The 72,089-nt window shown below is 45.5% G+C and overlaps 2 protein-coding genes across 2 annotated transcripts in view; both read right to left on the reverse strand.

Annotated features, from left to right (window-relative positions):
- Positions 1-13,151: 13,151 nt before the first annotated feature.
- Positions 13,152-52,900, reverse strand: LOC142209166 (uncharacterized). Its single transcript, XM_075278098.1, has 6 exons — positions 52,842-52,900; positions 52,599-52,645; positions 52,288-52,404; positions 44,063-44,212; positions 14,542-14,682; positions 13,152-13,511 (listed from the first exon to the last, which is right to left on the reverse strand). The coding sequence occupies exons 1-6, from the start codon at positions 52,898-52,900 to the stop codon at positions 13,324-13,326; spliced, it is 702 nt and encodes a 233-aa protein (XP_075134199.1). The 3' UTR covers positions 13,152-13,323.
- A 12,198-nt stretch (positions 52,901-65,098) lies between these two features.
- LOC142209027 (phospholipase A2 inhibitor and Ly6/PLAUR domain-containing protein-like) overlaps positions 65,099-72,089 on the reverse strand; it is a 16,252-nt gene continuing 9,261 nt past the window's right edge. Inside the window, exons 2-5 of the mRNA XM_075277963.1 lie at positions 71,439-71,555; positions 69,437-69,586; positions 67,332-67,472; positions 65,099-66,893 (exon numbers count right to left, since the gene is read on the reverse strand). Of these exons, the coding sequence (XP_075134064.1) occupies positions 66,706-66,893; positions 67,332-67,472; positions 69,437-69,586; positions 71,439-71,555 (596 nt within the window). The 3' untranslated portion in view covers positions 65,099-66,705. The remainder of the gene's footprint in view (positions 66,894-67,331; positions 67,473-69,436; positions 69,587-71,438; positions 71,556-72,089) is intronic.

Genomic DNA, 72,089 nt, shown 5'->3' on the forward strand with positions numbered 1-72,089 from the left:
TCAACTGCAGGGGACTTTGGGGGCAGCCGGAGGGACACATTAACGTTAAGTTCACACAAATTTTTTATGTCCGGAACCTGAGGCGGAGGCCGCCTCAGGTTCCAGCCCAAGATACGGGTGGCCGCGACTGAATGCCAGTGCTCTGCACCGGCATCCAGTCGCGCACTCCGCTCCAGATTAAGCCCAATGAATGGGCCTAGTCGGGAGTTGGGAGTGTCTTCAGGCTGGATTGCGAGGCGAATTGGCCTGAAGAATGAGCATGCTGCTTCTTTTTTCCGGGAGCCAGAAGAAATGGCTCCCGGTAAGAACTGACCAGCTCCCATTGATTTCAATGAGAGCCATCTTTTTGGGTAATACTGGGTAAGCGGTCATTTTCTCGTGGCCTGTGGGCATGTGCAGTCCGCTCTGCCCAAGGCCCGAGGCCTAGAAGTTACAAGCCACCGCCAGAAGAAGAGGCTGAAGAGGACGCTGCTGACGAAGATGGAGGCAGCGCTGGAGAGAGTTCTCTCACAGCATTGGCGGCGCCCCCAGTGCTGTCTGAGTGCTGGGGCCCGCCCCCAGTGCTGCAAGAGAGCTAATTTGCATACCGAGAGAAACTGGGATTGTAGGCGAACGGCGGCGCAGAGAAGACGACGAAAGGTAGGAGAAGAATAGCCTTTCTTAAGGCAATTCTGACCTGGTACCTACAAAAAATTGTGTCTGAGTGATAGGATCCCTTTAAATGTCGCCTGTTAAATCCAGGAGGAAGTGGGGTGTCACCCACAAAGTACCAAAATAGACAAATCGCTGAGTCCAGATGGCATATACACCCCAGGGAATAACGCACAGTGATAGATAGACCCATATATCTAATTATAATGGAATCAGTAATGTCTTTGTCTCTTCCATAAGATACCCACATAGCAAATGTGGCCCCAATATTCAAAAAGGGGTCTAAAAGTGAGCCTGAAGACTAGAGGTCAGGAGGTTGAGCTATTGTTATGGGGAAATTATTTGAAGGGTTTCTAAGAGTTGATATCCGGGAGTATCTCCTGGGGGTGAGTTGTAGACTTCACATGGGTATTGCTATTGATGTAGTATATCTGGACATTTCAGAGGCTTTGATACTGTGTTACATAATACATTGGTATATACAATGAAGGGGACTAGGAGGAAATATTTGTAACTGGGTTAATAATTGGGTCAGTTATAGGAAACAAAGGGTGGTCATTACTGGTATATCCTGAGTGGTCCCAGTCACCAGAGGGGTGTCACAGGGGTCAGAAGAGGGTAGAAGAGAGGAGCAGAATCTCAATATCTCCAAATGACAATAAACTCTGTAAAGTAGTTAGTACAGGATAGTAGAATATCACAGAGAAGGGTATAATGTAATATTGCATAGGAGAATATAGTGTAATATAACAGGAGGATATACTGTAATCTTATAAAGGAGGATATAGCGTAATGTTATAGCGGAGGATATAGTGTAATAATACAGAGGAGGATATAGTGTAATATTATAGAGGAGGATTATAGTGTAATAATACAGAGGAGGATATAGCGTAATATTATAGAGGAGGATATAGTGTAATATCACAGAGGAGAATATAGTGTAATATTATAGAGGAGGATATAGAGTAATATCACAGAGGAGGATATAGCGTAATATCACAGAGGATATAGTGTAATATCACAGAGGAGGATATAATGTAATATCACAGAGGAGGATATAGTGTAATATTATAGAGGAGGATATAGTGTAATATCACAGAGGAGGATATAGTGTAATATTATAGAGGAGGATTATAGTGTAATAATACAGAGAAGGATATGGTGTAATATTATAGAGGAGGATATAGAGTAATATCACAGAGGAGGATATAGCGTAATATCACAGAGGATATAGTGTAATATCACAGAGGAGGATATAATGTAATATCACAGAGGAGGATATGGTGTAATATTATAGAGGAGGATATAGTGTAATATCAGAGAGGAGGATATAGTGTAATATCACAGAGGAGGATATAGCATAATATTATAGAGGAGGATATAGTGTAATATCACAGAGGAGGATATAGTGTAATATTATAGAGGAGGATATACTGTAATCTTATAAAGGAGGATATAGCGTAATGTTATAGAGGAGGATATAGTGTAATAATACAGAGGAGGATATAGTGTAATATCACAGAGGAGGATATAGTGTAATATTATAGAGGAGGATTATAGTGTAATAATACAGAGAAGGATATGGTGTAATATTATAGAGGAGGATATAGAGTAATATCACAGAGGAGGATATAGCGTAATATCACAGAGGAGGATATAGTGTAATATCAGAGAGGAGGATATAGTGTAATATCACAGAGGAGGATATAGTGTAATATCACAGAGGAGGATATGGTGTAATATCACAGAGGAGGATATAGTGTAATATCACAGAGGAGGATATAGCGTAATATCATAGAGGAGGATATAGTGTAATATTATAGTGGAGGATATGGTGTAATATAACAGAGGAGGATAGTATAATATTACAGAAGAGTATAGTGTAATATCACAGAGGAGAGTCATGTAATATTACAGAATATAGTATTACATAACAGAGGGATTTATAGTCAGAGGAATGTCTAATGAGTTTTCATGTGGGTAATCCTGGCACTGGTTACATGTTGTTCATACAATTGCATTCAGCAGTCACAGGTTCCTGTCCTGTCTGTAGGGGTACCTGAATGTCACAGAGGGAGTTCCCCATTTTAGGCGCCAATCTCTTTTTCGTCAAACAGAAACACAAATATATTACTTATAGAAACTTGGAGACACGTGACTAGAAGACAAGCAGCCTAGAGACTGGAGACATGTGAGTAGAAGACAACATCTTGCGGGTGGCTAATTTGGAAGCCGTGTTAGCCATAGGTGTAACGAAAGTCAGAATGAATGTTTACACTCAGGAGCAGTAAGTGCAAGGTCAATAGTCTTAAGGCAAAATTAAGAGAATAACTAATTAAATTCAAGCTGCTGCTTGTGGCAAAAAAAAAAAAAAATGGCCATAGAGTCTCATGTTTAGAGCTTGCATGGGCCAACAAGCTTCAGCAGTGTTCATACAGTAGCTCGTCCTCTCTTTACATACGGCGGGTTGGACTTCATCTGCCAATGACAGGTAAAGTAACCAATGAGCCACGTGCTGAGCAATGACTTCATCAGTCACTACTTTATCTATATAAACCACGGAGAGAAACATCTCAGAGAAGCACAGACAAATATCAGAAGAGGAAACGTCCATTCTATATCCACAATGAAGGTGCAGATCCTTTATCTCTGTCTGTTCTGTGGCCTGGCAGTAACAGGTGAGTTACTAGATATGTCTTATATCTTCCATCAGCTTCTACTACTGCAGCTACTACATTTGCTACTATGACTACTCTACTACTTCTTGTACTACAACTACTCACTACTATATCAGTGCTACTATACCTACTGCAGCTACTGCATTTTCTACTATGACTACTGCTACTGCTGCTACGTCTTGTACTACAACTACTAACTACTTCAGCTACTGCATTTTCCTATATAACTACTCTGCTACTTCTTGTACTACAACCACTAATTACTACTTCAGCGTATACTACTGGAGCTACTACATTTTCTACTATGATTACTGCTACTACTTCTTGTACTACAACCACTGTCTACTTCACCAGCTTCTATTACTGCAGCTACTACATTTTCTTCTATGACTACTCTACTACTTCTTGTACTACAACTACTCACTACTATACCAGTGCTACTATACCTACTACAGCTGCTACATTTTCTACTATGACTACTGCTACTGCTACTACGTCTTGTACTACAACTACTAACTACTTCAGCTACTACATTTTCTACTATGACTACTCTGCTACTTCTTGTACTACAACCACTAATTACTACTTCAGCTTATACTACTGCAGCTACTACATTTTCTACTATGACTACTGCTACTACTTCTTGTACTACAACCACTGTCTACTTCACCAGCTTCTATTACTGCAGCTACTACATTTTCTTCTATGACTACTCTACTACTACTTGTATTACAGCTGCTCACTACTTCAGCTTCTACTACTGCAGCTAGTACAATTTCTACTATGACTACTGTTACTATTTCTTGTATTGAAACGACTACTACTGCAGCTACTACATTTTCTTCTATGACTACTCTACTACTTGTACTACAACTACTCACTACTATACCAGTGCTACTATACCTACTACAGCTGCAAAATTTTCTACTATGACTACTGGTACTACGTCTTGTACTACAACTACTAACTACTTCAGCTACTACATTTTCTACTATGACTACTCTACTACTTCTTGTACTATAACTATTCACTACTTCAGCTTCTACTACTGCAGCTACTACATTTTCTACTATGACTACTCTACTACTTCTTGTACTACAACTACCAACTACTACATCAGCTTCAACTACTGCAGCCACTACATTTACTACTATGACTACTGTTACTACTTCTTGTATTAAAACTACTACATCAGCTTCTACTACTGCAGCTACTACATTTACTATTATGACTACTCTACTACTTATTGTACTACAACCACTAACTACTACATCAGCTTCTACTACTGCAGCTACTACATTTTCTACTATGACTACTCTACTACTTCTTGTACTACAACTACCAACTACTACATCAGCTTCAACTACTGCAGCCACTACATTTACTACTATGACTACTGTTACTACTTCTTGTATTAAAACTACTACATCAGCTTCTACTACTGCAGCTACTACATTTACTATTATGACTACTCTACTACTTATTGTACTACAACCACTAACTACTACATCAGCTTCTACTACTGCAGCTACTACATTTTCTACTATGACTACTCTACTACTTATTGTACTACAACCACTAACTACTACATCAGCTTCTACTGCTGCAGCTACTACATTTACTATTATGACTACTGCTACTACTTATTGTACTACAACCACTAACTACTACATCAGCTTCTACTACTGCAGCTACTACATTTTCTACTATGACTACTCTACTACTTATTGTACTACAACCACTAACTACTACATCAGCTTCTACTACTGCAGCTACTACATTTTCTACTATGACTACTCTACTACTTCTTGCACTACAACTACTATTAGTGTTGGTTTTTGTAAAACACCTTAAAGCCACCCAATTTTCCAAATCTCCACTCATAAACAGAAAACTGATTTCTGATTCTTATAAGAGATAAATTCCAAAATTCCTCAGATTCTTTCCTGTCTGAAGATTTTGCCGTATCGAGTATCTTGAGAAGTCACCTTACTGTATTGTCATCTTGTAGATCAGGGAATAACTTGCAACAATTGCTTGGAAAGAGAATCTGATACTTGTAAATCTGAAAAACCAGTCACCTGTCCTAATTCTACCGAGTGCGCAACGGTTTCTGGTTTTATCCAGGAGGGTAAGTTTTTTTTGTACATTATATTATTTTCAATGACTTCCTTATGTAAGGTACAGTGAAACTCTTATTGTAAAGGGGGTGGTCAGGAATTTTAGCAAACACATGGGCAGTTGGGGTGGTTGTAAAGCAAAAAAAGTCTTACGTACCGATCCCAGGCACGCTGTTGCACCGTCTTAGTCCCAGCATAGTTGCACATTCTCAGTCTCTGTACTGTGACTTGTCGGGCTCAAATGACCATTGAGACCAATTGCTTTACCTATGCTGGTAAAGAGTCAGTGAAGGATGTGATTGACATCACCGATCACCTGCCAGAGACTGTTCAAACCAGTCAGTGGTCATGTTAGCCCGACAAATCCCAGCCAAGCGAGTCCTGGCATGAAAGGGAATTGGACCAGGACTGGAAATCACAGCACCATGGATGGGTGAGTAGGACTTTTTTGTTTTACACCCACTCCAGTTGTTCCAAAGTTTGTTATAATTCCTGGTAAGATTCTTTACAAGGACTATCCTCCCGGGAACTTTTTCTCCAATCTACTCACTTTTGGTAAACCTATTGCTATAGTAGACTCAGCCCCATGGGTTGTCCACTTACAATGTCTTTATTTTAGTAGGTTACTTCCCTGATCAGTTGATCACCTGATTTCCTGCTGCTGTGAAAAAAACAAGGCAGAAAGTGCTTAATTCAACTGCAGCGCCACCCCAGGCAAAAAGTAGAATTACTTGGTGCCGGCTACAATGAATGAGAAGTCTGTGTAGTAAAATTGATACAATAACTCATTTTTATATACTTTGTACTTTGAGTATTTTCATTCTATGTCACATGAACCTAATGCATCCAAACTGTACCCCAAAATTTAGTGACTTTGATAAGCGTCATGTCATACAACGTTTGACCTGGGGTGGCGCTGCAGAGAAACTGAACACTTGCTGTAGATTTATAGGTCATGGCTGAAGTTCTTAGCAGTGGGACAGCCCGTGGTCAGTTTTTGGGTCCTCTTGATCGTAGCGTGGTCATTTTTGGGTACTCTGATAACAAAAACAGTTTAATGAATGGAGCTTACTAAATAACTTTCCGTATGTCTTATAATTGTAGGTGATAAGACGACCCGGTTTCTCTACAAAGGATGCCCTTTCGTTCTACCTAATACAACATGGCTGTGCATCTCTGGCGGAGACTTTTCTTTTCAGTCCTTTTTTGACTACTGTGGCGTTAACAATTGCAACAAGGGCTATTACAGTAAGTACGGGGCTACTAATAGAAGGGATTTAAAGGGGTTCCTCACCATGGATATTTATGAAATTTTTTTTATTTCCCTGTTTTCTCACCTTCTTGAGTTTTTGCACGACGCTTCCGGACAGCATACAATAAGATCATAATGGAACACAGACAAGCTTTAGTTTTTGGCGGAGTGTCCCTTTAGGCACAACATATTGTATGATTCCATTGATGTTGTGCGGTGTCAGGTCTTCTGTGCGGTGTCAGGTCTGTTTTTCATTTGCTACGAGATATTATCTCAGGACATCCCCGAGGTCTATGTTAGTTTTTGAATTGTCCAATAAAATTATAATTTTGCTACAGTTTTTGTTGCAATTTTTAAGACCTCAAAGGGCTGAAAATATGGTTTGCTATCTATTTGTCTTTATGATAACGGACAGGGGTGCACCTCTAATGAGGCGGAGTGGGGCGGCCGCCTCAGGCGGCAATTTTACAATTTTTTATTTTTATTTATTTATTTTTCCCTAAATCAGTCCAGGACAGGCCGCTCTGAAAACAAAGCTGAGCAGGACCTGTCCTGGGCTAGCTTAGACCTTTGTGTCTCGGCGCAGGCGGCGATGCTAAGACGTCATCAGGCCTCCTCCGCTGAGACGTAGACGTCTTGTGCGCGGGTGAAGGAAGAGAAGGCGGTTACGTTAAGGGATTGCAGGTAGGTGAGGGTAACTTTTTTTTAAAATAGACTGCTACCTGCTGGAGTACCCCCAGCAGGTAACGGCCTATTTACCTACCTATCCCCGCTGCTGCTCATGGCCGCCCCCCCCTTCCCCTTTTGCTATAGGATGAAGGGGCCCGCCAAACCCAACAACTACCACTATTATTATTCTCTGGGATTCGGTGTTACTCCCAGCAGGATTCGGGCCTTTATGGTAATTTCCTAGACGTCACATGGACAGGCCGATGGCATTATGCATTGTGATGCTGGTCTGGCCCATATGACATCAGGTCCAACATTGAAGATGGCCAAAAGCTGCAGGGAGTACGCCAGAGCCCAGGATAGGTAAGTAACAGTGGTTTTTGTGTTTGTCATCTCCCAAAATCTCTGATCATTATACTAAAAAGACCCCAGAGTATTATAATAGTTCATGTGTGGACCACTATGGTGCATGATAGAGGATGCAGGGGCAATTGTGGGCATAATAGAGGATGCAGGGGCTATTGTGGGCATTATAGAGGTTGCAGGGGCCATTATGGGGTATAATAGAGGTTGCAGGGGCCACTGTGGGGCATAATAGAAGATGCAGGGGCCACTGTGGGGCATAATAGAGGATGCAGTGGCCACTGTGGGGTATAATAGAGTTAGCAGAGGCCACTGTGGGGCATAATAGATGTTATAGAGCAGGGGTAGTGAACCTTGGCTTTCCAGCTGTTGCAAAGCTACAACTCCCAGCATGCATACTTTCTCTGCTGTTCTTGGAACTCCCATGGAAGTGAATGGAGCATGCTGGGAGTTGTAGTTTCACAGCAGCCGAAGGTTCCCTACCCTTATTATAGAGGCTTCTGTGGGGCATAATAGAGGTTGCAGGGGCCACTATGGGGCATATTTCAGCGTGCGAGGGCCGCTGTGGGGCATTATAGTGTGTGTAAATGGGGCATTATATTGTGCGGGGGCCAGGAAAGGGGGTGCTATGATGTGGGGGGAAACAAATCAAAAGTTTGCTGGGGGCCCCATTCTTTGCTAGTTACGCCAACTGATAATGGTTTGTGAAGAAGTGGCATAATATATAAGGGGGCTTTAGGGGTCCATTAGGGATCATTATATATAAGGGGGAGGACACTTATAAAAGTGTTCAATAGGGCACATTATGACTAGAAGGGATCGAGGAGGGGGGGAGTCGTTCTATAGTCCACCTTGTGCAGCAAAGAAGCTAGGTTCACCCCTGGTAACAGACTACGACTACGGTTCTTTACATTCTCCATTGAGTGCTCCACGTTCTTGTGATCATGAAGATCCCAGCTGTCGGACCAACCAGACACTGTGGATAGATATAAAGTTGTAAGTTTGCCACAACCCCTTTAAAGGCTAATACTTCCTCTGTATTTTCTATGTTCTAGTCCCAAACGACGATGAACCAGGTAATGGATTGAAGTGTGAGACTTGCTATAAGGAAGGAACGATAGAAGGCTGCTCGTCTACAAACACTAAGGACTGTAGAGGGGATGAGACTATCTGTGTGACCTATAAAGGGATCCTACAAAACCCAGGTATAGCATATATATATACGTGTATATACCCTGTGACATTGCTGCCCTCATCATGGGTGATTCTAACATTCCCATGAACCCCCCTATCTCCCTATCTGCGGCTCACCTTCTATCACTAGCCAGTAGAGATGAGTAGTGTTCGATTGAGTAGGTGTTCGATGGAATAGTACGGTATTCTAAATACTTGTACTCGATTGAACACTACTAGCTGTTCGAAGTTTAAGGTTCGATGCAGAACCAGCGTTGATTGGCAGAATGCTATACATTCTGCCAATCAACACTGGTTCTTCTCTTACCTTTAGAAGTCTTCTCTGTGCAGCGTCCCTGTGGCGTCTTTCGGCTGGAATTCACTCTACCTAGGCATCCGGCCTAGGAAGAGCCAACTGCGCATGTGCAGGCATGCCCTCGCATGCCCAGTCGGCTCTGCTCAGGCGTCGGGCCGGGTAGAGCCGACCGCGCATGCGCAGTCGGCTCTGCCTAGGCCCCGATGCCTAGGAAGAGTGAATTCCAGCCGGAAGACGCTGCGGGGGGCACTGTGTCGGGAGAAGACTTCAAGGAGAATCCAGCCCGACCCTCACTCGTGGACTTGGTAAGTAGAATTTGATTGAATTTTGCGTACCCCTGAAATTAACATTTCCCCCCGTAGACTATAATGGGGTTCGAAATCCGTTCAAACAGTCGAACAGTGTGCAGCTGGTCGAATCGGATTTCGAACCTCGGACATTTTAGTGTTCGCTCATCTCTACTAGCCAGCTCTCTTGGTCTCTCACAATTACTTCTCCCATACACAGACATGATGATATCCTTGATCTGGTCTTCTTAAGGCTCTGTTCAGTCTCTGACTTTGTTAACACCGACTTATCACACATACAGGAATCTACGTGCCTCTCGGACACCCTACAGTCATCATTGTCCCCATCTCCTGTCCTAATCTGGACACCAATCACCACAACCACACTCTTAAAACCTGACTCCCCCAAACCTCCCAACACAGATATCACAACCTTGGCAGACTCCGCAAACACGTTTTCTTCAATGGCGCTCAAGATGTGCAAATCTAACACATCTGCAGATTTCCTTCACTTCAAGTTTAGGCTCAAGTCCTATAAATCTACCCTTCACCTCGGCAAACAAGTCTACATCACCGCTCTCACGTCTTCTGTCTCTAATGTGTTTCACTCCCTCCTTATGGTGAAGGTGCAGACACTGTATAGACCTCAATACTCAAGACATGGTCCCGTATTTCAAAGACAAAATCGAGACCCTCCATCAGTAGATAACCCAATCTCCGTGTAGTATCTGTCCCCTCTCCTCTCTCGCTCCTTATTGGAACTCTCATTCCTTGACCCAGTAACAGAAGAAGAAGACGTCTCCCAGCTCCTTTCTTCTTCTCGCCCCACTAGTGGCACAAGTGGCCCTATCCCACCACACGTCCTCCAGACTCTGTCCCCTGCTGTTACTACTTACCTTACGAAAAACTTCTGTCTCCCCTTACCTTCTTTCCCTTCTTCGTCAAACATGCTGTTAAAACCCCACTACCGAAAAACCCTCCCTTTAGCCGTCCTGTAGTGCCAACTACCGACCCATCTCTAATAGAGGTGAGCGAGTAGTATTCGATCGAATACCTCGCTGCCATAGGTATGCGTGTAAGCGGCCGAACACCAAGGGGTTAAGCGCATTGACTATTCGATATGTTTAACCCCTTGGTGTTCGGTCACTTACATGCATAACTATGGCGTCAACGTATTCGAACGAATACTACTCGCTCATCTCTAACCTCCTGGAACGCTTGGTCTATTCCCGTCTAATCCGTTATCTCTCGGCTAACTCTCTTCTAGACCCCTTACAATCACACATATAGACTCTACAGAACCGGCCCTTACAAAATCTCAAAATCTCTCCTAGTTACGTCCATATTTCCACCTAGAATCAGGCCGTTGTTCCTTGACCCTATTTTTCTAGCATTGGTTCCTGTGCCTCCTGAATATTTACTTCTCTGCTTCTTCTCTTCGCAGATCAATCCTTACGTAGTGTGTCCTTTAAAGCCTGCGCCAATCCCTTGGCCATACCCTATTTCACCTACTTTTTAGGATTTTCAGAGGTCCAGCGAGTGGAGTTTTCCTCAAGAGATGCAAAGTAAATTGTAGGTTCGAGCAAATCTACAAAGTTTTTTCCTTGTTCTGTAGACGGAATCCTTCCAGATATCAAATGTAGAAATCCAAGTAAAAATAAAGCTTTGACCGCCCTCCAGGGTTCAGGCCTCAATTTATTTTGAAATGTTGTTTTAATGACATTTTTTGTGTTTTTTTTCCCAAGACTCCTGAAAACGTTGTATTCATTAAATCGTTTATTCTGATATAAAACGTAATAAAATCTGAATTTATTCACATATTTGTTGTATTTAACTCTGATATTTAGTAAATCAAACAAAAGCAGGGGATAATATAAAAAAAGCGGGTAAATATAATCACAGCTGAGGGTAATATGGAGACAATAGGACACTGCCCCCGCAGGTTGTGCCGGGTATTACATTGTCAATATATATATGCTCCTGTGTATATGGAGCTATGGAGCGATATGGTGGGCACCGGATGTTTAACATCAGTTTGTGACTTTGGGGTGTATACTGCCTGTACCCCATCACTCAGTCTCTCAACGCCTCACCAGTATGGCGGCACAGCATCCTGAGCAGCGCAACTGCATGGCCACCAATGTGTTTAGAAGTTGACCATGACGTGTCATTGAGAAGATGGTGCGGAAACAATGGGGGTCATTGATCCCTTCTCATGGTGGAGGATGTCCGAAAATGTTGAGACAAAAGACTGTGTATCGTGTCGCCATCGTCGATTGACAGGGGGATCACAAATGGAACTTAAACATTGCAAATACCGGTGTGGTGCCTACATCGTTGCCCAACCAAATACATTAGGTGCAGAAATCTCTCTCCAATTCTAATAGGCTCGGTTTACATCTGCGTTCAGTATTCCATTCGACTGTAATGGGGTCCATGTGTTTTCTGTGCGGTGTCTGCACAGACTTATAGTCTATGGGGTCCGTGTGCAATGCATGTCAATGCATTTGGTTTTCTGTTTGGGGGAAGGTCCCCATGCAGACTCTCTGAACGGAATGCCAAACGTAGATGTGAACCAGGCCTAAGGTGCACAAATCTTTCACTGACTCTACAATGTATCGGTGCAAGTAAAATGTATCATCAACCGTGGACTGGTCCTTACAGAGGATTCTCCACTCCAGATAGGATTGATTTAAAGTACAAAAAAATTCTGCACCTGTATTTCAGCTTCTTAATGTAACCAATAATTCACTGACACCAAGCAGAGATCTCTGTTATTACCCATGTCGGTGCTGCAGAGCTGCGAGCGAGAAGGTTTTCCCCTTACTACGTAATGCACCGCCACCTTTGCAGTAAGGTATGTGCTCACAGATGTAGCAGAGCTGGGTTTGTCGTTTGGCTCTTTTATATTTTAGTGTGTAATATTTTTCTATAGAATTATCATTATATAGAGAAGAAACAATTCAACAACTTCAGCTCTGCTACATCTGTATGACTATAAAATCTACTGACCGCAGCCGTGCCACACAGCAGCCGTGTAGATTAATATATTACAGATATTTGTAGGTTATAGATTTCCCTCTATATAAAATATATCACATCACACCCAGAAATATTCTATTCATCTGCCAAATCGCTCTGTCTGATCATAGAGAGAACTGTGCAGCCATACATTGCATACAGTTACAGCTGCACAGTTCTCCGTATCTCCTCCTGCTTTCATCTCTATCATCAGTGTATGGACAAAACAGGAAGCCAAATCTGTCACAGTCAATACAACACTGGAGCCTGGAGGGGTAAGTAACCCACTGGGGCCCCCAGGTGTGTAGCATTAACCCTTCCTTTGACCTTCCCCAGTGTCCTTTATAATTTGACTCACATGTGCAGTATTGGTGATGTCAAAACTGATATCTCACCGGCACATGTGACCTCTAAAGCCAGGGATTGGCTGCAGCAGTCATGGGTCATGGGACTAGTCCAACCAGAATCGGCAGTGGAGAACACAAAGGACACATCTCCCCAATTTTCTAAGCAGGATTTGTCATTAACAAGTCGGGGAAAGCTGGGTGACTGTGAGTAACCACCCATCTTTTCCAGACGGCAGAACATAAAACCTTAGTCAGAGTTAGACAGTGACATAGAAGCGCTGACGTTGTGTTATTCAGTGATGGGGGGGGCGGGGGTATATTAGTTGTCACCCAGCTTTCCCAGAGACAGACAGATCAGCTGACCAACATGATGAGTGAGCGTTGCAATATCTTGTAATGGGGGGATTATTGGATTAGAGTTTGGACACTTGACCTTCACGATGACTTTAAATCATGACCTTGAAAAGGCAAAGAAAGGTCACAGCCAGCAAAGGCAGGCAGTAATGGAGACTGGCGCCCCCGTCTGTGCAGTTGGTATTCCTTGAATACTTTAAAGCTCCAAATGTTCCTTCCTCGTGGGTAATAGTACATAAATTTCGGGTGGCACAACCACGTGTAGCTGTCGTCTGCCATCCTGAAGCAAGGAGGGGAGAGGTAAGAAAAGATGAGTATAATGATATTACCTAATATATCACTGACTGCCCACAATGGATCATACATCTAACTAGAGCCCTGCCAGGACCTTCCTCCTCATCGGATCCAAGGCAAAACTTAAGCTTGGGGAATGTCTGCTTTCTTCCCTTTACAAATCTAAGTGTAGGAAGCAAAAGATGGGTAAACACAATGACTTATAGGTACAATGTTGTGCAAAAGTTTTAGGCAGACATGGGGGGGGGGGAACACTTTAAGGGTCAGTTCACACAAAGGAATTTGCCAGAATTCCTTCTGAATCTGCCGTTTGTTGTTTTCATTGGAAAGCAGAGATCGCAACAGGATGCGGAAAAAAAAAGCGTCCTGCTCAATCTTGTCGCGGATTCCACTCGCAGGGTCCACGGCTCGAGACTTCCTCCTGATTAGACCATTCATCCAGGCCTAAGCAGGAGCGGTATGCCACGGCGGAATGCTGACGCAGTGCACCGCCATCCAGTTGTGGGGCCAAGTTTAGGGCCTAGTCAGGAAGGAGGTGTTGCGAGGCTGAATCAGCCACGGAATCCGCCTGAAGAAAGGTCATGTCACTAGCGGTAAAAATCCACTAGTGGAAAAAAAAGAGCTAGCTGAATACATAGAAGTCTAGGGTGAGGCGTTTTTTTGGAGGTGGATTGTGGCACGGATTCAGCGTCAAAATCCTCGCCAAAAAACTCTGTGTCCATTGACCCTGAATGTTGCCTTTTTTCCGCCAGCTGAAAAAATCTGCTACTGACTCCCATTGGGAGGCGTTTTTTTTCGGGCAGATTTTGAGGCTAATTCCACGTCAAAATCTGCCTGCAAAAAAGTTCATGTAAACATACCCCAAGATAAGAAAATGGAAGTGTTACTAGTTTATTTTTGTACAATACTGTACATGAAGGGGCGAGAAGATGAAGGAGGATAGTCCAGGTGGATAGTCCAGGGGGGTAATCCAGGGGGATAGTCCAGGGGGACCAGACTTGGGTTTAGATAATTACCTGTGGTTTTCGTCACTTGAGATATGCACTTGGTCTCCGATCCGGTGCAGTCCATGTAGGTGTCAGAGTCGCAGGGGGACTCGCTTAAAGTCTGGCAGGTCTTGCACGTAACGCCGTTCTTCTCTGAGGTTGTGGACGGCACTGGCATTGGAGATAAAGAAGGCAGAAATTCAGGAAACCGAGGCTGGCCATGCATATGCACTATCTGTCAGCTATCCCTACAGAATACCCCTGCACATGCATGCCTGGCCAGGACTAATAAAGTGACATAAGCCGACATAGGCCCCTGATGGGGCTGAAACTGAATGTGTCCCTGGAAAATGCCCTATTGGATAAACCACTTTTTTTACATTAAAGATATTTTTGAATAATTTTTTGATGATAACTTTCCATGTTTCCATTGATATATATATATATATATATATATATATATATATATATATATATATATACTGTGTATATATATATATATATATATATATATATATATATATATATATATATATATAAAAATCCTAAAAATCTTACAAATACAACCCCGAGCTCCAACCACCAGCCTGCAGGCTGTGAGGACGCCTCAGCCAACCAGGTCCTTGTGCATTTGGGTACCCTGAAAGAGAATCCATGGGTCCAGTCTTCCATGTTGGCCTCCCTCGGGTCCCTAAGGCCTGTTCACATGGGGAGCGGATGGGCGGATTTTGGCACAGGAAGCTGCATTACTCTCGGGCCAAAATGCGCCAGCCACAACTGCTGTGGCTTCCGAAAGTTGCGGCTTCCCCTTCCGAAGTAGGCTCAAATGAATGGGCATGGTCCGGAGGGTGCTGCTGGGAGGCGGACGCGGGGCTGAATCAGCTGCGGAGTCTGCCTCAAGAAAGGACAAGAAAGTAGCCTGGTGGTCTACATAGACCTCCATTGTGAGGTGGCGAATTATGACATGGATTCAGCGCCGTAATCCGCCCCCTCATGCCCTGTGTGAACTAGCCCTAAGAGACGCGGTGAGGTTCTCCATGAATGGATAGTAGGAAATGAAGACGGTCTGCAACTCACCGAATCTTCTAAAATGTAATTCTTTAATGTATCTTCATTAAAAGACAGATTCCAAATAATAAAAAAAGGGTAAGAGTAGGGGAAAACACACATTGTAACTTTAAAATAGCCGCTGACGCGTTTCGGGGTTTAAGTCCCCTTAATCATAGGGTGTTAAGCTTTGGCGTGACTCACATATGTTCATCTGTTTCACATTGTGTTAATTACCTAAGACTTGGTCTTGTCTGCGGACACTCTGTTAGTAAAGTTTTCTAAAATCTAAAAAAGTATGTGACTCTTTTTGTTATACTCTACCCAAATTTTCACAAAACCCAATACATAGGTCATACGTTACTTAAACCAACCGATACGGGCTTGGTATCAAATATCTTGTGTATTCCCTGGTTATTTTCTATTGACGTACTTTACTGGTGCTTGCGGAATATTCTACATTCATCTCTTCTATTTCTAATTTACATATTATCCTACTTATATATAACCCCTAGCATAGCGGAGAAATCCTATGGGAAATAGCGCAATATGCGTACTCATTCACTAAACATCGCTAGAGAACATCTAGGGTATTAATGAATAGAAAGATTGACCATTGGGTTGGGCCACCCAATCACGTGGTCTAAAGAGCCAATCCTGTTCAGGCTATGAGTGATAGTAATTAGAGATGAGCGAACACTAAAATGTTCGAGGTTCGAAATTCGATTCGAACAGCCACTCACTGTTCGAGTGTTCGATTGGGTTTCAAACCCCATTATAGTCTATGGGGAACATAAACTCGTTAAGGGGGAAACCCAAATCCGTGTCTGGAGGGTCACCAAGTCCACTATGACACCCCAGGAAATGATGCCAACACCCTGGAATGACACTGGGACAGCAGGGGAAGCATGTCTGGGGGCATAAAAGTCACTTTATTTCATGGAAATCCCTGTCAGTTTGCGATTTTCGCAAGGTAACTTTTCCCCATAGAAATGCATTGGCCAGTGCTGATTGGCCAGAGTACGGAACTCGACCAATCAGCGCTGGCTCTGCTGGAGGAGGCGGAGTCTAAGATCGCTCCACACCAGTCTCCATTCAGGTCCGACCTTAGACTCCGCCTCCTCCGGCAGAGCCAGCGCTGATTGGCCGAAGGCTGGCCAATGCATTCCTATGCGAATGCAGAGACTTAGCAGTGCTGAGCCAGTTCTGCTCAACTACACATCTGATGCACACTCGGCACTGCTACATCAGATGTAGCAATCTGATGTAGCAGAGCCGAGGGTGCACTAGAACCCCTGTGCAAACTCAGTTCACGCTAATAGAATGCATTGGCCAGCGCTGATTGGCCAATGCATTCTATTAGCCCGATGAAGTAGAGCTGAATGTGTGTGCTAAGCACACACATTCAGCACTGCTTCATCACGCTAATACAATGCATTAGCCAGTGCTGATTGGCCAGAGTACGGAATTTGGCCAATCAGCGCTGGCTCTGCTGGAGGAGGCGGAGTCTAAGGTCGGACCTGAATGGAGACTGGTGTGGAGCGATCTTAGACTCCGCCTCCTCCAGCAGAGCCAGCGCTGATTGGCCGAATTCCGTACTCTGGCCAATCAGCGCTGGCCAATGCATTCTATTAGCTTGATGAAGCAGAGTGTGCACAAGGGTTCAAGCGCACCCTCGGCTCTGATGTAGCAGAGCCGAGGGTGCACAAGGGTTCAAGTGCACCCTCGGCTCTGATGTAGCAGAGCCGAGGGTGCACAAGGGTTCAAGTGCACCCTCGGCTCTCCTACATCAGAGCCGAGGGTGCGCTTGAACCCTTGTGCAGCCTCGGCTCTGCTACATCAGAGCCGAGGGTGCGCTTGAACCCTTGTGCACACTCTGCTTCATCAAGCTAATAGAATGCATTGGCCAGCGCTGATTGGCCAGAGTACGGAATTCGGCCAATCAGCGCTGGTCAATGCATCCCTATGGGAAAAAGTTTATCTCACAAAAATCACAATTACACACCCGATAGAGCCCCAAAAAGTTATTTTTAATAACATTCCCCCCTAAATAAAGGTTATCCCTAGCTATCCCTGCCTGTACAGCTATCCCTGTCTCATAGTCACAAAGTTCACATTCTCATATGACCCGGATTTGAAATCCACTATTCGTCTAAAATGGAGGTCACCTGATTTCGGCAGCCAATTACTTTTTCCAATTTTTTTCAATGCCCCCGGTGTCGTAGTTCCTGTCCCACCTCCCCTGCGCTGTTATTGGTGCAAAAAAGGCACCAGGGAAGGTGGGAGGGGAATCGAGTAATGGCGCACTTTACCACGCGGTGTTCGATTCGATTCGAACATGGCGAACACCCTGATATCCGATCGAACATGTGTTCGATAGAACACTGTTCGCTCATCTCTAATAGTAATACAACATTTATGAATGGACTCTATTTGGCCCATCCCACAGGGTCACGTGGTTTAACCCTTTCCCGCCGATGGCATTTTTTGATTTTCGTTTTTCGTTTTTGACTCCCCTCCTTCTAAACCCCATAACTTTTTTATTTCTCCGCTCCCAGAGCCATATGAGGTCTTAATTTTTGCGGGACAAATTTTTCTTCATGATGCCACCATTAATTATTCTATATCATGTACTGGAAGCAGGGAAAAAATTCAGAATGGGGGGGGGGATTTGAAGAAAAAATGCATTTCTGCGACTTTCTTACAGGCTTGTTTTACGGCGTTCACTGTGCAGCCAAAATGACCTGTCCCCTGTATTCTGTGTTCCAGTACGGTAAAGAGAGAATTTGCAGACAAGCCTGGGAGCCTGTACAAGGCTCCCAGCTGTCATGGCAACGTGACGTCAGCCCTGGAGCATGCTCCTGGAGCCGGCGATCCTGGGCAAAATGGCGGCGCCCATGCGCCGCCGCGAAAATGGCGCTTCCGGCGCAGGGGTTAATGCCTCCGATCGGTCCGGGGACCAATCGGAGGCATTAGAGCCGGTTGTCTACTGCTTAAAGCAGTAGACACCCGGCGGCTATGGCGGCTGCCAGGCTCCCGCCGGGGTCCTCCGGGGTCACGTGATTATTCCCTCAGTGGCCCCTGCACACAGTATTATGCCCCAAAGTGGCCCCTGCACACAGTATTATGTCCCATAGTGGCCCCTGCACACGTTATTTTCCCCCCATAGTGGCCCCTGCACACAGTATTATCCCCCATAGTGGCCCCTGCACACAGTATTATGTCCCATAGTGCCCCTGCACACAGTATTATGCCCCATAGTGGCCCCTGCACAGTATTATCCCCCATAGTGGCCCTTGCACACAGTATTATGCCCTATAGTGGCCTCTGCACACAGTATTATACCCCATAGTGGCCCCTGCACACAGTATTATGTCCCATAGTGCCCCTGCACACAGTATTATGTCCCATAGTGGCCCCTGCACACAGTATTATCCCCCATAGTGGCCCCTGCACACAGTATTATGTCCCATAGTGCCCCTGCACACAGTATTATGCCCCATAGTGGCCCCTGCACACAGTATTATGCCCTATAGTGGCCTCTGCACACAGTATTATACCCCATAGTGGCCATTGCACACAGTATTATCCCTCATAGTGGCCCCTGCACAGTATCATCCCCCATAGTGGCCCCTGAACACAGTATTATCCCCCATAGTGGCACTGCATACAGTATTATCCCCCATAGTGGCCCCAGCATACAGTATTATCCCCCATAGTGGCCCTTGCACACAGTATTATCCCCCATAGTGGCCCTTGCACACAGTATTATGCCCTATAGTGGCCTCTGCACACAGTATTATCCCTCATAGTGGCCCCTGCACAGTATCATCCCCCATAGTGGCCCCTGAACACAGTATTATCCCCCATAGTGGCACTGCATACAGTATTATCCCCCATAGTGGCCCCAGCATACAGCATTATCCCCCATAGTGGCCCTTGCACACAGTATTATGTCCCATAGTGCCCCTGCACACAGTATTATCCGCCATAGTCGCCCCTGCACACAGTATTATCCCCCATAGTGGCCCTTGCACACAGTATTATGCCCTATAGTGGCCCCTGCACACAGCATTATCCCCCATAGTGGCCCCTGCACAATATCATCCCCCATAGTGGCCCATGCACACAGTATTATCCCCCATAGTGGCCCTTGCACACAGTATTATGCCCTATAGTGGCCTCTGCACACAGTATTATCCCCATAGTGGCCCCAGCACACAGTATTATGTCCCATAGTGGCCCCTGCACAGTATCATCCCCCATAGTGGCACCTGCACACAGTATTATGTCCCATAGTGGCCCCTACACACAGTATTATGTCCCATAGTGGCCCCTGCACACAGTATTATGCCCCATAGTGGCCCCTGCACACAGTATTATCCCCCATAGTGGCCCTTGCACACCGTATTATCCCCCATAGTGGCCCCTGCATACAGTATTATGCCCATAGTGACCCCTGCACACAGTATTATCCCCCATAGTGGCCCCTGCACACAGTATTATCCCCCATAGTGGCCCTTGCACACTGTATTATCCCCCATAGTGGCCCTTGCACACAGTATTATGTCCCATAGTGCCCCTGCACACAGTATTATCCGCCATAGTCGCCCCTGCACACAGTATTATCCCCCATAGTGGCCCCTGCACACAGTATTATCCCCTATAGTGGCCCCTGCACACAGTATTATGCCCCATAGTGACCCCTGCACACAGTATTATGTCCCATAATGGCCCCTGCACACAGTATTATCCCCCATAGTGGCCCCTGCACACAGTATTATCCCCCATAGTGGCCCCTGCACAGTATCATCCCCCATAGTGGCCCCTGCAAACAGTATTATCCCCCATAGTGGCCCTTGCACACAGTATTATGCCCTATAGTGGCCCCTGCACACAGTATTATCCCCCATAGTGGCCATTGCACACAGTATTATCCCCCATAGTGGCCCCTGCACAGTATCATCCCCCATAGTGGCCCATGCACACAGTATTATCCCCCATAGTGGCCTCTGCACACAGTATTATCCCCCATAGTGGCCCCTGCACAGTATCATCCCCCATAGTGGCACCTGCACACAGTATTATGTCCCATAGTGGCCCCTGCACACAGTATTATGCGCCGCCGCGAAAATGGCGCTTCCGGCGCAGGGGTTAATGCCTCCGATCGGTCCGGGGACCAATCGGAGGCATTAGAGCCGGTTGTCTACTGCTTAAAGCAGTAGACACCCGGCGGCTATGGCGGCTGCCAGGCTCCCGCCGGGGTCCTCCGGGGTCACGTGATTATTCCCTCAGTGGCCCCTGCACACAGTATTATGCCCCAAAGTGGCCCCTGCACACAGTATTATGTCCCATAGTGGCCCCTGCACACGTTATTTTCCCCCCATAGTGGCCCCTGCACACAGTATTATCCCCCATAGTGGCCCCTGCACACAGTATTATGTCCCATAGTGCCCCTGCACACAGTATTATGTCCCATAGTGGCCCCTGCACACAGTATTATCCCCCATAGTGGCCCCTGCACACAGTATTATGTCCCATAGTGCCCCTGCACACAGTATTATGCCCCATAGTGGCCCCTGCACAGTATTATCCCCCATAGTGGCCCTTGCACACAGTATTATGCCCTATAGTGGCCTCTGCACACAGTATTATACCCCATAGTGGCCCCTGCACACAGTATTATGTCCCATAGTGCCCCTGCACACAGTATTATGTCCCATAGTGGCCCCTGCACACAGTATTATCCCCCATAGTGGCCCCTGCACACAGTATTATGTCCCATAGTGCCCCTGCACACAGTATTATGCCCCATAGTGGCCCCTGCACACAGTATTATGCCCTATAGTGGCCTCTGCACACAGTATTATACCCCATAGTGGCCATTGCACACAGTATTATCCCTCATAGTGGCCCCTGCACAGTATCATCCCCCATAGTGGCCCCTGAACACAGTATTATCCCCCATAGTGGCACTGCATACAGTATTATCCCCCATAGTGGCCCCAGCATACAGTATTATCCCCCATAGTGGCCCTTGCACACAGTATTATCCCCCATAGTGGCCCTTGCACACAGTATTATGCCCTATAGTGGCCTCTGCACACAGTATTATCCCTCATAGTGGCCCCTGCACAGTATCATCCCCCATAGTGGCCCCTGAACACAGTATTATCCCCCATAGTGGCACTGCATACAGTATTATCCCCCATAGTGGCCCCAGCATACAGCATTATCCCCCATAGTGGCCCTTGCACACAGTATTATGTCCCATAGTGCCCCTGCACACAGTATTATCCGCCATAGTCGCCCCTGCACACAGTATTATCCCCCATAGTGGCCCTTGCACACAGTATTATGCCCTATAGTGGCCCCTGCACACAGCATTATCCCCCATAGTGGCCCCTGCACAATATCATCCCCCATAGTGGCCCATGCACACAGTATTATCCCCCATAGTGGCCCTTGCACACAGTATTATGCCCTATAGTGGCCTCTGCACACAGTATTATCCCCATAGTGGCCCCAGCACACAGTATTATGTCCCATAGTGGCCCCTGCACAGTATCATCCCCCATAGTGGCACCTGCACACAGTATTATGTCCCATAGTGGCCCCTACACACAGTATTATGTCCCATAGTGGCCCCTGCACACAGTATTATGCCCCATAGTGGCCCCTGCACACAGTATTATCCCCCATAGTGGCCCTTGCACACCGTATTATCCCCCATAGTGGCCCCTGCATACAGTATTATGCCCATAGTGACCCCTGCACACAGTATTATCCCCCATAGTGGCCCCTGCACACAGTATTATCCCCCATAGTGGCCCTTGCACACTGTATTATCCCCCATAGTGGCCCTTGCACACAGTATTATGTCCCATAGTGCCCCTGCACACAGTATTATCCGCCATAGTCGCCCCTGCACACAGTATTATCCCCCATAGTGGCCCCTGCACACAGTATTATCCCCTATAGTGGCCCCTGCACACAGTATTATGCCCCATAGTGACCCCTGCACACAGTATTATGTCCCATAATGGCCCCTGCACACAGTATTATCCCCCATAGTGGCCCCTGCACACAGTATTATCCCCCATAGTGGCCCCTGCACAGTATCATCCCCCATAGTGGCCCCTGCAAACAGTATTATCCCCCATAGTGGCCCTTGCACACAGTATTATGCCCTATAGTGGCCCCTGCACACAGTATTATCCCCCATAGTGGCCATTGCACACAGTATTATCCCCCATAGTGGCCCCTGCACAGTATCATCCCCCATAGTGGCCCATGCACACAGTATTATCCCCCATAGTGGCCTCTGCACACAGTATTATCCCCCATAGTGGCCCCTGCACAGTATCATCCCCCATAGTGGCACCTGCACACAGTATTATGTCCCATAGTGGCCCCTGCACACAGTATTATGCCCCATAGTGGCCCCTGCACACAGTATTATGTCCCATAGTGGCCCCTGCACACAGTATTATCCCCCATAGTGGTCCCTGCACAGTATCATCCCCCATAGTGGCCCCTGCACACAGTATTATCCCCCATAGTGGCCCTTGCACACAGTATTATCCCCCATAGTGGCCCCTGCACAAAGTATTATGCCCCATAGTGACCCCTATACACAGTATTATCCCCCATAGTGGCCCCTGCACACAGTATTATGTCCCATAGTGGCCCCTGCACACAGTATTATGTCCCATAGTGGCCCCTGCACACAGTATTATGTCCCATAGTGGCCCCTGCACACAGTATTATCCCCCATAGTGGCCCATGCACACAGTATTATCCCCCATAGTGGCCCCTGCACACAGTATTATCCCCCATAGTGGCCCCTGCACACAGTATTATCCCCTATAGTGGCCCCTGCACAGTATCATCCCCCATAGTGGCCCCTGCACACAGTATTATCCCCCATAGTGGCCCTTGCACACAGTATTATGCCCTATAGTGGCCCCTGCACACAGTATTATCCCCCATAGTGGCCCCTGCACACAGTATTATCCCCCATAGTGGCCCCTGCACAGTATAATCCCCCATAGTGGCCCATGCACACAGTATTATCCCCCATATTGGCCCCTGCACACAGTATTATGCCCCATAGTGGCCCCTGCACACATTATTTTCCCCCCATAGTGGCCCCTGCACACAGTATTATCCCCCATAGTGGCCCCTGCACACAGTATTATGTCCCATAGTGGCCCCTGCACACAGTATTATCCCCCATGGTGGCCCCTGAACACAGTATTATCCCCCATAGTGGCACTGCATACAGTATTATCCCCCATAGTGGCCCCTGCACACAGTATTATCCCCCATAGTGGCCCTTTCACACAGTATTATGTCCCATAGTGCCCCTGCACACAGTATTATCCGCCATAGTCGCCCCTGCACACAGTATTATCCCCCATAGTGGCCCTTGCACACAGTATTATGCCCTATAGTGGCCCCTGCACACAGTATTATCCCCCATAGTGGCCCCTGCACACAGTATTATCCCCCATAGTGGCCCATGCACACAGTATTATCCCCCATAGTGGCCCTTGCACACAGTATTATGCCCTATAGTGGCCTCTGCACACAGTATTATCCCCATAGTGCCCCCTACACAAAGTATTATGCCCCATAGTGGCCATTGCACACAGTATCATCCCCCATAGTGGCACCTGCACACAGTATTATGTCCCATAGTGGCCCCTGCACACAGTATTATGCCCCATAGTGGCCCCTGCACACAGTATTATCCCCCATAGTGGCCCTTGCACACCGTATTATCCCCCGTAGTGGCCCCTGCATACAGTATTATGCCCATAGTGACCCCTGCACACAGTATTATCCCCATAGTGGCCCCTGCACACAGTATTATCCCCCATAGTGGCCCTTGCACACTGTATTATCTCCCATAGTGGCCCTTGCACATAGTATTATGTCCCATAGTGCCCCTGCACACAGTATTATCCGCCATAGTCGCCCCTGCACACAGTATTATGTCCCATAGTGGCCCCTGCACACAGTATTATCCCCCATAGTGGCCCCTGCACACAGTATTATCCCCCATAGTGGCCCCTGCACAGTATCATCCCCCATAGTGGCCCCTGCACACAGTATTATCCCCCATAGTGGCCCTTGCACACAGTATTATGCCCTATAGTGGCCCCTGCACACAGTATTATCCCCCATAGTGGCCCCTGCACACAGTATTATCCCCCATAGTGGCCTCTGCACACAGTATTATCCCCCATAGTGGCCCCTGCACAGTATCATCCCCCATAGTGGCACCTGCACACAGTATTATGTCCCATAGTGGCCCCTGCACACAGTATTATGCCCCATAGTGGCACCTGCACACAGTATTATGTCCCATAGTGGCCCCTGCACACAGTATTATCCCCCATAGTGGTCCCTGCACAGTATCATCCCCCATAGTGGCCCCTGCACACAGTATTATCCCCCATAGTGCCCCTTGCACACAGTATTATCCCCCATAGTGGCCCCTGCACAAAGTATTATGCCCCATAGTGACCCCTATACACAGTATTATCCCCCATAGTGGCCCCTGCACACAGTATTATGTCCCAAAGTGGCCCCTGTACACAGTATTATGCCCCATAGTGGCCCCTGCACACAGTATTATGTCCCATAGTGGCCCCTGCACACAGTATTATCCCCCATAGTGGCCCATGCACACAGTATTATCCCCCATAGTGGCCCCTGCACACAGTATTATGTCCCATAGTGGCCCCTGCACACAGTATTATCCCCCATAGTGGCCCCTGCACACAGTATTATCCCCCATAGTGGCCCCTGCACAGTATCATCCCCCATAGTGGCCCCTGCACACAGTATTATCCCCCATAGTGGCCCTTGCACACAGTATTATGCCCTATAGTGGCCCCTGCACACAGTATTATCCCCCATAGTGGCCCCTGCACACAGTATTATGCCCCATAGTGGCCCCTGCACAGTATAATCCCCCATAGTGGCCCATGCACACAGTATTATCCCCCATAGTGGCCCTTGCACACAGTATTATGCCCTATAGTGGCCTCTGCACACAGTATTATCCCCATAGTGGCCCCTACACAAAGTATTATGCCCCATAGTGGCCATTGCACACAGTATTATCCCTCATAGTGGCCCCTGCACAGTATCATCCCCCATAGTGGCACCTGCACACAGTATTATGTCCCATAGTGGCCCCTGCACACAGTATTATGTCCCATAGTGGCCCCTGCACACAGTATTATGTCCCATAGTGGCCCCTGCATACAGTATTATCCTCCATAGTGGCCCTTGCACACAGTATTATGTCCCATAGTGGCCCCTACACAAAGTATTATGCCCCATAGTGGCCATTGCACACCGTATTATCCCCCATAGTGGCATCTGCACACAGTATTATGTCCCATAGTGGCCCCTGCACACAGTATTATGTCCCATAGTGGCCCCTGCACACAGTATTATGCCCCATAGTGGCCCCTGCACACAGTATTATCCCCCATAGTGGCCCTTGCACACCGTATTTTCCCCCATAGTGGCCCTTGCACACAGTATTATGTCCCATAGTGCCCCTGCACACAGTATTATCCGCCATAGTCGCCCCTGCACACAGTATTATCCCCCATAGTGGCCCCTGCACACAGTATTATCCCCCATAGTGGCCCCTGCACACAGTATTATGCCCCATAGTGACCCCTGCACACAGTATTATGTCCCATAGTGGCCCCTGCACACAGTATTATCCCCCATAGTGGCCCCTGCACACAGTATTATCCCCCATAGTGGCCCCTGCACAGTATCATCCCCCATAGTGGCCCCTGCACACAGTATTATCCCCCATAGTGGCCCTTGCACAAAGTATTATGCCCTATAGTGGCCCCTGCACACAGTATTATGTCCCATAGTGGCCCCTGCACACAGTATTATGCCCCATAGTGGCCCCTGCACACAGTATTATCCCCCATAGTGGCCCATGCACACAGTATTATCCCCCATAGTGGCCTCTGCACACAGTATTATCCCCCATAGTGGCCCCTGCACAGTATCATCCCCCATAGTGGCACCTGCACACAGTATTATGTCCCATAGTGGCCCCTGCACACAGTATTATGCCCCGTAGTGGCCCCTGCACACAGTATTATGTCCCATAGTGGCCCCTGCACACAGTATTATCCCCCATAGTGGTCCCTGCACAGTATCATCCCCCATAGTGGCCCCTGCACACAGTATTATCCCCCATAGTGGCCCTTGCACACAGTATTATCCCCCATAGTGGCCCCTGCACAAAGTATTATGCCCCATAGTGACCCCTATACACAGTATTATCCCCATAGTGGCCCCTGCACACAGTATTATGTCCCATAGTGACCCCTGCACACAGTATTATGCCCCATAGTGGCCCCTGCACACAGTATTATGTCCCATAGTGGCCCCTGCACACAGTATTATCCCCCATGGTGGCCCATGCACACAGTATTATCCCCCATAGTGGCCCCTGCACACAGTATTATCCCCCATAGTGGCCCCTGCACACAGTATTATCCCCCATAGGGGCCCCTGCACAGTATCATCCCCCATAGTGGCCCCTGCACACAGTATTATCCCCCATAGTGGCCCTTGCACACAGTATTATGCCCTATAGTGGCCCCTGCACACAGTATTATCCCCCATAGTGGCCCCTGCACACAGTATTATCCCCCATAGTGGCCCCTGCACAGTATAATCCCCCATAGTGGCCCATGCACACAGTATTATCCCCCATAGTGGCCCCTGCACACAGTATTATGCCCCATAGTGGCCCCTGCACACATTATTTTCCCCCAATAATGGCCCCTGCACACAGTATTATCCCCCATAGTGGCCCCTGCACACAGTATTATGCCCCATAGTGACCCCTGCATACAGTATTATCCCCCATAGTGGCCCCTGCACACAGTATTATGTCCCATAGTGCCCCTGCACACAGTATTATGCCCCATAGTGGCCCCTGCACAGTATCATCCCCCATAGTGGCCCATGCACACAGTATTATCCCCCACAGTGGCCCTTGCACACAGTATTATGCCCTATAGTGGCCTCTGCACACAGTATTATGTCCCATAGTGGCCCCTACACAAAGTATTATGCCCCATAGTGGCCATTGCACACAGTATTATCCCTCATAGTGGCCCCTGCACAGTATCATCCCCCATAGTGGCACCTGCACACAGTATTATGTCCCATAGTGGCCCCTGCACACAGTATTATGTCCCATAGTGGCCCCTGCACACAGTATTATGCCCCATAGTGGCCCCTGCACACATTATTATCCCCCATAGTGGCACCTGCACACAGTATTATGTCCCATAGTGGCCCCTGCACACAGTATTATGTCCCATAGTGGCCCCTGCACACAGTATTATGCCCCATAGTGGCCCCTGCACACAGTATCATCCCCCATAGTGGCCCCTGCACACAGTATTATCCCCCATAGTGGGCCCTGCACACAGTATTATGCCCCATAGTGACCCCTGCACACAGTATTACGTCCCATAGTGGCCCCTGCACACAGTATTATCCCCCATAGTGGCCCCTGCACACAGTATTATCCCCCATAGCGGCCCCTGCACACAGTATTATCCCCCATAGTGGCCCCTGCATACAGTATTATCCCCCATAGTGGCCCTTGCACACAGTATTATGTCCCATAGTGACCCCTGCACACAGTATTATGTCCCATAGTGGCCCTTGCACACAGTATTATGCCCTATAGTGACCCCTGCACACAGTATTATGTCCCATAGTGCCCCTGCACACAGTATTATCCGCCATAGTCGCCCCTGCACACAGTATTATCCCCCATAGTGGCCCTTGCACACAGTATTATGCCCTATAGTGGCCCCTGTACACAGTATTATCCCCCATAGTGGCCCCTGCACACAGTATTATCCCCCATAGTGGCCCCTGCACAGTATCATCCCTCATAGTGGCCCATGCACACAGTATTATCCCCCATAGTGGCCCTTGCACACAGTATTATGCCCTATAGTGGCCTCTGCACACAGTATTATCCCCATAGTGGCCCCTACACAAAGTATTATGCCCCATAGTGGCCATTGCACACAGTATTATCCCCCATAGTGGCACCTGCACACAGTATTATGTCCCATAGTGGCCCCTGCACACAGTATTATGTCCCATAGTGGCCCCTGCACACAGTATTATGCCCCATAGTGGCCCCTCCACACAGTATTATCCCCCATAGTGGCCCTTGCACATCGTATTATCCCCCATAGTGGCCCCTGCATACAGTATTATGCCCATAGTGACCCCTGCACACAGTATTATCCCCCATAGTGGCCCCTGCACACAGTATTATCCCCCATAGTGGCCCTTGCACACCGTATTATCCCCCATAGTGGCCCTTGCACACAGTATTATGTCCCATAGTGCCCCTGCACACAGTATTATCCGCCATAGTCGCCCCTGCACACAGTATTATGTCCCATAGTGGCCCCTGCACACAGTATTATCCCCCATAGTGGCCCCTGCACACAGTATTATCCCCCATAGTGGCCCCTGCACAGTATCATCCCCTATAGTGGCCCCTGCACACAGTATTATCCCCCATAGTGGCCCTTGCACACAGTATTATGCCCTATAGTGGCCCCTGCACACAGTATTATCCCCCATAGTGGCCCCTGCACACAGTATTGTCCCCCACAGTGGCCCCTGCACAGTATCATCCCCCATAGTGGCCCATGCACACAGTATTATCCCCCATAGTGGCCTCTGCACACAGTATTATCCCCCATAGTGGCCCCTGCACAGTATCATCCCCCATAGTGGCACCTGCACACAGTATTATGTCCCATAGTGGCCCCTGCACACAGTATTATGCCCCATAGTGGCCCCTGCACACAGTATTAAGTCCCATAGTGGCCCCTGCACACAGTATTATCCCCCATAGTGGTCCCTGCACAGTATCATCCCCCATAGTGGCCCCTGCACACAGTATTATCCCCCATAGTGCCCCTTGCACACAGTATTATCCCCCATAGTGGCCCCTGCACAAAGTATTATGCCCCATAGTGACCCTTATACACAGTATTATCCCCCATAGTGGCCCCTGCACACGGTATTATGTCCCATAGTGGCCCCTGTACACAGTATTATGCCCCATAGTGGCCCCTGCACACAGTATTATGTCCCATAGTGGCCCCTGCACACAGTATTATCCCCCATAGTGGCCCATGCACACAGTATTATCCCCCATAGTGGCCCCTGCACACAGTATTATGTCCCATAGTGGCCCCTGCACACAGTATTATCCCCCATAGTGGCCCCTGCACACAGTATTATCCCCCATAGTGGCCCCTGCACAGTATCATCCCCCATAGTGGCACCTGCACACAGTATTATGTCCCATAGTGGCCCCTGCACACAGTATTATGTCCCATAGTGGCCCCTGCACACAGTATTATGTCCCATAGTGGCCCCTGCATACAGTATTATCCTCCATAGTGGCCCTTGCACACAGTATTATGTCCCATAGTGGCCCCTACACAAAGTATTATGCTCCATAGTGGCCATTGCACACCGTATTATCCCCCATAGTGGCATCTGCACACAGTATTATGTCCCATAGTGGCCCCTGCACACAGTATTATGTCCCATAGTGGCCCCTGCACACAGTATTATGCCCCATAGTGGCCCCTGCACACAGTATTATCCCCCATAGTGGCCCTTGCACACAGTATTATCCCCCATAGTGGCCCATGCACACAGTATTATCCCCCATAGTGGCCCCTGCACACAGTATTATGCCCCATAGTGACCCCTGCACACAGTATTATGTCCCATAGTGGCCCCTGCACACAGTATTATCCCCCATAGTGGCCCCTGCACACAGTATTATCCCCCATAGTGGCCCCTGCACAATATCATCCCCCATAGTGGCCCCTGCACACAGTATTATCCCCCATAGTGGCCCTTGCACAAAGTATTATGTCCAAGAGAGAAAAAAAGTTTGGAGCTCACCGTGTGTGTTCTAATATTCCAACCGGGGTGCACGATCAGCCTTCCGGGCAAAAAGGCAAATTGAATGGAATATAAACAAGGATGAAGATCAGCATCACTCGGAGGAAGACGTAGAAAAATTCTTTATTCCATTTCCAGCGTAAAAAACATATAACAATGAAGAAAAAGTGATGACAAAAAAACACATTAAAAAACGCCGACGCGTTTCGGAACACACAGTTCCTTAGTCATGGCTTTTTTAAACTGAGCACAACCATGCTAGTATATATATGCTAGAGACTAACAGCAAGATTCATTTCGCATCGGTTAGCAATAAAGACAAATTAAGTACAAGTGTGTGTTGGTCTGATATTTATGCACCACCCACTATGCAAATCTCACATAATTATTTTTACAAAAAATACACGTACAAACATCCTATATCCATCTTATTCGTGTTGTATTCTTCCTCTTTTATGCACTTTTCCTTTTGAATCATCCTACATGTTCACAGACTCTAAAGTATAGGACATTGCTTCTTCGGACATTTCCCGGTCACGTGTTGTAAACGGACCAATTAGATCACAATTGTGAATCCATTCATAAAAAGAAAGGAGTAAGACAGAGAGGAACTGAATCACGTGATGTAAACGAGCCAGTCAGCATTATATCTACAACACAAAGAAGAGAGTCACCATATATTACTACAAACATATTGGATAAAGAATAACACAAGTTTATTATCATGAACAAACTCCGATCACGTGTCACAAAAGGACCAATCAAACCCCTCTGTGTATAGGGAACTACTGCAATGTCTGGCTGCCTCCAAGGACGTGAATCCATCCAGACTATTGATATACCCATAAAAGACGATGGCCACAGGTAAGTGTAACTCTCAGATGGTAAATATCTACATTAATATATAAATGTTAAGTCAGATTTCATATTCATACCTTGGGGGGCCCTGGAATTAAACTGTAAAATCCAAAACGCCTCCCTTAAAAGTAAATTTTTTCTCCAGTCACCACCCCTACGAGGTTTCTTGACCATTTCTACACCACAAAATTTCATAGAGTCTAAGACTCCTCCATGTGCCGTGGAAAAATGTTTCGAAGCCCCCGATGAGTTTTCTAGGCACTTATTACTGTCGGAAATGTGTTCTGAAATCCGTGTTTTGACTGATCTGATAGTGCAACCAATGTAATCCACCTGGCACATGGTACATTTTATACAATAGACTAAATGATGCGTATCGCAATTCATATGATTATTGATGTTAACTATGCAGTCTGATGCATAGCTTTTTATCTGTTTGGTTTTATAAACATATTTACACACCATGCAACGTTTCTTTCCACACATAAAAAAACCCTTTTGATCTAACCAATTATTTTTATCGCAAGTTGGATTAGATTGAAAAAAACTAGGGGACAACAAATCATTAAGAGATCTTCCTTTTTTGGCTACAAAGGAAACACCTTTTTCTAAGATCTTATCAGTAATGTCATCAGTGCATAATATAGGCATGTTTTTTTGAATGATTGTAACAATATCTTTATATTGGGTACTATAAGGTGTAGAAAAGACTGGTTGCACTATCAGATCAGTCAAAACACGGATTTCAGAACACATTTCCGACAGTAATAAGTGCCTAGAAAACTCATCGGGGGCTTCGAAACATTTTTCCACGGCACATGGAGGAGTCTTAGACTCTATGAAATTTTGTGGTGTAGAAATGGTCAAGAAACCTCGTAGGGGTGGTGACTGGAGAAAAAATTTACTTTTAAGGGAGGCGTTTTGGATTTTACAGTTTAATTCCAGGCCCCCCAAGGTATGAATATGAAATCTGACTTAACATTTATATATTAATGTAGATATTTACCATCTGAGAGTTACACTTACCTGTGGCCATCGTCTTTTATGGGTATATCAATAGTCTGGATGGATTCACGTCCTTGGAGGCAGCCAGACATTGCAGTAGTTCCCTATACACAGAGGGGTTTGATTGGTCCTTTTGTGACACGTGATCGGAGTTTGTTCATGATAATAAACTTGTGTTATTCTTTATCCAATATGTTTGTAGTAATATATGGTGACTCTCTTCTTTGTGTTGTAGATATAATGCTGACTGGCTCGTTTACATCACGTGATTCAGTTCCTCTCTGTCTTACTCCTTTCTTTTTATGAATGGATTCACAATTGTGATCTAATTGGTCCGTTTACAACACGTGACCGGGAAATGTCCGAAGAAGCAATGTCCTATACTTTAGAGTCTGTGAACATGTAGGATGATTCAAAAGGAAAAGTGCATAAAAGAGGAAGAATACAACACGAATAAGATGGATATAGGATGTTTGTACGTGTATTTTTTGTAAAAATAATTATGTGAGATTTGCATAGTGGGTGGTGCATAAATATCAGACCAACACACACTTGTACTTAATTTGTCTTTATTGCTAACCGATGCGAAATGAATCTTGCTGTTAGTCTCTAGCATATATATACTAGCATGGTTGTGCTCAGTTTAAAAAAGCCATGACTAAGGAACTGTGTGTTCCGAAACGCGTCGGCGTTTTTTAATGTGTTTTTTGTCATCACTTTTTCTTCATTGTTATATGTTTTTTACGCTGGAAATGGAATAAAGAATTTTTCTACGTCTTCCTCCGAGTGATGCTGATCTTCATCCTTGTTTATATTCCACAAAGTATTATGCCCTATAGTGGCCCCTGCACACAGTATTATCCCCCATAGTGGCCCCTGCACACAGTATTATCCCCCATAGAGGCCCCTGCACAGTATCATCCCCCATAGTGGCCCATGCACACAGTTTTATCCCCCATAGTGGCCTCTGCACACAGTATTATCCCCCATAGTGGCCCCTGCACAGTATCATCCCCCATAGTGGCACCTGCACACAGTATTATGTCCCATAGTGGCCCCTGCACACAGTATTATGCCCCGTAGTGGCCCCTGCACACAGTATTATGTCCCATAGTGGCCCCTGCACACAGTATTATCCCCCATAGTGGTCCCTGCACAGTATCATCCCCCATAGTGGCCCCTGCACACAGTATTATCCCCCATAGTGGCCCTTGCACACAGTATTATCCCCCATAGTGGCCCCTGCACAAAGTATTATGCCCCATAGTGACCCCTATACACAGTATTATCCCCATAGTGGCCCCTGCACACAGTATTATGTCGCATAGTGACCCCTGCACACAGTATTATGCCCCATAGTGGCCCCTGCACACAGTATTATGTCCCATAGTGGCCCCTGCACACAGTATTATCCCCCATAGTGGCCCATGCACACAGTATTATCCCCCATAGTGGCCCCTGCACAAAGTATTATCCCCCATAGTGGCCCCTGCACACAGTATTATCCCCCATAGTGGCCCCTGCACAGTATCATCCCCCATAGTGGCCCCTGCACACAGTATTATCCCCCATAGTGGCCCTTGCACACAGTATTATGCCCTATAGTGGCCCCTGCACACAGTATTATCCCCCATAGTGGCCCCTGCACACAGTATTATGTCCCATAGTGGCCCCTGTACACAGTATTATGCCCCATAGTGGCCCCTGCACACAGTATTATGTCCCATAGTGGCCCCTGTACACAGTATTATCCCCCATAGTGGCCCATGCACACAGTATTATCCCCCATAGTGGCCCTTGCACACAGTATTATGTCCCATAGTGGCCCCTGCACACAGTATTATCCCCCATAGTGGCCCCTGCACACAGTATTATCCCCCATAGTGGCCCCTGCACAGTATCATCCCCCATAGTGGCCCCTGCACACAGTATTATCCCCCATAGTGGCCCTTGCACACAGTATTATGCCCTATAGTGGCCCCTGCACACAGTATTATCCCCCATAGTGGCCCCTGCACACAGTATTATCCCCCATAGTGGCCCCTGCACAGTATAATCCCCCATAGTGGCCCATGCACACAGTATTATCCCCCATAGTGGCCCTTGCACACAGTATTATGGCCTATAGTGGCCTCTGCACACAGTATTATCCCCATAGTGGCCCCTACACAAAGTATTATGCCCCATAGTGGCCATTGCACACAGTATTATCCCTCATAGTGGCCCCTGCACAGTATCATCCCCCATAGTGGCACCTGCACACAGTATTATGTCCCATAGTGGCCCCTGCACACAGTATTATGTCCCATAGTGGCCCCTGCACACAGTATTATGTCCCATAGTGGCCCCTGCATACAGTATTATCCTCCATAGTGGCCCTTGCACACAGTATTATGTCCCATAGTGGCCCCTACACAAAGTATTATGCCCCATAGTGGCCATTGCACACCGTATTATCCCCCATAGTGGCATCTGCACACAGTATTATGTCCCATAGTGGCCCCTGCACACAGTATTATGTCCCATAGTGGCCCCTGCACACAGTATTATGCCCCATAGTGGCCCCTGCACACAGTATTATCCCCCATAGTGGCCCTTGCACACCGTATTATCCCCCATAGTGGCCCCTGCATACAGTATTATGTCCATAGTGACCCCTGCACACAGTATTATCCCCCATAGTGGCCCCTGCACACAGTATTATCCCCCATAGTGGCCCTTGCACACCGTATTTTCCCCCATAGTGGCCCTTGCACACAGTATTATGTCCCATAGTGCCCCTGCACACAGTATTATCCGCCATAGTCGCCCCTGCACACAGTATTATCCCCCATAGTGGCCCCTGCACACAGTATTATCCCCCATAGTGGCCCCTGCACACAGTATTATGCCCCATAGTGACCCCTGCACACAGTATTATGTCCCATAGTGGCCCCTGCACACAGTATTATCCCCCATAGTGGCCCCTGCACACAGTATTATCCCCCATAGTGGCCCCTGCACAGTATCATCCCCCATAGTGGCCCCTGCACACAGTATTATCCCCCATAGTGGCCCTTGCACAAAGTATTATGCCCTATAGTGTCCCCTGCACAGTATCATCCCCCATAGTGGCCCATGCACACAGTATTATCCCCCATAGTGGCCTCTGCACACAGTATTATCCCCCATAGTGGCCCCTGCACAGTATCATCCCCCATAGTGGCACCTGCACACAGTATTATGTCCCATAGTGGCCCCTGCACACAGTATTATGCCCCGTAGTGGCCCCTGCACACAGTATTATGTCCCATAGTGGCCCCTGCACACAGTATTATCCCCCATAGTGGTCCCTGCACAGTATCATCCCCCATAGTGGCCCCTGCACACAGTGTTATCCCCCATAGTGGCCCTTGCACACAGTATTATCCCCCATAGTGGCCCCTGCACAAAGTATTATGCCCCATAGTGACCCCTATACACAGTATTATCCCCATAGTGGCCCCTGCACACAGTATTATGCCCCATAGTGGCCCCTGCACACAGTATTATGTCCCATAGTGGCCCCTGCACACAGTATTATCCCCCATAGTGGCCCATGCACACAGTATTATCCCCCATAGTGGCCCCTGCACACAGTATTATCCCCCATAGTGGCCCCTGCACACAGTATTATCCCCCATAGTGGCCCCTGCACAGTATCATCCCCCATAGTGGCCCCTGCACACAGTATTATCCCCCATAGTGGCCCTTGCACACAGTATTATGCCCTATAGTGGCCCCTGCACACAGTATTATCCCCCATAGTGGCCCCTGCACACAGTATTATCCCCCATAGTGGCCCCTGCACAGTATAATCCCCCATAGTGGCCCATGCACACAGTATTATCCCCCATAGTGGCCCCTGCACACAGTATTATGCCCCATAGTGGCCCCTGCACACATTATTTTCCCCCCATAATGGCCCCTGCACACAGTATTATCCCCCATAGTGGCCCCTGCACACAGTATTATGCCCCATAGTGACCCCTGCATACAGTATTATCCCCCATAGTGGCCCCTGCACACAGTATTATGTCCCATAGTGCCCCTGCACACAGTATTATGCCCCATAGTGGCCCCTGCACAGTATCATCCCCCATAGTGGCCCATGCACACAGTATTATCCCCCACAGTGGCCCTTGCACACAGTATTATGCCCTATAGTGGCCTCTGCACACAGTATTATGTCCCATAGTGGCCCCTACACAAAGTATTATGCCCCATAGTGGCCATTGCACACAGTATTATCCCTCATAGTGGCCCCTGCACAGTATCATCCCCCATAGTGGCACCTGCACACAGTATTATGTCCCATAGTGGCCCCTGCACACAGTATTATGTCCCATAGTGGCCCCTGCACACAGTATTATGCCCCATAGTGGCCCCTGCACACAGTATTATCCCCCATAGTGGCACCTGCACACAGTATTATGTCCCATAGTGGCCCCTGCACACAGTATTATGTCCCATAGTGGCCCCTGCACACAGTATTATGCCCCATAGTGGCCCCTGCACACAGTATCATCCCCCATAGTGGCCCCTGCACACAGTATTATCCCCCATAGTGGGCCCTGCACACAGTATTATGCCCCATAGTGACCCCTGCACACAGTATTATGTCCCATAGTGGCCCCTGCACACAGTATTATCCCCCATAGTGGCCCCTGCACACAGTATTATCCCCCATAGTGGCCCCTGCATACAGTATTATCCCCCATAGTGGCCCCTGCATACAGTATTATCCCCCATAGTGGCCCTTGCACACAGTATTATGTCCCATAGTGACCCCTGCACACAGTATTATGTCCCATAGTGGCCCTTGCACACAGTATTATGCCCTATAGTGACCCCTGCACACAGTATTATGTCCCATAGTGCCCCTGCACACAGTATTATGTCCCATAGTGCCCCTGCACACAGTATTATGCCCCATAGTGGCCCCTACACAAAGTATTATGCCCCATAGTGGCCATTGCACACAGTATTATCCCTCATAGTGGCCCCTGCACAGTATCATCCCCCATAGTGGCACCTGCACACAGTATTATGTCCCATAGTGGCCCCTGCACACAGTATTATGTCCCATAGTGGCCCCTGCACACAGTATTATGCCCCATAGTGGCCCCTGCACACAGTATTATCCCCCATAGTGGCACCTGCACACAGTATTATGTCCCATAGTGGCCCCTGCACACAGTATTATGTCCCATAGTGGCCCCTGCACACAGTATTATGCCCCATAGTGGCCCCTGCACACAGTATCATCCCCCATAGTGGCCCCTGCACACAGTATTATCCCCCATAGTGGGCCCTGCACACAGTATTATGCCCCATAGTGACCCCTGCACACAGTATTATGTCCCATAGTGGCCCCTGCACACAGTATTATCCCCCATAGTGGCCCCTGCACACAGTATTATCCCCCATAGTGGCCCCTGCATACAGTATTATCCCCCATAGTGGCCCCTGCATACAGTATTATCCCCCATAGTGGCCCTTGCACACAGTATTATGTCCCATAGTGACCCCTGCACACAGTATTATGTCCCATAGTGGCCCTTGCACACAGTATTATGCCCTATAGTGACCCCTGCACACAGTATTATGTCCCATAGTGCCCCTGCACACAGTATTATCCGCCATAGTCGCCCCTGCACACAGTATTATCCCCCATAGTGGCCCTTGCACACAGTATTATGCCCTATAGTGGCCCCTGTACACAGTATTATCCCCCATAGTGGCCCCTGCACACAGTATTATCCCCCATAGTGGCCCCTGCACAGTATCATCCCCCATAGTGGCCCATGCACACAGTATTATCCCCCATAGTGGCCCATGCACACAGTATTATGCCCTATAGTGGCCTCTGCACACAGTATTATCCCCATAGTGGCCCCTACACAAAGTATTATGCCCCATAGTGGCCATTGCACATAGTATTATCCCTCATAGTGGCCCCTGCACAGTATCATCCCCCATAGTGGCACCTGCACACAGTATTATGTCCCATAGTGGCCCCTGCACACAGTATTATGTCCCATAGTGGCCCCTGCACACAGTATTATGCCCCATAGTGGCCCCTCCACACAGTATTATCCCCCATAGTGGCCCTTGCACATCGTATTATCCCCCATAGTGGCCCCTGCATACAGTATTATGCCCATAGTGACCCCTGCACATAGTATTATCCCCCATAGTGGCCCCTGCACACAGTATTATCCCCCATAGTGGCCCTTGCACACCGTATTATCCCCCATAGTGGCCCTTGCACACAGTATTATGTCCCATAGTGCCCCTGCACACAGTATTATCCGTCATAGTCGCCCCTGCACACAGTATTATCCCCCATAGTGGCCCTTGCACACAGTATTATGTCCCATAGTGCCCCTGCACACAGTATTATCCGCCATAGTCGCCCCTGCACACAGTATTATCCCCCATAGTGGCCCCTGCACACAGTATTATTCCCCATAGTGTCCCCTGCACACAGTATTATGCCCCATAGTGGCCCCTGCACACAGTATTATGTCCCATAGTGGCCCCTGCACACAGTATTATGTCCCATAGTGGCCCCTGCACACAGTATTATGCCCCATAGTGACCCCGGCACACAGTATTATGTCCCATAGTGGCCCCTGCACACAGTATTATCCCCCATAGTGGCCCCTGCACACAGTATTATCCCCCATAGTGGCCCCTGCACAGTATCATCCCCCATAGTGGCCCCTGCACACAGTATTATCCCCCATAGTGGCCCTTGCACACAGTATTATGCCCTATAGTGGCCCCTGCACACAGTATTATCCCCCATAGTGGCCCCTGCACACAGTATTATCCCCCATAGTGGCCCCTGCACAGTATCATCCCCCATAGTGGCCCATGCACACAGTATTATCCCCCATAGTGGCCCTTGCACACAGTATTATGCCCTATAGTGGCCTCTGCACACAGTATTATCCCCATAGTAGCCCCTACACAAAGTATTATGCCCCATAGTGGCCATTGCACACAGTATTATCCCTCATAGTGGCCCCTGCACAGTATCATCCCCCATAGTGGCACCTGCACACAGTATTATGTCCCATAGTGGCCCCTGCACACAGTATTATGTCCCATAGTGGCCCCTGCACACAGTATTATGCCCCATAGTGGCCCCTCCACACAGTATTATCCCCCATAGTGGCCCTTGCACATCGTATTATCCCCCATAGTGGCCCCTGCATACAGTATTATGCCCATAGTGACCCCTGCACACAGTATTATCCCCCATAGTGGCCCCTGCACACAGTATTATCCCCCATAGTGGCCCTTGCACACCGTATTATCCCCCATAGTGGCCCTTGCACACAGTATTATGTCCCATAGTGCCCCTGCACACAGTATTATCCGCCATAGTCGCCCCTGCACACAGTATTATCCCCCATAGTGGCCCTTGCACACAGTATTATGTCCCATAGTGCCCCTGCACACAGTATTATCCGCCATAGTCGCCCCTGCACACAGTATTATCCCCCATAGTGGCCCCTGCACACAGTATTATTCCCCATAGTGTCCCCTGCACACAGTATTATGCCCCATAGTGGCCCCTGCACACAGTATTATCCCCCATAGTGGCCCCTGCACACAGTATTATGCCCCATAGTGACCCCGGCACACAGTATTATGTCCCATAGTGGCCCCTGCACACAGTATTATCCCCCATAGTGGCCCCTGCACACAGTATTATCCCCCATAGTGGCCCCTGCACAGTATCATCCCCCATAGTGGCCCCTGCACACAGTATTATCCCCCATAGTGGCCCTTGCACACAGTATTATGCCCTATAGTGGCCCCTGCACACAGTATTATCCCCCATAGTGGCCCCTGCACACAGTATTATCCCCCATAGTGGCCCCTGCACAGTATCATCCCCCATAGTGGCCCATGCACACAGTATTATCCCCCATAGTGGCCTCTGCACACAGTATTATCCCCATAGTGGCCCCTACACAAAGTATTATGCCCCATAGTGGCCATTGCACACAGTATTTTCCCTCATAGTGGCCCCTGCGCAGTATCATCCCCCATAGTGGCACCTGCACACAGTATTATGTCCCATAGTGGCCCCTGCACACAGTATTATGCCCCATAGTGGCCCCTGCACACAGTATTATGTCCCATAGTGGCCCCTGCACACAGTATTATCCCCCATAGTGGTCCCTGCACAGTATCATCCTCCATAGTGGCCCCTGCACACAGTATTATCCCCCATAGTGGCCCTTGCACACAGTATTATCCCCCATAGTGGCCCCTGCACAAAGTATTATGCCCCATAGTGGCCCCTGCACACAGTATTATCCCCCATAGTGGCCCCTGCACAAAGTATTATGCCCCATAGTGACCCCTATACACAGTATTATCCCCCATAGTGGCCCCTGCACATAGTATTATGTCCCATAGTGGCCCCTGCACACAGTATTATGCCCCATAGTGGCCCCTGCACACAGTATTATGTCCCATAGTGGCCCTGCACACAGTATTATCCCCCATAGTGGCCCCTGCACACAGTATTATCCCCCATAGTGGACCCTGCACACAGTATTATCCCCCATAGTGGCCCCTGCACAGTATCATCCCCCATAGTGGCCCCTGCACATAGTATTATGTCCCATAGTGGCCCCTGCACACAGTATTATGCCCCATAGTGGCCCCTGCACACAGTATTATGTCCCATAGTGGCCCTGCACACAGTATTATCCCCCATAGTGGCTCATGCACACAGTATTATCCCCCATAGTGGCCCTTGCACACAGTATTATGCCCTATAGTGGCCCCTGCACACAGTATTATCCCCCATAGTGGCCCCTGCACAAAGTATTTTCCCCCATAGTGGCCCCTTCACAGTATCATCCCCCGTATTGGCCCCTGCACACAGTATTATCCCCCATAGTGACCTCTGCACACAGTATTATGCCCTATAGTGGCCCCTGCACACAGTATTATGTCCCATAGTGGCCTCTGCACACAGTATTATCCCCCATAGTGGCCATTGCACACAGTATTATCCCCCATAGTGATTCCTACACACAGTATAATTCCCCATAGTGGCCCATGCACACAGTATTATGCCCCATAGTGACCCCTGCACACAGTATTATGTCCCATAGTGACCCCTGCACACAGTATTATGTCCCATAGTGGCCCTTGCACACAGTATTATGTCCCATAGTGGCCCCTGCACACAGTATTATCCCTCATAGTGGCCCTTGCACACAGTATTATCCCCCATAGTGGCCCCTGCACACAGTATTATGTCCCATAGTGGCCCCTGCACACAGTATTATGTCCCATAGTGGCCCCTGCACACAGTATTATCCCCCATAGTTACCTCTGCACACAGTATTATCCCCCATAGTGGCCATTGCACACAGTATTATCCCTCATAGTGGCCCTTGCACACAGTATTATCCCCCATAGTGGCCCCTGCACACAGTATTATGTCCCATAGTGGCCCCTGCACACAGTATTATGCCCTATAGTGGCCCCTGCACACAGTATTATGTCCCATAGTGGCCTCTGCACACAGTATTATCCCCCATAGTGGCCATTGCACACAGTATTATCCCCCATAGTGATTCCTACACACAGTATAATTCCCCATAGTGGCCCATGCACACAGTATTATGCCCCATAGTGACCCCTGCACACAGTATTATGTCCCATAGTGACCCCTGCACACAGTATTATGTCCCATAGTGGCCCTTGCACACAGTATTATGTCCCATAGTGGCCCCTGCACACAGTATTATCCCTCATAGTGGCCCTTGCACACAGTATTATCCCCCATAGTGGCCCCTGCACACAGTATTATGTCCCATAGTGGCCCCTGCACACAGTATTATGTCCCATAGTGGCCCCTGCACACAGTATTATCCCCCATAGTTACCTCTGCACACAGTATTATCCCCCATAGTGGCCATTGCACACAGTATTATCCCTCATAGTGGCCCTTGCACACAGTATTATCCCCCATAGTGGCCCCTGCACACAGTATTATGTCCCATAGTGGCCCCTGCACACAGTATTATGCCCCATAGTGGCCCCTGCACACAGTATTATGTCCCGTAGTGGCCCTTGCACACAGTATTATGTCCCATAGTGCCCCTGCACACAGTATTATCCCACAGTATTTTCAGTCCCCAGAGTATAATAATCGGAGACCGAAAGGGGGTACCAACATAAAAAACACTGTTAGGGAGCCTTCACACGGAGTATACGTGTTGCTCAATCTGAGCCGTACAAGCGAGCGCTGTGGAAGGCTCCCGAACACTTACCATTCACTTCAATCGGAGCGCTCGTAAAGCCGGCAGCTCGCAGTGTACGGCTCAGAATGAGCGACACGTTAAGGGCTAGTTCACACGTGAACTACCCGCGCGGGTTTTGACACAGAGAGAGACGCGGCGAGCCGCATCTCTCTCTTGTCAAAACCCGCCCGCCGCGACCATCGCTGTCGCGGCTTAACCCTCTGCTGTCGGCTCAAATGAATGAGCCGACATAGGAGGGAGCTGCCGCCTGAAGAAAGGACATGTCCTTTCTTTTCTCCGCTAGCAGCAGCTCGCCACTAGCGGAGAACAGAAGCCCGGCGGTCTCCATAGACCACCATTTTAAGGGGAGGTTTTGGACGCGAAATCCGCTGTCAAAAACCTCCCCTTATACTCACGTGTGAACTAGCCCTTACTGAAGGCTCCCTTACTTACCTATCTCCGACTCTGCTGCAGTCCTCCGTAGTGTCGGCCATCTTCAATTATGTCCGGGATGTCACATGACCTGGGACACAGGCCCCGGTCATATGACTTCAGGGAGAGTCACAGAAGCCTGCCCAAAGAGAAGCCTGCCCGGTGAGGTGAGTATCACGTTTTTTTTTATGTTTCTTACCTCTCCTGGACGTCCGCTCATTATACTTGGGGGTTTGAAAAGACCCCCGGGTATAATAATAATGTTTGTGGGGCCCGTGGCATCACCTACCGATCCCGGTCCCTGCCACCGTGCCAGGATCGGTAAGTAAATAGGGCCCGTTACCGTTAGGGAACTGCAGCCTACAGACACGGAGGGTCGGACGTCAGGGAGGCTGGATGCAATTCCAACTCTTACCACTAAGCCTAAAATAGTTTGTGACTTTCCGGAAATAGAACATGGTCCATAGACACAATGATATGGAGAAGACCCTATGGACTTTGATGGGAGAGTTTTTTGGTTATGTTCTATGACCTGGGCAGTAGTCATTGTGCATAGAGTGGAGTAGATAAGATGTGACATCACCTATAGTGACATACATATATATATATATATATATATATATATATATATATATATATATATGTGATCGTCAGTGCTCTGTAAGTCAGGTAGATGCGGCAAAGATATCTCCTACAGGAAACAGATTTTGGCATATTATTTGGTTTAGTGGTAAGAGTCAGAACAGCAGGATTTTTATAAAATATCAGTAATAATATGGAAGTTTCACATTACTCTTTGTATTGTTCCAGCAATAAGCGGGCAGTTCAGACTACACAGCCTACGGAGCAGCATTGACCTGCGTATAAGTACTTACAGGTAGGGAGAGGAGGAGTACAGCCATTGGTGAAGCAGCAGCTGGAGCCGGCTAAGACGCTGGTCTGTAAAATACTGTAACTGCCATTATTAGAGCACTGACTGCGGTACCCACAACTTGTCTTAATGAGTTTGGACATTGGTACACCAGCTGCAAAGAAACAAGATAGAGATGAACACAAAAGGTAACCCCGAACCATACCTCCCAACTTTTGAAAAGTAGAAAGAGGGACAAAATGTGCGGCGTGCGGGGCGCAGTGCGTTAAATTTGGCTCCGCTCACTTTTATGTTGACTCCGTCCATTCTCATTCATTTTTCACGTGCTCCCATACAGTATATTCCTCCTACAGTCACCCGTAAATTATATGTCCCCCCTCTATCTCTCCTCCAGTTTCATATAGGCCCTTCATCTGACCCCAGTTTCATGTCCCCTCCATCTCTGCCCCCAGATTCATGCCCCCCCATCTCTGCCCCCAGTTTCATGTCCCCTCCATCTTTGCCCCCAGTTTCATGTCCCCCCATCTCTGCCCCCAGTTTCATGTCCCCTCCATCTCTGCCCCCAGATTCATGTCCCCTCATCTCTGCACCCAGATTCATGTCCCCCCTCCATCTTTGCCCCCAGATTCATGTCCCTCCATCTCTGCCCCCAGATTCATGTCCCCTCCATCTCTGCTCCCAGATTCCTGTCCCCCCATCTCTGTCCCCAGATTCATATCCCTCCATCTCTGCCCCCAGATTCATGTCCCCTCCATTTCTGCCCCCAGATTCCTGTCCCCCCATCTCTGTCCCCAGATTCATATCCCCCCATCTCTGCCCCCAGATTCATGTCCCCCCCATCTCTGTCCCCAGATTCATGTCCCTCCATCTCTGCCCCCAGATTCATGTCCCCTCCATTTCTGCCCCCAGATTCATGTCCCCCCATCTCTTCCCCCAGATTCATGTCCCCCCATCTCTGCCCCCAGATTAATGTCCGCCTCCATCTATGCCCCCAGATTCATGTCCCCCATCTCTGCCCCCAGATTCATGTCCCCTCCATCTATGCCCCCAGATTCATGTCCCCACATCTTTGCCCCCAGATTCATGTCCCCCATCTCTGCTCCCATATTCATGTCTCCTCCATCTCTGCCCCCATATTCATGTCCCCTCCATCTATGCCCCCAGATTCATGTCCCTCCATCTCTGCCCCCAGATTCATGTCCCCCATCTCTGCCCCAGATTCATGTCCCCTCCATCTATGCCCTCAGATTCATGTCCCCACATCTCTGCCCCAGATTCATGTCCCCCATCTCTGCCCCCATATTCATGTCCCCTCCATCTATGTCCCCAGATTCATGTCCCCCCATCTCTGCCCCCAGATTCATGTCCCCCCATCTCTTCCCCCAGATTCATCATATCGCGTCTACACAGCGACTAGCCGGAGTGCAGCGGCAAAGCAAGGAGCTGAGCTGTGACAGCTCCTTGCTTTAGTCGCGTATGTATTCAACTCAGATCTGCGTCCTCCTCCGGACGCAGATCTGAGTTGAAATCGGGACATACCTCCCTTCAACCGGGACCGCAGGACACGTCACCGAAATCGTGAATGCCCCGCGGAAATCGGGACGGTTGGGAGGTATGTCGAACTGTTCTGACTCCGGACCCGTAGTCTGGAAATGTAGGAGGAGAGGGGTCTAGTTTAGAATATGTCAACAGAGGTTGGGGGTCTATAAGTAGGTTTGGCCTACTCTGAACTGGTCCAAACTGAGGTCTGTATTTACTTAGGAGCTTACACCGAGCTGACCTCCACAGAAATAATCGACTAGTGGTACCGGGTGGTCACAGGTACAGATAGCAGCGGTTTTCAACACACCCAAAACTGAGTGGTGTAAAATCAAAGACAGACCAATAGGTTGCCCTTTAGAATAAAGGGAAATCCACAAAAACCGCGCTTGACCTGTATGCTCTAAAAAATTTATTGGAGACAGATTTCTTGACACACGACACTTATGCAAGCGTTTCGGGGTTGATGCCCCTTTTTCAAGTGATATACAATGCAGAATACGACTGGACCTTAAATAAAACACACATAAAAAAGGTCCAATCACTACAACTATTCAAATGTACATCACAATATTCAGAAGCTTCCAGCAATCCAAAAGTTCTGACATAACTCAAATGTAGAACAATACAAGACATTCAACATAATTGTCATTGCCCAGTACAATCTCAGCAGAAAATACTTGGAGCACAATTTCACCTCGGTCATGTGTTAGACCTAATTGCAGACTATTATAGCTGTTTAAAAAGAGAGTAAGGGTACTTGTTGCCCAGAGCTGGATTAGGTCTGTAGTGTTCCAGTATCTGTCATCAGTAGTGGCGTCCTCGTGGTGTGCGGAAGTTTATATATCACTATGGATACCATAATGTATATCGCGCATGCGTGCACCGGAACTACTATACATGTATGCCGCAGTTCTGTAATGTATTTTATACCTTCTATATTAAGGCCAGTTTCTGATATTTGATTAAATGAGTCATGCGAGAATGTTGTTTCTACTGAAAATTTGCTTGATCAGCCGCTGTGTTGTGCTCGTCCGGAGCGGAGACCGGCGCATGCGCAGTTGGTCTGCCTCACTACGAGGCTTGTAAGACAACTGGACTGCACGTGCATGTGCAGTAGCTAAAATCATCTGACACTTCTTGGGAGAGAGACAAGACCTCACGTATGCTATTGAAAGACTGTGTAAGGGAACATAATAGGAGCAATTCCCCAGTAGCTGCTGGAAACCCTGGGAAGGGGCACAAGAGACAGTGAGCCCTAAGCTGAAGCCCCCCACTGTCCCTTCCTGCTTGCCTGGTCCTATCCTACATAATAGGTGGCAACTTGGAGACGATCCCTTCCTATATCTGTGAAACACAAAGCGCAGACAAGACAAACAACAACAAAGGGAGGTCAGCTAGCCAGGGGTCAGTAACAGTCGAGCAATGCAGAGCCAAAATCGATATCCAAAAGAGTAGTCAATAGGGAAAGCCAGAGGTCAAGAATCAGAATACACGAATAAACAGCAAGAGAAAAGCCAGCACGCACAAGGCAATAGCAAGCATCAATGTGAATGTCAGCCAAGAATAAATAGGGGAGGAAGAACCTGCCCTGAACCTGATAGGAAGGCAGGCTGTCAATCACAGGGTAAGACAAAACTTAACTCTTAGAGGAGCAGAGGAAAATGAAGGAGACGGGTGTGGTGGAAAATCAATTACCAAACTAGATCCGTGTTCACACAGTGCAACCAAAAACTCTAAGCAAGGAATCAAACTGCACATGGCTCCTGCACTGCCGCATGCGAGCAGAGGGCGGCGCAGTGACCCGAGCAGGCAGAGACGTTACAGACTGTCTCAGATGTTCTTGCTCGTTTTACAGTGACATTGTTTCTATTAGATAATAAAGAGCATCCTAGAGGACATCATTCAATAGGATAAAAGTAACATTAAAACTTCAAAATGTGTCATAATAAGTAATTGCATCTCCTGCTACTCGTGGACTTAGTGACTCTCCTTTAGTCTAATAGTGGTTTCCCCTGAAATGAGCATTTTCTCCCATAGACTATAATGGGATTCGACGTTCGATCGAGTAGTCGAATATTGAGGGGCTACTCGAAACGAATATCGAATCTCGAATATTTCACTATTCGCTCATCTCTAGTAGTGAACTCAATTACAAAGGAATCATTTCCCATCAAAACTAATTTCAACTGTGCCTCTTCATACATAATTTATGTCTTAACATGTCCGTGCGACCTCCAGTATGTTGGCCGTAAAACAATGTGTTTGCGAGAAAGAATGAACAAACATCAGTCTAACGTGCTTAATGGTGTCTAGACTTGCAAAGAATTCAAAGACTTTATTATAACCCCACTGGGACAAATTCCAAGTAACTATATGAACAGGTTTGACCCTTTGAAGAAAAAAGAGATGCATTGGATATTTAAATTGCAGACTCTGACCCCCCGATGGTCTCAGTGAGGCACTGGAAGATGTGTCATGCACTGGGTTGGTGGTACCAAAATACAACTGTTATCACTGGAAGATGTGTCCTACATAGGGTTGAGCGATCGGGATCGGAAAAGATCGGATTTTGATCGGCGATCGAGTAAATTTCACGATCACGATCGGAATTCCGACCCGATCTTTTCCAGCGGGATCGAGATCGGAGGTTATCTCAAGATCGGCTCAACCCTAAAAGTGAATTTTCCCATAGAGAAGCATTGACTAAGGTTGAGGATCGGGTTCGGAAAGGATCGGATTTCGATCGGCGATCGAGCAAATTTCACGATCGCGATCAGGATCGAGATCGGCTGGAAAATGATCGGAAATCGGATTTTAAAATCGATCTTGAAATCTCAAGATCGGCTCAACCCTAGTCCTACAATTAGTTCTGCCACGGCTCTAAAAATATAATTGTTTTTATAAGAAAGTAATTTATTCATAATTTATTTAATTTATTTTTTATATCAGCTTGTATGTAATCTTTATTTATATGTTTTATTTCCTAAATGAACACATTGTATACATATTTTATATACAATAGGAAAATAATGCATCAAATTACTTTTTACATAGGATTTATGATTTACCGATAGATGCAATTACTTATTATGACACATTTTGAAGTTTTAATGTTACTTTTATCCTATTGAATGATGTCCTCTAGGATGCTCTTTATTATCTAATAGAAACAATGTCACTGTAAAACGAGCAAGAACATCTGAGACAGTCTGTAACGTTTCTGCCTGCTCGGGTCACTGCGCCGCCCTCTGCTCACATGCGGCGGTGCAGGAGCCGTGTGCAGTTTGATTCCTTGCTTAGAGTTTTTGGTTCCACTGTGTGAACACGGCTCTAGTTTGGTAATTGATTTCCCACCACACCCGTCTCCTTCATTTTCCTCTGCTCCTCTAAGAGTTAAGTTTTGTTGTGCCCTGTGATTGACAGCCTGCCTTCCTATCAGGTTCAGGGCAGGTTCTTCCTCCCCTATTTATTCTTGGCTGACATTCACATTGATGCTTGCTATTGCCTTGTGCGTGCTGGCTTTTCTCTTGCTGTTTATTCGTGTATTCTGATTCTTGACCTCTGGCTTTCCCTATTGACTACTCTTTTGGATATCGATTTTGGCTCTGCATTGCTCGACTGTTACTGACCCCTGGCTAGCTGACCTCCCTTTGTTGTTGTTTGTCTTGTGTCTGCGCTTTGTGTTTCATGGATATAGGAAGGGATCGTCTCCAAGTTGCGACCTATTATTTAGGATAGGACCAGGCAAGCAGGAAGGGACAGTGGGGGGCTTCAGCTTAGGGCTCACTGTCTCTTGTGCACCGTCCCAGGATTTCCAGCAGCTACTGGGGAATTGCTCCTATTGCAATTTCTTTACACAGTCTTTCAATAGCATACATGAGGTCTTTTCTCTCTCCCGAGAAGTGTCAGATGATTTTAGCTACTGCACATGCAGTCCAGATGTCTTCCAAGCCTCGTAGTGAGGCAGACCAACTGCGCACGCGCCGGTCTCCGCTCCAGACGAACACTACAGAGAGGCTGATCAAGCAAACTTTCAACAACATTCTCGCATGACTCATTTAATCAAATTGCAGAAACTGGCCTTAATATAGAAGGTATAAAATACATTACAGAACTGCGGCATACATGTATAGTAGTTCCGGTGCACGCATGCGCGATATACATTACGGTATCCTTAGTGATATATAAACTTCCGCACACCACGAGGACGCCACTACTGATGACAGATACTGGAACACTACAGACCTAATCCAGCTCTGGGCAACAGGTACCCTTACTCTCTTTTTAAACAGCTATAATAGTCTGCAATTTGGTCTAACACATGACCGAGGTGAAATTGTGCTCCAGGTATTTTCTGCTGAGATTGTACTGGGCAATGACAATTATGTTGAATGTCTTGTATTGTTCTACATTTGAGTTATGTCAGAACTTTTGGATTGCTGGAAGCTTCTGAATATTGTGATGTACATTTGAATACTTGTAGTGATTGGACCTTTTTTATGTGTGTTTTATTTAAGGTCCAGTCGTGTTCTGCATTGTATATCACTTGAAAAAGGGGCATCAACCCCAAAACGCTTGCATAAGTGTCGTGTGTCAAGAAATCTGTCTCCAATAAAGTATCTATATATTTTTTAGAGCATACAGGTCAAGCGCAGTTTTTTTGGATTTCCCTTTATTCCAAAGGGAAACTTATTGGTCTGTCTTTGATTTTACACCACCCAGTTTTGGGTGTGTTGAAAACTGCTGCTATCTGTACCTGTGACCACCCGGTACCACTAGTCGATTATTTCTGTTGAGATCAGCTCGGTGTACAACCCCAAATTGGCCTATATGGGGCTCACAATCTAAATTATTAAAAATAAATTAAATTTTGCAAGAATTTCAGGCTCAGCAAAACCCCACATTTTGGAGGTTCACCATCCAAGAACTATTGTTATACTTAAGGGTCTTTTTAGACTTCAGAGTATAATGATCGTAGGCTCAGGAGAGGTGACAAACATTAAAAAAGTGCACCCCACCTCTCCTGGGCTCAGGAAAAATTCCCTGCTCTTCAACGACATCACAGATGTGTGTTAGGCTGGCATCATTCTACATTGTGACCGTCCCATGTGATGTTTGTGATGTCACTAAATAGGCGCAAAGACAGAAGGGAGTAAAGCCAGAGCCTAGGAGAGGTGAGTAAAATTGGTTTTTATGCTTTCTCATCTCCCCTGGGCCTCAGATCATTATATAATGATAGCAGTTTCAGTTCAGACATACACAACCACCAGGTGAACTTCGAGTGACAAATTTTTCGGGCTTCATCAGACAAATACTTTTTCAGCGTTCCCTACTTGTGGAGCCTCGCTCCTACTCCGTCGCTTCCACTTCAGCCCTCCCGGGGGCCCTATGCATCTCATATCACATCACTTTCAGTGACATTCTGGCTAAAACTAAAACTACCTGCAAGTGACAGATGCATTTTAACCAGATACATGGATGCAGACTGGGCTGGAGATACACTTGACATAAAATCTACCAGTGGTTATCTTTTCTTACTCTCAGGTGGACCAAGTAGTTGAGCTACTAAAAAACAATCAATAGTGACACTGCTGACAACAGAGTATGTTGCCATAGCACAAGCAGCTCAAGAAGTTTTATGGTTGAGACAACTACTGACAGACTTAGGAGAACAAATGTTGGAACCAACAAAGTTGTATGAAGACAATCAAGGTTGTATTGTTCTTGCTCAGATGGAAAGAGGTAATCCAAGAACAAAACACATTGATAAGGTTTCATTTTTGAAGGATTACCAGGAGCAAGGAATGCTGAAGTTAGAATACTGTCCAACTGAAGATATGACAGCCTTATTCTTACTAAGGCATTGAATGCTGAAAGACATCAGAAGATGATGAAGAAATTAAGTTTGACTGAATAAGTCTTTATTGTTGAGAAAGGGTGTTGGCATATACATATATGCAACAGATATAGACTTATTATTTTATACTGTGTTGGAGGAAATTATAGCTTCATTATTATTGTTATGTGCTGAACACAGTATAATTGTATGCTATAGAGACTTGTCTGTATCTCACCATGCTGTATATCTATGGTTAGTTCTTTCCAGTGTGTTCCTTGTGTTGTTGTATTGACAAGCTGATGTATCTGACCTCATGTTCTGTATAATCTACTCTGAATCTTTCTTCTGCGACTACACTGTGCAATAGTTAAGACTTTTCCAAAAGTATAGGGTTCGACCAAATTCTTGGAGAGGTGCTAAAAATAATAAACAGCTCATTGTCACCTTGCCTCATCTCTCCAGGCATTTAGGTGTCCCCCTGGGGTGCTAATGTCACTCAGGTGGTGGTAGAAGGTCGGGAACAAGGCTATTTTCCATGGGGGAGCCCCGGAGCAGTCGTGAGAGGTAATTATGAGCTGTTTGCACCTTCCTGGATTTTTATACTTTGGGTCTGAACCAAAACTTGCAGACAAACCTCACTAATATTTGTAACATGGATGTTGCAACCATCACTAATCTCTAGACTTCTGTATCTGCAGATTGGCTCGGTGTAGTAGGACAGCCTATCATGGTATCGCTGCCCAAAGTCTGCCATAGCCAGTGAGGAACAGTGAGCAATGTCAACCAGGGCGTACAAGATAGCACAGAAACATTTCTTGGGGTTACCCATAATCTCATTGTCCACTTACCTGCTGAGACCAAAGTATATATGGTTAGACACGCCTGACCTGGCAGACAGGTTTTTACAGGTCCTGTACATGGAACATCGCTGGCATCTGTGCACTCAATACAAGACAGGGAGTGACCTGGAACAATATGGAAATACACAAGAAGCTTTATTGTATATTGTTCACCAGCAGAGTTTCCAATCTACAGGTCATCTCAACAAAACAGAATATCTTCACAAAGTGGATTTAGTTAAGAAAGTCAATAGAAAAAGTGGCCTCCAATATTTGACTCCATCATTGACTATGGAAACTTCCCACTGGACCTCACACACCTTGGATTGTGTCCTCTTCACTTTCCTCCAGACTCTGGGACCTTGATCTCCAAAGGAAATGTAACATTAACTTTTATCAGAAAACAAGACTTTGGACCACTGAGCAACAGTTGGGTCCTTCTTCTCTGTAGCCCAGGTAAGACACTTCTGACATTATCATCGGACCATAAGTGGCTTGACACAGTTGTTGACCATGTCCTAGATACATCTATGTGGGTGGCTCTTGAAGCAGCTGCAATTCACTTCTTATCAATCTCCTCCACATTCTTCATTGGCCTGTTGTTGACAATCCTTTCAGTCATACGATTATCTCTGCTGCTTATGCACCTTTTTCCACCAAACTTTTTCCTCCCACTCAGCTTCCTATTAAGGTGCTTAGATATGGCCCTCTGTGAGCAGCCAACTTCTTAAGCAATGTCTGCTTGTGGTATACTCTTCATGTATAGACTGTCAATGACAACTGTCAAGACAGCAGTCTTCCCCATGATTGTGTAGCCTTCTGAACCAGACTGAAGGTCCACTTAAAGGTGTCAAAAGCCTCGGCAGGTGTTTTGTATCGATTAGATATTACATTGTGACACAAGGAGGATACAATGTTGAACCTGTCCACAATATTCTAATTTTCCACGATCACTCTGTTTATAATGAATCTATGAAACTGAATTAATGAAATTGACTGTATTATACTCCAGAGCTGTGCTCACTATTCTGCTGGTACAGTCACTGTGTACATACATTACATTACTTATCCTGTATTATACTCCAGGGCTGTGCTCACTATTCTGCTGGTACAATCACTGTGTACATACATTACATTACTCATCCTGTACTGATCCTGAGTTACATCCAGTATTATACTTCAGAGCTGCGCTCACTATTCTGCTGGTACAGTCACTGTGTACATACATTACATTACTTATCCTGTATTATATTCCAGAGCTGCGCTCACTATTCTGCTGGTACAGTCACTGTGTACATACATTACATTATGTCTCCTGTATTATACTCCAGAGCTGTGCTCACTATTCTGCTGGTACAGTCACTGTGTACATACATTACATTACTTATCCTGTATTATACTCCAGGGCTGTGCTCACTATTCTGCTGGTACAGTCACTGTGTACATACATTACATTACTCATCCTGTACTGATCCTGAGTTACATCCAGTATTATACTTCAGAGCTGCGCTCACTATTCTGCTGGTACAGTCACTGTGTACATACATTACATTATGTCTCCTGTATTATACTCCAGAGCTGTGCTCACTATTCTGCTGGTACAGTCACTGTGTACATACATTACATTACTTATCCTGTATTATACTCCAGAGCTGTGCTCACTATTCTGCTGGTACAGTCACTGTGTACATACAATACTTATCCTGTATTATACTCCAGAGCTTCGCTCACTATTCTGCTTGTACAGTCACTGTGTACATACATTACATTACTTATCCTGTATTATACTCCAGAGTTGCGCTCACTATTCTGCTGGTACAGTCACTGTGTACATACATTACATTACTTATCCTGTACTGATCCTGAGTTACATCCTGTATTATACTCCAGAGCTGCGCTCACTATTCTGCTGGTACAGTCACTGTGTACATACATTACATTACTTATCCTGTATTATACTCCAGAGCTGCGCTAACTATTCTGCTGGTGCAGTCACTGTGTACATACATTACATTACTTATCCTGTATTATACCCCAGAGCTGTGCTCACGATTCTGCCAACATAAAACAGAGATAATAATTGCTAATTAATTTGTTTACTGTGAATGTTTGAATAGCAGATCTGTTCAAATTTAGAAATTTGCTAATTTTGCTAAAAATTTTAAAATTAATTTTGGATTGTTTTATGAATGTACAGTTCAAACTACAACTACCGCGACTGACATAGACAAAAACACTGGATATTATTGTTCTTCTTTTGAGTTTGCTATACTTGGTAATCCTCACACCTTTACCCCACTCTATTTGGATCATGACTAACGTTGTTGTGGTATTTACTTCTTTTCTATGTGAGTCTTTATGTGTTTGCTTGTATTTGCTGATTTTATTATTTATTTTTGCTTCATGATTTTTGCATTTTTATATTTCTTTGGGTCCAAATTCCTTTTTTTCGTTTTGGGTTGGCCTTTTTTAAAAAAATTTGCCACTAACATTAAGTGTCTTGAAAAACAATCTCAAAATGACTTTGGTAAGTTCAAGTTTTCAAGGTTATCACCATATAAAGTGACACTTTGAAAAATGGGACTCAAAAGATTAAAATCCTACTAATATTATAAGTGTGAAAGTTTGTGTGTTTGGATGTTTGTGAGTTTGGATGTTTGTGAGTTTGGATGTTTGTTCCTCAATCACGCTAAAACGCCTGGACGGATTTGCGTGCAATTTTCCACAAACATAGTTTTCCCTTAGGATTGAGTCACAGGCTACTTTTGGTGCCACTAAACAACATGGCTTCCTAGCAGGAGACTCACAAAAGCAGGACTCCTAGCCCCTGCTATAGACTCACACACACTGCCTGGCATTTCAGGCTCAACCTGCCTGCACACTCCTTACTGTCACCTCAGGAGTCGCCCTCACTCTACTCACTCACATTTACATATAGCTTTCCACTATATAACACATCACATTGTCTGTATCACGACATACACAATACAACACATCACATTGTCTGACACAATACAACACATCACATTGTCTGACACAATACAACACATCACATTGTCTGTATCACGACATACACAATACAACACATCACATTGTCTGACACAATACAACACATCACATTGTCTGACACAATACAACACATCACATTGTCTGTATCACGACATACACAATACAACACATCACATTGTCTCTATCACGCCATACATAATACAACACATCAAATTGTCTGTATCACGACATACACAATACAACACATCACATTGTCTGTATCACGACATACACAATACAACACATCACATTGTCTGTATCACGACATACACAATACAACACATCACATTGTCTGTATCACGACATACACAATATAACACATCACATTGTCTCATTGTCTGTATCACGACATACACAATACAACACATCACATTGTCTGTATCACGACATACACAATATAACACATCACATTGTCTCATTGTCTGTATCACGACATACACAATACAACACATCACATTGTCTGTATCACTACATACACAATACAACACATCACATTGTCTGTATCACAACATACACAATACAACACATCACATTGTCTGTATCACGACATACACAATACAACACATCACATTGTCTGTATCACTACATACACAATACAACGCATCACATTGTCTGCATCACTACATACACAATATAACACATCACATTGTCTGTATCACTACATACACAATATAACACATCACATTGTCTGTATCACTACATACACAATATAACACATCACATTGTCTGTATCACTACATACACAATATAACACATCACATTGTCTGTATCACTACATACACAATACAACGCATCACATTGTCTGCATCACTACATACACAATATAACACATCACATTGTCTGTATCACTACATACACAATATAACACATCACATTGTCTGTATCACTACATACACAATATAACACATCACATTGTCTGTATCACTACATACACAATATAACACATCACATTGTCTGTATCACTACATACACAATATAACACATCACATCACATTTGCTAGCCCACCAAACTTTTTAAAGCACTTTTACAGTTTCACACGTCTGTGTCCGCCCAATTCTCAAATCACCGCAGACGAAGTCGCGGGTAAAAGCTAGTGGGACATAAAAGGTCTAAAATTGGTTGAGGTGGGACGGAGATAATTTGTATCACAGAAGCTCTTTTGCTGGATTGGTTCTGATGGGCTTGCCTTTGCTTCCCATGCACATCGATAGATCTGGGGTGCCCATGACCTTGTCCCCGGTTCACCACTGGATCACTTTTGGTAGATTTTAACCACTACATACGATGACCACCCTACAAGACCTACTTTATGATGTCACCCCCAGCCACCCGTCTGGTCGTCACAATTGAAACCCTATCGGAATCTCTCAGATCTTTACGCTTGCCCAATTGTCTTGCTTTCAAATCCTCAACTCATAAGATGACTGTTCACATGTTGAAGAATATATCTCACTATCAGACGACCAATATTTCACCTCTCACCTTGGTTTTATTATTATGGCTGATCGACATACATTTCTCTTGTTTCTAGCAGACCTTCTCCAGAACCATTTTTGTTTTCACTTTACATTTTATTGTTTGAGAAATGAAGCATTTTTGGTCTTTTCTAACCCAATAACATGACAAGTTGTGTAAGAAACTACAAATTGCCCCATTGCAAAGTCCAAGCTGGAAACCATTAATCTTCACATATACTTAAAATCCTGAAGACTGCATAATGTACAGAGAAATACTGTATATACCGAGATACAAGAGATATAAAATCATACAGTTTAAGAAAGAGTCTTTGTCCCATCTTACCTGTTGCAGCCAGGGCGGACAGAAGGAGAAGGATTCCCAGGAGCTTCATTATTATTTCTGGAGTTCTCTGCTGTATGTGACACCTATCACAGGTAAACTCGAATGGAAATCTCCTCTATTAATTACTGAGCTATTATAGGGCAGGCAGGGCAGGTACTGATAAAGGGGCAGCCAAACTCTCTACACGTATCAGAAATACGCCCATATTACCTCTTTAGCCGGCAAGAATCAGCACACTACGTGTCACTGCTGGGAATCAGGATAAATGATTTAGTTTTTGCAGTTCTCAAATTCTACCTGAAATACATGATTGAGCTTGTCAGTGTAATATATTAGCTGATACTTAAACAATGATATAGACTTCTACATCTAAAAAAAAATACATAAACATTGATGAAGGAACTATAAGGTTTCATTATTTTATCTTCTACTATCTTGTATTATACTCCAGAGCTGCGCTCACTATTCTGGTGGTGCAGTCACTGTGTACATACATTACATTACTTATCCTGTATTATACTCCAGAGCTGCGCTCACTATTCTGCTTGTACAGTCACTGTGTACATACATTACATTACTTATCCTGTATTATACTCCAGAGCTGCACTCACTATTCTGCTGGTACAGTCACTGTGTACATACATTACATTATTTATCCTGTATTATACTCCAGAGCTGCGCTCACTATTCTGCTGGTACAGTCACTGTGTACATACATTACATTATTTATCCTGTATTATACTCCAGAGCTGCACTCACTATTCTGCTGGTACAGTCACTGTGTACATACATTACATTACTTATCCTGTACTGATCCTGAGTTACTTCCTGTATTATACTCCAGAGCTGCGCTCACTATTCTGCTGGTGCAGTCACTGTGTACATACATTACATTACTTATCCTGTATTATACTCCAGAGCTCCGCTCACTATTCTGCTGGAGCAGTCACTGTGTACATACATTACATTACTTATCCTGTACTGATCCTGAGTAACATCCTGTATTATACTCCAGAGCTGCGCTCACTATTCTGCTTGTACAGTCACTGTGTACATACATTACATTACTTATCCTGTATTATACTCCAGAGCTGCACTCACTATTCTGCTGGTACAGTCACTGTGTACATACATTACATTACTTATCCTGTATTATACTCCAGAGCTGCGCTCACTATTCTGCTGGTACAGTCACTGTGTACATACATTACATTACTTATCCTGTATTATACTCCAGAGCTGTACTCACTATTCTGCTGGTACAGTCACTGTGTACATACATTACATTACTTATCCTGTACTGATCCTGAGTTACTTCCTGTATTATACTCCAGAGCTGCGCTCACTATTCTGCTGGTGCAGTCACTGTGTACATACATTACATTACTTATCCTGTATTATAATCCAGAGCTGCGCTCACTATTCTGCTAGTGCAGTCACTGTGTACATACATTACATTACTTATCCTGTATTATACTCCCGAGCTGCACTCACTATTCTGCTGGTACAGTCACTGTGTACATACATTACATTACTTATCCTGTATTATACTCCAGAGCTGTGCTCACTATTCTGCTGGTACAGTCACTGTGTACATACATTACATTACTTATCCTGAATTATACACCAGAGCTGCACTCACTATTCTGCTGGTACAGTCACTGTGTACATACATTACATTACTTATCCTGTATTATACTCCAGAGCTGCGCTCACTATTCTGCTAGTGCAGTCACTGTATACATACATTTTATTACTTATCCTGTATTATACTCCCGAGCTGCACTCACTATTCTGCTGGTACAGTCACTGTGTACATACATTACATTACTTATCCTATATTATACTCCAGAGCTGCGCTCACTATTCTGCTGGTACAGTCACTGTGTACATACATTACATTACTTATCCTGTATTATACTCCAGAGCTGCGCTCACTACTCTGCTGGTACAGTCACTGTTTACATACAGTACATTACTTATCCTGTACTGATCCTGAGTTACATTCTGTATTATACTCCAGAGCTGCGCTCACTATTCTGCTGGTGCAGTCACTGTGTACATACATTACATTACTTATCCTGTATTATTCTCCAGAGCTGCGCTCACTAGTCTGCTGGTGCAGTCACTGTGTACATACATTACATTACTTATCCTGTACTGATCCTGAGTTACATCCTGTATTATACTCCAGAGCTGCGCTCACTATTCTGCTGGTGCAGTCACTGTGTACATACATTACATTACTTATCCTGTATTATACTCCAGAGCTGCGCTCACTATTCTGCTGGTGCAGTCAATGTGTACATACATTACATTACTTATCCTGTATTGTACTCCCGAGCTGCTCTCACTATTCTGCTGGTACAGTCACTGTGTACATACATTACATTACTTATCCTGTATTATACTCCAGAGCTGCGCTCACTATTCTGCTGGTACAGTCACTGTTTACATACAGTACATTACTTATCCTGTACTGATCCTGAGTTACATCCTGTATTATACTCCAGAGCTGCGCTCAGTATTCTGCTGGAGCAGTCACTGTGTACATACATTACATTACTTATCCTGTATTATACTCCAGAGCTGCACTCACTATTCTGCTCGTGCAGTCACTGTGTACATACATTACATTACTTATCCTGTATTATACTCCAGAGCTGCGCTCACTATTCTGCTGGTGCAGTCACTGTGTACATTCATTACATTACTTATCCTGTATTATTCTCCAGAGCTGCGCTCACTATTCTGCTGGTACAGTCACTGTGTAAATACATTACATTACTTATCCTGTATTATATTCCAGAGCTGCGCTCACTATTCTGCTGGTGCAGTCACTGTGTACATACATTACATTGCTTATCCTGTATTATACTCCAGAGCTGCGCTCACTATTCTGCTGGTGCAGTCACTGTGTACATACATTACATTACTTATCCTGTATTATACTCCAGAGCTGCGCTCACTATTCTGCTGGTGCAGTCACTGTGTACATACATTACGTTACTTATCCTGTATTATACTCCAGAGCTGCGCTCACTTTTCTGCTGGTACAGTCACTGTTTACATACAGTACATTACTTATTCTGTACTGATCCTGAGTTACATCCTGTATTATACTCCAGAGCTGCGCTCAGTATTCTGCTGGAGCAGTCACTGTGTACATACATTACATTACTTATCCTGTATTATACTCCAGAGCTGCACTCACTATTTTGCTGGTGCAGTCACTGTGTACATACATTACATTACTTATCCTGTATTATACTCCAGAGCTGCACTCACTATTCTGCTGGTACATTCACTGTGTACATACATTACATTACTTATCCTGTACTGATCCTGAGTTACATCCTGTATTATACTCCAGAGCTGCGCTCACTATTCTGCTGGTGCAGTCACTGTGTACATACATTACATTACTTATCCTGTATTATACTCCAGAGCTGCGCTCACTATTCTGCTGGTGCAGTCACTGTGTACATACATTACATTACTTATCCTGTATTATACTCCAGAGCTGCGCTCACTATTCTGCTGGTGCAGTCACTGTGTACATACATTACATTACTTATCCTGTATTATACTCCCGAGCTGCTCTCACTATTCTGCTGGTACAGTCACTGTGTACATACATTACATTACTTATCCTGTATTATACTCCAGAGCTGCGCTCACTATTCTGCTGGTACAGTCACTGTTTACATACAGTACATTACTTATCCTGTACTGATCCTGAGTTACATCCTGTATTATACTCCAGAGCTGCGCTCAGTATTCTGCTGGAGCAGTCACTGTGTACATACATTACATTACTTATCCTGTATTATACTCCAGAGCTGCACTCACTATTCTGCTCGTGCAGTCACTGTGTACATACATTACATTACTTATCCTGTATTATACTCCAGAGCTGCGCTCACTATTCTGCTGGTACAGTCACTGTGTAAATACATTACATTACTTATCCTGTATTATATTCCAGAGCTGCGCTCACTATTCTGCTGGTGCAGTCACTGTGTACATACATTACATTGCTTATCCTGTATTATACTCCAGAGCTGCGCTCACTATTCTGCTGGTGCAGTCACTGTGTACATACATTACGTTACTTATCCTGTATTATACTCCAGAGCTGCGCTCACTATTCTGCTGGTACAGTCACTGTTTACATACAGTACATTACTTATCCTGTACTGATCCTGAGTTACATCCTGTATTATACTCCAGAGCTGCGCTCAGTATTCTGCTGGAGCAGTCACTGTGTACATACATTACATTACTTATCCTGTATTATACTCCAGAGCTGCACTCACTATTTTGCTGGTGCAGTCACTGTGTACATACATTACATTACTTATCCTGTATTATACTCCAGAGCTGCACTCACTATTCTGCTGGTACATTCACTGTGTACATACATTACATTACTTATCCTGTACTGATCCTGAGTTACATCCTGTATTATACTCCAGAGCTGCGCTCACTATTCTGCTGGTGCAGTCACTGTGTACATACATTACATTACTTATCCTGTATTATACTCCAGAGCTGCGCTCACTATTCTGCTGGTACAGTCACTGTGTACATACATTACATTACTTATCCTGTATTATACTCCAGAGCTGCGCTCACTATTCTGCTGGTACAGTCACTGTGTACATACATTACATTACTTATCCTGTATTATATTCCAGAGCTGCGCTCACTATTCTGCTGGTACAGTCACTGTGTACATACATTACATTACTTATCCTGTATTATATTCCAGAGCTGTGTTCACGATTCGGCCAACATAAAACAGAGACAATAATTGCTATCTAGTTTGGTTTCTGTGATTGTTTGAAAAGCAGAGCTGTTCAAATTTTGAAAATTGCTATTTTTGCTAAATTTTTTTAAAATAAATTTCAGATTGTTTTATGAATGTACAGTTCAAATTACAACTACTGTGACTGACATAGACAAAAACACTGGATATTATTGTTCTTCTTTTGAGTTTTGAGGGGGTTTTAAATAAGATTACCGATTCCTGAATAGCCTTTTTAACGGCTATTCACGCATATGTGGGGCCCATACAGCATAATTTTACTGATAGAGCCCCTTTAAACGTAATAAAATAAAAAGTGAGGTGTGAAAACAAAAAAGTGCTGGTGAGCAGTGGGTAAAAAGTGAAATGTGATCATAAAAAACATTTTTTTATCAAATTTTAAAGACGCATATGTGTAGATAATGAAAATAGGATCCCAAATCCAAGATGTGAAAAGATCATGCTGATGAAAGAATGTAAACCAAGGGCTGGAAATGATGCCCGGATGATAGCTGAGAAGACAAAAACACGAAAAACATGAAAGATAAAAGAAAAAGTAAAATAATAAAATAGTTTTTAACCAGTCGAATGAAGCGTTGAGCAAAATATCAGAAACAATGGTTGGAACAAGGGTTGTATATAAAACCCATCTATGTGCTCAATGAGCGCTGTATACACGGCTATGGGCGCCGCCATCATGCGGCCGCCCTCTGACCCGGCGGTCACGTGATCCGCTGGGAGCAGCATATTGCAAGAGCTGCTGGGTCTTACAGGACCCAGATCAGCTCTGTATACTGTGTATACAGTGTGCAGGAGGCTGGATTCCTCCTGCAACTGGGGGTAAATGTACCGGCCCCAGTTACAGGGGAAATCAGCCTCCCTAATAAAAAAAAAAAAAAGTGACCAGATGTCCCCACAATTCTCTTATGACCTTATGGGGACATCATCTGAAAAAATATATATATATAAAAAAATTAATAAAAAAGTTTTTTAAAAAATGTAAATAAAATAATTAAAAAAATAAGCAAAATAATACGCTAATAAACTGCCGTTATTAAAGGTTATAGCCCCACCCCCGACAACACCATACAAAATTAAAATTACCGTAACGGAGAGGAAGAACTATTTTATAAAGTTTTTCAGTTGCGCTTTGTGTTTTTAAATAAAAAAAAAAAGAAGAAAAGTTAAAAACAGACACAATTTCCCTCCTATTATATTTATATTTTCCCGGATATAAATTTTTTTTTAAAACACATTCGGAAATAAAAACAACATAAAAATAAAGCCCTATGTGTCCCCGAAAAAAGACGCAAAAATTAGTTGAATGAGACGTATGAGAAAAATGTTACAGCCCTCAAAACCGCACATACAAAAAAAACCTAAAATGTGTCTGGTCCTGGAGCACAAATTGGCCGGTACTGAAGTGGTTAAAGTGCTTCGGTATAGTTTTAAGAGTGTTGACATCGGTGCATGTCCGGGCGTTCTGAATGCCTATGACATGTTCACAGACTCGTCTGCGTAGTTCTCTGGAAGTTAAACCAATGTAGATTAAGTTACAGGAACAAAGCCCAAAGTAAATAACACCAAAGGATTGACAATTTAGTGAGTAGCTGATTTCATAAGTGCCGGACTTATCAGAGTTCCAAACTTCTCTACTCGCATCTATGTTGCAACAGGCTACACAATCTCCGCATACACCCTGTAATAGGACCCTTGGATCCAAAAATGAATGGTTATATATTGGCTTGATAGTGACCGCGGACCAGTGTGTCACGCAAAATTCGGCTTCTCCTGTAAGTGATGGCTGGTTGAGGGTTAACATATAACCTGGTAATGGGATCGTGTATCAGTAAATGCCAATATTTGCGTAAAATGTGGTTTCATTCAAAGCTCCTTGAAGAATAGGTGGTGATGCAACGAACTTTATCTTGAGGAAGAGTATCCCTTACCCGTTTTTGTAGAATATTACGTTGATTTGTTGATACCGCTCTTTTAAAGCCTCTCAATATACATTCCTCAACGTAACCCCGTTCTTGGAAGCGGTGACTTAGGTCCCTAGAGGATGTCATGAATAGGGTTGAGCGAATGTGTTCGGAAAAGATCGGATTCCGATCGGCGATTGAGAAAATTTCACGATCGGGATCGGAATTCCGAACACGATCTATTTAGGTGGGATCGAGATCGATGATTTTTGCTACTGGCCAAGCATTGTGGGAAAAGCAGAGATGGCTGGTCCGGTGCCCGGTCTTCTTTGCCTTGCTGCCTCCCAGGTTAGTGTTTAAAGAGCTAGGAAGAAGGCGGGGCTTGTGGCTTAGGAGAGTGTGGGCGGGTACAGGGCGGGGAGACGTGAGGTCTCCCCTCCCAGTACCTGCCCACACTCTCCTAACCCGCCCACACTCTCCTAACCTGGGAGGCGGGGGCAGCGAGGCGAAGAAGAGCGAGAACAGCCATCTCTGCAGGTAAGTGGACACCAGGGGGGACTAAGTAGCCAGAGGATTAAAAAATAAAATAAATAAAACTTCTAAATCACCTCCTTTCAGGAGGACATCTGGCCCCGCAAAAAAAAACGCTCTATGCATCTCCATACAGCTGCAGGGTCACCTGTCAATGTGGCCTTGCAGCTGTTGCAAAACTACAACTCCCATATATTAAATATTTTACCATTTTTTTGCTTCAAATTTTTTTTAAAGTCTTATAGTCCAGTGCGTCTTATAGTCCAAAAATACGGTAATAAGTATGAGGAGAACAGCACATCCTCTGCCTCCTGAATATTTACTTCTCTGCTTCTTCTCTTTGCAGATCAATCCTTACGTAGAGTGTCCTTTAAAGCCTACGCCAATCCCTTGGCCATTCCCTATTTCGCCTACTTTTTTGGACTTTCAGAGGTCCAGTGAGTGGAGTTTTCCGCAAGAGATGCAAAATAAATTGTAAGTTTGATCAAATCTACAAAGTTTTTTTCCTCGTTCTGTAGACGGAATCCTTCCAGATATCAAATGTAGAAATCTAAGTAAAAATAAAGCTTTGGCCGCCCTCCAGGGTTCAGGCCTCAATTTATTTGTAAAATATTGTTTTAATGATATTTTTTGTGTTTTTTCCAAGACTCTTGAAAACGTTGTATTCATTAAATCGTTTATTCTGATATAAAACGTAATAAAATCAGAATTTATTCCCACATATTTGTTGTATTTCACTCTGATATTTATTAAATCAAACAAAAACAGGGGATAATATAAAAAAAAAATCGGGTAAATATAATCACAGCTGAGGGTAATATGGAGACAATAGGACACTGCCCCCGCAGGTTGTGCCGGGTATTACATTGTCAATATATATGCTCCTCTGTATATGGAGCTCCGAATAAGCCGGGATACCCCATTATGGAGCGATACTGTGGGCACCGGATGTTTAACATCAGTTTGTGACCTCAGGGTGTATACGGCCCGTACCCCATCACTCAGTCACTCGACGTGTCACCAGTATGACGGCACAGCATCTTAAGCAGCGCAACTCCATGGTGCCAACCTATAGGACCACCAGTTTCTTTAGACGTTGCTCCCTCAACAATTGTTATTCAGAAGATGGAAACAATGGAGTCATTGATCCCTTCTCATGGTGGAGGACGTCCGAAAATGTTGAGACGCCAAGTACAAAAGACTACGTATCGTGTCGCCATCATCGAGTGACTGGGTGAAGGAGAACAGGGGGTGAAAAATGGAGGTTAAACGTTGCGATGTCTGTCCAGTGTCGTCTTCGTCATTCCGACACAGGAACATCCTAACTTCAAGGCTCCATCTACTGAGGTTTTTTTTATATTTTGGCTCTCTTATATTTTAGTGTGTAATATTTTTCTATAGAATTATCATTATATAGAGAAGAAACAATTCAACAACTTCAGCTCTGCTACATCTGTATGACTATAAAATCTACTGACCGCAGCCGTGCCACATAGCAGCCGTGTAGGTGAATATATTAGACATTTGTAGGTTATAGATTTCCCTCTATATAAAATATATCACATCACCCTCAGAAATATTCTATTCATCTGCTATTTCTGTCTCTGGGAAAGCTGAGTGGCAATCATTATAAATGAGTCACCCTGGCAGGTCTGCATCGTTGTATCCTCAACCCTCCCCCCTTGTATTATTAACTACACAGCCAGGTTATAATATTCAGAACTATTGAAAAGTTGGGTGACTAGCAGTATGGCCACCATTGCAGGTTGTGTTAGGGTTGTGACCACTGTTGCACTCTCTTAGCGCTCCCCTAATGGTTGGTCAAGGCATTGCCAAATCGCTCTGTCTGATCATAGAGAGAACTGTGCAGAAAATACATTGCATACAGTTACAGCTGCACAGTTCTCCATATCCCCTCTTGCTTTCATCTCTATCATCAGTGTATGGACGAAACAGGAAGCCGAATCTGTCACAGTCAATACAACGCTGGACCCTGGAGAGGTAAGTAACACACTGGGTCCCAATTTTCTAAGCAGGATTTGTCATTAACAAGTCAGGAAAAGCTGGGTGACTGTGAGTAACCAACCATCTTTCCCAGATGGCAGAACATAAGACTTTATTTAGAGTTAGACAGTGACATAGAAGCGCTGACGTTGTGTTATTTAGTGATAGGGGGGGTGGGGGTATATTAGTTGTCACCCAGCTTTCCCAGAGACAGACAGATCAGCTGACCAACATGATGAGTAAGCGTTGCAATATCTTGTAATGGGGGGATTATTGGATTAGAGTTTGGACACTTGACCTTCACGATGACTTTAAATCATGACCTTGAAAAGGCAAAGAAAGGTCACAGCCAGCAAAGACAGGCAGTAATGGAGACTGGCGCCCCCGTCTGTGCAGACAGTATGTGATGAAAACTTGAGAGGTCCAAATGTTCCTTCCTCGTGAGGAATCTTACATAGACTTGGGGTGGCACAACCACGCATAGCTGATGACGGCAACCCTGGAGGAAGGAGGGGAGAGGTAAGAAAAGATGAGTATAATGACATATTACCTAATATATTACTGTCTGCCCGCAATGGATCCTACATCGAACTAGAGCCCTGCCAGGACCTTCCTCCTCATCGGATCCAAGGTAACACTAAAGAATCGGCGGGGCTCTTCTGGGGAATGTCTGCTTTCCTCTCTTTACAAATCTTACTGTAGGAAGCAAAAGACGGGCAAACACAATGATTTATAGGTACAATATTGTGCAAAAGTTTTAGGCAGATGTGGGAAAATACACTTTAAGATAAGAAAATGGAAGTGTTACTAGTTTATTTTTGCACAATACTCTACATGAAGGGGTGAGAAGATGAAGGAGGATAGTCCAGGGGGATAGTCCAGGGGGATAGTCCAGAGGGATAGTCCAGGGGGACCAGACTTGGGTTTAGATAATTACCTACGGTTTTTGTCACTTGAGATATGCACTTGGTCTCCAATCCGGTGCAGTCAATGTAGGTGTCAGAGTCACAGGGGGACTCTTCTATGGTCTGGCAGGCCTTGCACATAACGCCGTTCTTCTCTGAGGTTGTGGACGGCACTGGCATAGGAGATAAAGAAGGCAGCAATGCAGGAAACCGAGGCTGACCATGTACATGCACTATCTGTCAGCTATCCCTACAGAATACCCCCACACATGCATGCTTGGCCAGGACTAATAAAGTGACATAAGCCGACATAAGCCCCTGATGGGGCTGAAACTGAAATGCCCTATTGGTTAAACCACTTTTTTATATCTCTCTATATTATAAAAATGAATTCCTGTCTGTCTGTCTGTTCTCTATGTGCGACCAAACGACTAGACCGATCTTCACCAAATTTGACACACAGATACTTTAGGTGTCAGGGAAGGTTTAAGACAAGGCCTCAACTCACCGGATGTACCACTGCTGAGATACAGCTTTCCCAAAACAATGCCCCCCCCATTAGCCAATACAAACCTGCAAGTCTTTCACTCATATTCCCACTGCCATGCACACGGTCACTCCACGTGCACAATCCTACATTGATATCCAAACTGAGATACATGCCAGAGGATTAGATACACATGTCAGCACACAGTATCACACACTGGAGGATTAGATATGTGCATCTGCATACAGTTACACATGCCGGAGGATTAGATACACGCGTCTGCACATAGTACCACACGCCAGAGGATTAAATACGCATATCTGCACAAAGTATCACACGTCTGGGGATTAGATACGTGCGTCTGCACACAGTTTTATACACCACATTATTAGATACACACGTTTATACACAGTTACACATACCAGAGGATTAGATATGCGCATCTGCAGACAGTATCACATGTCGGAGGATTAGATACACACATCTTCACACAATACCACACGCCGGAGGATTAGATACGTGCCACTGCACACAATACCACATGCCAGAGGATTAGATACGTGCCACTGCACACAATACCACATGCCAGAGGATTAGATATGCGGATCTGCACAGAGTACCACGCATTAGAGTTTTACTCCAGGTTTCCGTAGCAACCCAGCCATTTTTCTTAATTGTGGTATGTCAGCCTTAAAGGGGCAGGGCGCTATGGATGGCACTTTTATAACAACTGACCGCAGGATTTTCACTGATATCCAAACTGAGATGCACATGATCACAAGGCATGATCATGTGACTTATGGACACACACATAAACAACATACAAAATACAACAGTACAAAACTGGACAATTCTTATGGGGCCACTACACAAACAAAAAATGTAATATACCCGTGCGAAGCCGCGTCCTCCTGCTAGTTTAAGATATTTTTGGGAGAATTTTTGATGATTTAACTTTCCATGTTTAAAAAAAAAATCCTAAAAGTCTTGCAATTCCAACTCTTACCACTAAGCCTAAAATAATTTGTGATTTTCCCAGAGATGGAACATGGTCCAAAGGCACAATGATTTGGAGAAGACTCTATTGACTCCGAGGGGAGTATGTTTTGTGACCTGGGCAGTGGGGTAGATAAAATGTGACATCATCTATAGTAACTAGGGTTGAGCGAACGGGATCGGAAAAGATCGGATCCTGATCAGTGATTGAGCAAATTTCACTATCGCGATCGGGATCGGCTCGAAAATTATTGGAAATTGGATTTTGAAATCTCGGCTCGGGATTGGCGATCGAGCAAATTTCACGATCACGATTGGGATCGGCTGGAAAATGATCGGAAATCAGATTTTAAAGTCGATCCTGAAATCTCAAGATCGACTTAACCCTAATAGTGACATAGACATATACATGCTAGATGTGATCATCAGTGTGCTGTAAGTGAGGTGGCTGCTGCAAAGATATCTCCTACAGGAAACAGATCTCAACATATTATTTGGCTTAGTGGCAAGAGTCATTTTTATAAAATATCAGTAATAATATGGAAAAAAGTTCTTTGGTAGTTCCACATTACTCATAGTTTTGTTCCAGCAATAAGAGGGCGGTCCAGACTACACAGACTACAGAGCAGCATTGACCCGCGTATAAGTACTTACAGGTAGGACGAGGAGGAGTACAGCCATTGGTGAAGCAGCAGCTGGAGGCGGTTAAGACGTTGGCATGAGGAATACTGGCACTGCCGGATTCAGAGCACTGACTTCGGTTCCCGCAACCTCTGATAAAGAGTTTGGATATTGGTACACCAGCTGCAAAGAAACAAGATGGAGATGAACACGGAAGGTAACCCTAAAATGTCCTGACTCCGGACCCGTAGTCTGGAAATAGGAGGAGAGGGGTTTAGTTTAGGATCTGTCAACATAAGTTGGGGGTGTATAAGGAGGTTTGGCCTACGCTGAACTGGTCCAAACTGAGGTCTGTATTTACTTAGGGTTCTTCTTAAAGGGTTTTGGAGAATCTATATTTTTTATGGGTCTGTAATAGTTTAAAGAGGACCTTTCATGCCCTCATATATGTAATAGTAGGATTTATCAGAAATGGAGATGACGAGGATTACAGAAAAATGAGCCGGGATTTTTTGGATTTGGTGTCTACGGAACCACCTCAGGATTAAAGCAGGGAAGACCAAGGAGATGGTGGTGGATTTTATTAAGCGGAGATATGCTCCATAACCAGTGGAGATCCAGGGGATGGGCATTGAGATACTCAAGACCTATAGGTACCTGGGTGTGCTCCTCAATAATAAGCTGGACTTGGCCGATCACCTGGGTGCACTGCACAGGTAAGGTCACAGCAGACTCTACCTGCTCAGCAGGCCGAGGGACTTTGGAGTCCAGAGGACACTTCTTAGGACCTTTTCAACTTTGTGGTAGCATCTGCCATCTTCGGTGTGGCCTGCTGGGGAGTAGCATACCAGCTAGGGATAGGAATAGACTTGACAGGCTGATCAGGAGGGCCAGCTCTGTCCTGGGGAGCCCTCTGGACCCAGTACAGGTTGTGGGTGACAGAATGACATTGTCCATGGTGAGCTCCATGCAGGAGAACAAATCCCACCCCATGTATTAGACCTTGACGGCACTGGGCAGTACTGTCAGCGATCAATTGCTTCACCCCAAGAATGAGAAGGAGCTATCGCAAGTCTTTTCTCCCTACTGTGTTTAGGCTGTACAGCCAACACCGAGCTAAGTGGAGATCATTCCATTAAGTTGTGATATTCCTTCTACTACCTGTTTTTACCTTGACTTTTTTATGTACCTACTGTCTCTGCAATGCTTCTACCTTGGAGCTTTTGTATTTGCATACTGTATTATCCATGCTGCTGTAACACCCAGAATTTTCCCATGGTGGGACTATTAAAGGATCTAAAGAGACCCCCGAGTATAATGATAGCAGTTTCAGTTCAGACATATAAAGTCCAAACAGAACTGCCAGGTGAACCTCGCGACACGAATCTCAAGGGGTTCCTCAAAGGAATACTCATTTTGCATGCCCTACTTATGGATCCTCGCTCCTGCTCTGTCATTGTCACTTCAGCCCTCCAGGGGGCCCCTATATCACATCGCTGTCAGTGACATCCTGATGCTGTTCAGTTCCAGCAACATGCTATGGGACACATGGGGCTCCCTGGAGGGCTGAAGTGGAGGTGAAGGTGGCCATGAGAGGGAAAAGGGATTGGTAAGTAAATAGGGCCCATTACCTGCCTGGGTGCTAACGTCCGCCCTGATTTTCTGGGTCAATAGCAGACTAAATCCAGCATTCAGATCCCAGACATTTTTTGCATCTGGCTAAGCTCCTTGGCCTATACTAAGCAACCTCAAAATCATAGTCAGGGTACCAGCGTGAGACTGGCCCACCAGGGTATCTTCCAGTGGGCCTAGACTCTCAGGGTACTTTCCTTACCACTTGACCCAGTTGTCTTAACCTGAAAGGGGGTTTCTGTCTCTATTAGACATGAACAAACTGGCTTTGAATGAATTGCTGCTGAAAGTCAACCGTAGCCTCAGCTGCTTCAGTGAGGGACAGTGAGCAAAATCAACCAGGGTGGACACGATAGCACAAAAATATTTGTTGGTGTTACCTATAATCCGATTATCCACTTACCAATTGAGGTCAAAGTATATCTGGATAGACACACCTCATCTGGCAGACAGGATTTCACGGGTCCTGTACAAGGAACATCGCTGGCATCCATGCACTCAATACATGTCAGGGAGTGACCTGGAAAGAAAAGGAACCGGGTAAATACACAAGAAGCTTTAATGTATGCTGTTCACCAGCAAAAAGTTTCCAATCTACAGGTCATCTCAACAAAACAGAATATCTTCACAAAGTTAATGTATTTCAGAAAGTCAATAGAAAAACTGGCCTCCAATATTTGACTCCATCATTGACTATGGAAACTTCACACTGGACCTCACACACCTTGGATTGTGTCCTCTCCACTTTCCTCCAGACTCTGGGACCTTGATCTCCAAATGAAATGTAACATTTACTTTCATCAGAAACTACTTACTTACTTGTTACTGTGCAACAATTCATTTATTTATTTTTTACAACCTGTACTGATCCTGAGTAACATCCTGTATTATACTCCAGAGCTGTGCTCACTATTCTGCAGGTACAGTCTCTGTGTACATACATTACATTACTTATCCTGTATTATACTCCAGAGCTGCGCTCACTATTCTGCAGGTACAGTCTCTGTGTACATACATTACATTACTTATCCTGTATTATACTCCAGAGCTGTGC

This window comes from Leptodactylus fuscus, chromosome 6 (assembly GCF_031893055.1).
Source record: "Leptodactylus fuscus isolate aLepFus1 chromosome 6, aLepFus1.hap2, whole genome shotgun sequence".
NCBI classification, from domain to species: domain Eukaryota; kingdom Metazoa; phylum Chordata; class Amphibia; order Anura; family Leptodactylidae; genus Leptodactylus; species Leptodactylus fuscus.

Coding starts and splice junctions, on each gene's coding strand:
- LOC142209166 (XM_075278098.1), bottom strand. CDS start 52,900: ATGACTGAAAGGATTGTCAACAACAGGCCAATGAAGAATGTGGAGGAG. Junction 52,646..52,841: donor GTGGAGGAGATTGATAAGAA/GTGAATTGCAGC, acceptor TTTCCTTTGGAG/ATCAAGGTCCCAGAGTCTGG. Junction 13,512..14,541: donor TCAAGTGACGAAAACCACAG/GTAATTATCTAA, acceptor TCCTTGCTTCAG/GATGGCAGACGACAGCTACA.